The sequence below is a fragment of the Zea mays genome, chromosome 2 (assembly GCF_902167145.1).
Source record: "Zea mays cultivar B73 chromosome 2, Zm-B73-REFERENCE-NAM-5.0, whole genome shotgun sequence".
In the NCBI taxonomy this organism is placed as follows: domain Eukaryota; kingdom Viridiplantae; phylum Streptophyta; class Magnoliopsida; order Poales; family Poaceae; genus Zea; species Zea mays.
This window is the reverse complement of record NC_050097.1, coordinates 117,353,034-117,424,823: the sequence shown is the minus strand read 5'-3', so window position 1 is coordinate 117,424,823 and position 71,790 is coordinate 117,353,034. Positions and strand designations below refer to the sequence as shown.

The 71,790-nt window shown below is 47.8% G+C and overlaps 2 protein-coding genes across 9 annotated transcripts; both read right to left on the bottom strand.

Annotated features, from left to right (window-relative positions):
• Window positions 1-42,940: 42,940 nt before the first annotated feature.
• Window positions 42,941-46,733, bottom strand: LOC103646889 (uncharacterized). 8 transcript variants are annotated; one of them, XR_002267264.3, is made up of 5 exons: window positions 46,440-46,733; window positions 45,988-46,133; window positions 44,078-45,843; window positions 43,885-43,962; window positions 42,941-43,654 (listed from the first exon to the last, which is right to left on the bottom strand). XR_002267264.3 is itself a non-coding variant. In XM_020548393.3 (5 exons), the coding sequence occupies exons 2-4, from the start codon at window positions 46,028-46,030 to the stop codon at window positions 43,957-43,959; spliced, it is 1,815 nt and encodes a 604-aa protein (XP_020403982.1). In that variant the 5' UTR covers window positions 46,031-46,133; window positions 46,440-46,733; the 3' UTR covers window positions 42,941-43,654; window positions 43,922-43,956. The 8 variants fall into 8 exon arrangements, 7 of the variants coding, with proteins under 7 accessions (XP_020403982.1, XP_023157416.1, XP_020403977.1 ...); XM_020548393.3 differs by having other exon boundaries at window positions 43,922-43,962; XM_023301648.2 differs by having other exon boundaries at window positions 42,941-43,962.
• A 12,010-nt stretch (window positions 46,734-58,743) lies between these two features.
• LOC103646888 (UDP-glycosyltransferase 73D1-like) lies at window positions 58,744-60,081 on the bottom strand. The gene is made up of 2 exons (XM_020548387.2): window positions 58,987-60,081; window positions 58,744-58,875 (listed from the first exon to the last, which is right to left on the bottom strand). The coding sequence occupies exons 1-2, from the start codon at window positions 59,860-59,862 to the stop codon at window positions 58,828-58,830; spliced, it is 924 nt and encodes a 307-aa protein (XP_020403976.1). The 5' UTR covers window positions 59,863-60,081; the 3' UTR covers window positions 58,744-58,827.
• Between the last annotated feature and the right edge of the window lie 11,709 nt (window positions 60,082-71,790).

Below are 71,790 nucleotides of genomic sequence, written 5' to 3'. Positions count from 1 at the left end.
CGTTGACAGCGTCAACATACCAGCCCGAGAACTTGGGACTCGACTGTGCGCCCGGGCTACGGCCAGTTCGCATGAGGGAACAACCAGACCGGCCGAAGCATCACGAAACACGCTAAGACCTCGAAGGAGTCAAATCACTCCTCTAAGGCCTCGGGGGCTACACCCGGTGGGTGCGCTCGCGCGCACCCACCGGAACGAAACGCAACCGAGAAAGGCCGGTCCCCTTGCAAAAAAGTGCGACAAAAGCCTCCAAGCGAGTATCAACACTCCCTTCGAGGCTTGGGGGCTACTGTCGGGGACCATAATTAGGGGTACCCCCAAGACTCCTAATCTCAGCTGGTAACCCCCATCAGCACAAAGCTGCAAAGGCCTGATGGGTGCGATTAAGTCAAGGCTCAGTCCCCTCAAGGGACACGATCTCGCCTCGCCCGAGCCCAGCCTCGGGCAAGGGCAGCCGACCCCGGAGGATTCACGTCTCGCCCGAGGGCCTCCTCAAGCAACGGACACACCTTCGGCTCGCCCGAGGCCCAGTCTTCGCCGAGAAGCAACCTTGGCCAGATCGCCACGCCAACCATTCGTATCGTAGGAGCATTTAATGCAAGGATCACCTGACACCTTATCCTGACGAGCGCTCTTCAGTCGACAGAGCCGAAGTGACCGCAGTCACTTCGCCGCTCCACTGACCAACCTGACAAGAAGACAGCGCCGCCTGCGTCGCTCCGACTGCTGTGCCACTCGACAGAGTGTGGCTGACAGCAGCCAAGTCCGGCCTCGGGCGCCATAGGAAGCTCCGCCTCGCCCGACCCCAGGGGCTCGGCCCTCGTCTTGGCCTCGGACGATGGACTCCGCCTCGCCCGACTGTAATACCCAAAATGTATAAAGTAATACTATAATAGATATCCTTATTTTATGTGTCACACTTGCATCATAAAAAGAGCAAACATATAGTTAAGAGGGATTAATTAAGACAAATGACACTAAAATAAAAGAAAGAGCATCTTGTTGGAGTTTTATATGCTTGTGCATTAAATAAAATAATAAGGATAATAATAATAAGATAATAATTACTAGGAGCTTGAACCCTAAATTGAGAATTAGGGTTTGAAATAAGAGAAGGGAAGAAATAAGAAATATACTACATAAAATGACATAAAAATCAGAATAAATATTTTTTTACACTGATATTTTCAAACTGTACCTTTAAGTGGAAACAAGTTCACCACCAACTTTGAATTTTAAATTGAGAATAAAAAAATGAGAAGAAAAGGGAAACAGAAAATAAAAGAAAAAGGAAAATCGCTGTCTTGGGCCGAATCTTCCCGTGCGCTGGCCCATTTCCGCGCCTAACCCTAGCCGATGAGCTCCCTGCGCCGCCAGGCTCCATACGTCTCGTGCGTGGTGACTCCGGCCACATGGGCCCACACCTCAGTCTTACGGAATGACCTGCGCGCGCCCTTGAGCCACTACCTTGTGGGTCCCACTGCGTAGCTTCTTCCTCCCTCGCTTTTCGGATCCACCGCGTCGGGCCAAGTCCAGAAATTGGGACCGCGCCACTGGGGTTCTCGGGCAAGCCGATTCAACCGCCGTTGCCCTGGTATGGCGGCTCGGAATGCGGGAGCTCCGTCAACACAGAAATTGCAGCAAACAATGGCCGCTGCAAACCACTCCCTGGATCTCCGCCGTGAGCTGGGACGATTGGTTCATATGGCTTGACGTCATGAAATTCGGGCGTATGAATAACGATCGACCTTGCTTCTTCTTAACCCCTTCTCCCTCCAACCGACGCCACATCTTTTCTTCATCCACTAAACCGAAGCTCCGGAAGCCACGCCCGCCACCATTGTTTAGCGGGATGCAAACTCTGTGGCCTCAATTTGGGGCTGGGGAACTGTCTGGGCACCACGCCGGGACCCGGGGGTGTGCTCGTGGCCTTCTCGGACGCGGGGAAATCCACCGGAGCCCTGGAGATTCTTCATCGGAATGTGTCCTCCACCGCCATACCGCCCTTCACCATGGCCGTCCCATCCTGACATCCGCTGTCATTGGTATGTGCACTTAACGTGTTCGCCCTTGTTCATACACTGCGTAGCGCTCACTTGATTAGAGATTAGAGCTCGGGGTCGCAATGGAATCGACCTGCGGCGTGGCCGCCGTCGTGTCCGGGGTGCGCGCCGCCGTGGCTCGGCTCTGGGTTGAAGACGCCAAGTTGGCCCTGGATCCTAAGACATACGGCTAGGATTAGTTGACGTGGCTACTCGGCGGGGATTAAATCCTATCCGTCGATCGGGATTCTTAGGCGCGAGATTCAATATCGGGATGGTGGACACGCGGCCATAGATTGATGATCATACGGCTACCAGCACATCTCCGATTCACTTAATTGTTACATCTAATCCTGGCCATGTGCATCTGATCGGACGGCTCTGGATGTCCGATACCCTTTCGTCCATACAATTATACAAAAGAGACCCCGTAGATGTTAGATATCAACCCGCAGTCTAGGGTGACTGTGCTCTGAGTCTGGGGAATCTTGCGCTGAGGCCCCTGCACTTTCCAGATTTCTTGCGCGCAGACCAGAAGTAGTGAAATTCAGTTTAGAATTGATTTTTTAGTGTAAAAATAATTATTAAAACTTGTTTAATCCCTAGAAAATACATATTAAGTCCAAATGAGTCCATTCCAATTTCTATAATTATATAATACTATTGTTTACCATCTAGTACCACTGTTTTGATATGAATATTACAATAAAATTTATACCCTATTTAATCTTGTACAAACACATAAAACCTTTAGAAATTCGTAAATTAAAATCCATTACTCCAAATTGATTCATCCCAGTGGAATTAATTTTGTTTAAGTATTGTTTATCACCTAGTACCTTTATCTAACCATGAAACTTGATTTAAAATTATTCACATGAATTACTCTATTCTAGGTACTTAATAACTACATAAAACCTTAGGAAATTCGTAACTGCTTCGTTTCAACTCCGATTTGATCTGTTCAAAGTTGCGTTAGTCTCGTAGCGACGCATAGATCATTATTATTCAGTTTGTACTTATGTTTGGTGTGATGTTAATTTTATCTATACCATGTTTTCTTGTATTGCTACGACTAGCGCGAGGACACGTGTCAACTGAAAAGCAAGTTGGTACCTAGAATCTCAAGTGCTAGGCAAGTTGTGCCCTTGATCACTTCTTTTACCTATTCATGTTCTTATTATTCATAATGATCTGCATAGGATAATTTTGCTGGGACCCAATAGGATGCCCTAGATTTTGACTATCTTTATACCTTGTTTCACCACTGGTTTTACTACTCAATTTTTGGGTAGTACATGCTATTGCTTTATGTGGCTTTGGGTATAAAGATATTCATCACTCATTGTTATTCTTTTATTATCTGTTTATTATTATTATTCATGATAAGATCATTATGTTAATGGGAACATGGAGAACCACCCGGGAAAACAGTGCTACCACAAGGGTATAATGGGACGCCCTTGGCTGATTAACTAGGAAAGCTAGTGGAGGGCTGCCTTACCCGAAAGGGGCAAGGGCAGTAGGGGAGTGGTCAGTGTAGGGAGGTCCTTGGGTTGATTTTGCTACGATGGCGGTCAGACAAGAACCCTGCACTGGAGCTTCCTATAAACTGTAGCGGGTAGTCTGAAGCTAGTGGAACTTTGTAAAGGCCTCGTAGTGGTACCCTGCCTCGCTTCCTTGGTAGAGGTGTATGGAGTCTGATCAACTCCGTGGCAAATGGGTAACACGACTTGTGGGTAAAGATGCGCAACCTCTGCAGAGTGTAAAACTGGTATACTAGCCGTGCTCACGGTCATGAGCGGCTCGGACACTCACATGATTAAATTATGGAACTTAAACTTAACCTGTCATTTCATTGCATTTGGGATTATTTTATTATTACTTTTATTTATTATTACTATGGTTTGGTATTCACTTACACTTAGTAACTGCTAATAAAAGTTTGACCAACTTATAAAAGCAATGCTCAGCTTCAGCCTCTATTTCATTGATCAGCCTTACACTTCATGAACTCCCACCTTTGGTGAGTTCATGCCACATTATTCCCCACAACTTGTTGAGCGATGAACGTATGTGAGCTCACTCTTGCTGTCTCACACCCCCCACAGGAGAAGAACAGGTGGTTCAGGAGGAGCCACAAGGCGAGGAGTATGATCTGATCTAGGTGGCGTTTCTCAGTTGACATCTGCGCCGACGGTCCTTAGTTCGTTTTATACTCATTATTTTTATTTTGTAATAAGTCTTCCGCTATGTAATAAATACTCTGATTATTGTGACATTTATCTCTATACACTCTGTTATTATATATGTTGTCTTCTTGGCGCATGTATGAGATGCACCCGGCTTTGTTCCTTAAAACCGGGTGTTACAGAAGTGGTATCAGAGGAAATGTTGACTGTAGGACGAAACCTAGATAGAAATGGACAAAACCCTTACCTACTTACCTTACTCTGATTCATTCTATACTTATCTCACTCTGATTCTTTCTATACTTATCTTGATCCTGTCTCACCTTCTAGTGTTCTACTCTGATCATTCTTACCTTTTCTACTCTAAGACAAGATGGATTTCACACCTTGGAATCCTACATCTATGACATTTTTAAGAGATAGGAGGCCTAAGACTAAACTAAAACTATTTTCTCTATTAAAAATGTTGGTTGATTGTTGTGATGATCAATGTCTGATTTGCTTCTTTGATTGATTGAAATAGTATAGTTGGGCATCTTAGCATGTTCCACCATAAGGTAATGTATTAGCTTTAGTGGATAACACACTAATCTACTTAACTAATAAATCCCCCGCAGTAACATTTCTCGTAATTACTCGCCTTGTCTACAATTCTTCCTTTCTTACCTTGTATTTCTAACCCCGATGGGCTACCCCTATAGTGTTAGAAGAGAGAACTATAGACGTGATCCTTGGTATGTCATGGTTAAGAAAGGCAAAGGCAGTATATACACTATGCTAAAGGAACCATAGAACTCACCCGTTCCGAAGGAGAAAGATTTAAAGTTGGAATTGCAGTAACTACCGCTTATAGACTAGTGGCATTCTTAGTAGATGGGAAGTTTGTTGGTGAAAACATCCGTGTGGTTAAGGATTTTTCGGATGTCTTTCTAGAGGAGTTACCAGGGATGCCACCAGATAGGGAAGTTGAGTTTGTCATTGATCTCTTACCTGGGACTACTCTTACTTCCAAACAGCCATACGAGATGTCTGTGGAAGAGTTAAAGGAACTGAAGAAGCAGTTAACGGAATTACAAGAGGCAGGGTACATTCGTCCGAGATCCTCACCCTAGGGAGCGCCGGTTCTGTTTGTACAGAAGAAAGATGGATCACAAAGAATGTGTGTGGATTGTAGATCCCTTAATGATGTTACTATGAAGAACAAATACCCGTTACCCCGCATTGAGGATTTGTTTGATCAGATGAGAGGCGCCGGGGTGTTCTCTAAGATTGAGCTCAGATCGGGATACCATCAAATGAAGATTAGGCCATCGGATATTCCCAAGACGGCTTTCTCGACCCGATATGGATTATGTGAGTTCACCGTTATGTCATTTGGATTAACCAATGCACCAGCTTATTTTATGAATTTGATGAATAAGATGTTTATGGAGTATTTGGACAAATTCGTCGTGGTTTTCATCGACGATATTTTTAATTATTCCAAGAGAGATAGTGATCATGAGGAACATCTAATATTGGTGCCACAGAAGCTATGAGATAATCAACTCTATGCCAAGTACAGTAAATGCGAGTTCTGGATTGACGAGGTGTCATTCCTTGGACATATAATTTCTAATGGAGGGATATCAGTGGATCCTGCTAAAGTCAAGAAAATAGTGGTGTGGAGCATACCCACTACAGTTACGGAGATTCGGAGTTTGTTGGGACTTGCAGGATATTATCGGAGATTTATTGAAGGATTTTCTAAGATTGCCAAGCCCATGGCCTCGCTTCTGGAGAAGGGAAGAGAATTCAAGTGGGATGAGAAATGCCAAGAAAGCTTTGATCAATTGAAGGAGAGACTAATGTCGCCACCAGTATTGGTTATGCCAGATCTACAGAAGGGATTTGACATTTATTGTGATGCATGTGGCCAAGGACTTGGATGTGTGCTCATGCAAGAAGGACATGTGATCGCCTATGCATCTCGTCAGTTGCGAAAACATGAATTGAACTACCCCACTCATGATTTAGAGCTAGCAGTAGTTGTGCATGCTCTTAAGATTTGGAGACATTACATTATGGGAACTAAGTGCCAAGTATACACGGATCATAAGAGTTTGAAGTATATATTCACTCAGAAGGATCTCAACCTTAGGCAACGTCGTTGGTTGGAGCTCATTAAGGATTATGATTTGGAGATTCTCTATCACCTAGGCAAGGCAAATTTGGTTGCAGATGCCTTGAGTCGGAAGGAGCATGTTCACTCCGCTTTTGTTGTCCAGCTACCCGATGAATTAGCAAAAGATTTTGAGAGACTCAACCTGGGGATTGTTACACATACAGAAGGAGTTACCATTGAATTGGAACCTACCTTGGAGCAAGAAATTCGTAAAGGTCAAGTTGGTGATGCTAAAATTCAAGAGATTAAGGATCTGATTACGGAAGGTAGAGGTCCGGAATTCACGGAGGATGAGCAAGGTACTATATGGTTCAAGGATCGGATATGTGTTCCGGAGATTGATAGCCTTCGTGGGACTATATTGAAAGAAGCCCATGATTCTGATTACTCTATCCACCCAGGTAGCACTAAGATGTATTAGGATTTGAAGCAAAAGTATTGGTGGTATGGATTGAAGAGAGATGTGGCTGCTCATGTGGCTAAGTGTGATGTATGTCAAAGAGTCAAGGCCGAACATCAACGACCCGCTGGATTATTGCACCCATTGAAGATACCCGAGTGGAAATGGGAAGAAATTGGTATGGATTTTATTGTTGGACTACCCCGCACTCCAGCAGGATATGACTCTATTTGGGTAATTGTGGACAGATTGACAAAAGTGGCTCATTTCATACCTGTGAGGACTAATTACACGGGAGCCAAGCTAGCAGAATTGTATATGACTCGGATAGTTTGTCTACATGGAGTGCCTAAGAAGATCGTGTCTGATCGAGGATCACAGTTTACTTCTCGATTTTGGAAGAAGTTGCATGAGAGCTTGGATACAAAGTTGAATTTCAGTTCGGCCTACCATCCCCAGACCGATGGGCAGATCGAAAGGACTAACCAAGTACTGGAGGATATGTTAAGAGTTGTGCTCTCAAGCATGGTGGCAGTTGGGAGAAGAGCTTACCCTATGCTGAGTTTTCTTATAATAATAGCTACCAGGCCAGTTTGAAGATGTCACCATTCGAGGCTTTATATGGCAGAAAGTGCAGGACTCCACTGTATTGGGATCAAACTGGAGAAAGACAGTTCTTTGGGCCTGAACTTATACAAGAGGCAGAAGAACAAGTTCGAATGATAAGAGAAAATTTGAGAATCGCACAATCAAGGCAGAAGAGCTATGCTGATAATAGGAGAAGGTTACTGGAGTTTAAGGAGCTGATCATGTGTACCTCAAGGTGTCACCACTTCGTGGAATGAGGAGATTTAATATTAAGGGCAAATTGTCCCCTCACTTTATTGGACCATTCGGAGTTTTTAGGCGAGTTGGAGAGATGGCCTATCAACTCGAGCTACCTGATAATCTATCGGACGTGCATAATGTGTTCCATGTGTCTCGACTAAAGAAGTGCCTCCGTGTCCGTGAGGAGCAACTACCAATGGAGGACCTCAGTGTTCAAGATAATCTGACTTATGCTGAGTACCCAATCAAGATTCTGGACACCCTGACTCGAGTTACAAGAAATAAGGTGATAAAGATGTGTAAGGTACAATGGAGTCATCACGGAGAAGATGAAGCTACGTGGGAAAGAGAAGAAGAGCTTCGTATAGACTTCCCCCATCTCTTCCCTAGCTCTTCCTAAATCTCAGGGACGAGATTATTTTTAAGGGGGGTAGGATTTGTAATACCCAAAATGTATAAAGTAATACTATAATAGATATCCTTATTTTATGTGTCACACTTGCATCATAAAAAGAGCAAACATATAGTTAAGAGGGATTAATTAAGACAAATGACACTAAAATAAAAGAAAGAGCATCTTGTTGGAGTTTTATATGCTTGTGCATTAAATAAAATAATAAGGATAATAATAATAAGATAATAATTACTAGGAGCTTGAACCCTAAATTGAGAATTAGGGTTTGAAATAAGAGAAGGGAAGAAATAAGAAATATACTACATAAAATGACATAAAAATCAGAATAAATATTTTTTTACACTGATATTTTCAAACTGTACCTTTAAGTGGAAACAAGTTCACCACCAACTTTGAATTTTAAATTGAGAATAAAAAAATGAGAAGAAAAGGGAAACAGAAAATAAAAGAAAAAGGAAAATCGCTGTCTTGGGCCGAATCTTCCCGTGCGCTGGCCCATTTCCGCGCCTAACCCTAGCCGATGAGCTCCCTGCGCCGCCAGGCTCCATACGTCTCGTGCGTGGTGACTCCGGCCACATGGGCCCACACCTCAGTCTTACGGAATGACCTGCGCGCGCCCTTGAGCCACTACCTTGTGGGTCCCACTGCGTAGCTTCTTCCTCCCCCGCTTTTCGGATCCACCGCGTCGGGCCAAGTCCAGAAATTGGGACCGCGCCACTGGGGTTCTCGGGCAAGCCGATTCAACCGCCGTTGCCCTGGTATGGCGGCTCGGAATGCGGGAGCTCCGTCAACACAGAAATTGCAGCAAACAATGGCCGCTGCAAACCACTCCCTGGATCTCCGCCGTGAGCTGGGACGATTGGTTCATATGGCTTGACGTCATGAAATTCGGGCGTATGAATAACGATCGACCTTGCTTCTTCTTAACCCCTTCTCCCTCCAACCGACGCCACATCTTTTCTTCATCCACTAAACCGAAGCTCCGGAAGCCACGCCCGCCACCATTGTTTAGCGGGATGCAAACTCTGTGGCCTCAATTTGGGGCTGGGGAACTGTCTGGGCACCACGCCGGGACCCGGGGGTGTGCTCGTGGCCTTCTCGGACGCGGGGAAATCCACCGGAGCCCTGGAGATTCTTCATCGGAATGTGTCCTCCACCGCCATACCGCCCTTCACCATGGCCGTCCCATCCTGACATCCGCTGTCATTGGTATGTGCACTTAACGTGTTCGCCCTTGTTCATACACTGCGTAGCGCTCACTTGATTAGAGATTAGAGCTCGGGGTCGCAATGGAATCGACCTGCGGCGTGGCCGCCGTCGTGTCCGGGGTGCGCGCCGCCGTGGCTCGGCTCTGGGTTGAAGACGCCAAGTTGGCCCTGGATCCTAAGACATACGGCTAGGATTAGTTGACGTGGCTACTCGGCGGGGATTAAATCCTATCCGTCGATCGGGATTCTTAGGCGCGAGATTCAATATCGGGATGGTGGACACGCGGCCGTAGATTGATGATCATACGGCTACCAGCACATCTCCGATTCACTTAATTGTTACATCTAATCCTGGCCATGTGCATCTGATCGGACGGCTCTGGATGTCCGATACCCTTTCGTCCATACAATTATACAAAAGAGACCCCGTAGATGTTAGATATCAACCCGCAGTCTAGGGTGACTGTGCTCTGAGTCTGGGGAATCTTGCGCTGAGGCCCCTGCACTTTCCAGATTTCTTGCGCGCAGACCAGAAGTAGTGAAATTCAGTTTAGAATTGATTTTTTAGTGTAAAAATAATTATTAAAACTTGTTTAATCCCTAGAAAATACATATTAAGTCCAAATGAGTCCATTCCAATTTCTATAATTATATAATACTATTGTTTACCATCTAGTACCACTGTTTTGATATGAATATTACAATAAAATTTATACCCTATTTAATCTTGTACAAACACATAAAACCTTTAGAAATTCGTAAATTAAAATCCATTACTCCAAATTGATTCATCCCAGTGGAATTAATTTTGTTTAAGTATTGTTTATCACCTAGTACCTTTATCTAACCATGAAACTTGATTTAAAATTATTCACATGAATTACTCTATTCTAGGTACTTAATAACTACATAAAACCTTAGGAAATTCGTAACTGCTTCGTTTCAACTCCGATTTGATCTGTTCAAAGTTGCGTTAGTCTCGTAGCGACGCATAGATCATTATTATTCAGTTTGTACTTATGTTTGGTGTGATGTTAATTTTATCTATACCATGTTTTCTTGTATTGCTACGACTAGCGCGAGGACACGTGTCAACTGAAAAGCAAGTTGGTACCTAGAATCTCAAGTGCCAGGCAAGTTGTGCCCTTGATCACTTCTTTTACCTATTCATGTTCTTATTATTCATAATGATCTGCATAGGATAATTTTGCTGGGACCCAATAGGATGCCCTAGATTTTGACTATCTTTATACCTTGTTTCACCACTGGTTTTACTACTCAATTTTTGGGTAGTACATGCTATTGCTTTATGTGGCTTTGGGTATAAAGATATTCATCACTCATTGTTATTCTTTTATTATCTGTTTATTATTATTATTCATGATAAGATCATTATGTTAATGGGAACATGGAGAACCACCCGGGAAAACAGTGCTACCACAAGGGTATAATGGGACGCCCTTGGCTGATTAACTAGGAAAGCTAGTGGAGGGCTGCCTTACCCGAAAGGGGCAAGGGCAGTAGGGGAGTGGTCAGTGTAGGGAGGTCCTTGGGTTGATTTTGCTGCGATGGCGGTCAGACAAGAACCCTGCACTGGAGCTTCCTATAAACTGTAGCGGGTAGTCTGAAGCTAGTGGAACTTTGTAAAGGCCTCGTAGTGGTACCCTGCCTCGCTTCCTTGGTAGAGGTGTATGGAGTCTGATCAACTCCGTGGCAAATGGGTAACACGACTTGTGGGTAAAGATGCGCAACCTCTGCAGAGTGTAAAACTGGTATACTAGCCGTGCTCACGGTCATGAGCGGCTCGGACACTCACATGATTAAATTATGGAACTTAAACTTAACCTGTCATTTCATTGCATTTGGGATTATTTTATTATTACTTTTATTTATTATTACTATGGTTTGGTATTCACTTACACTTAGTAACTGCTAATAAAAGTTTGACCAACTTATAAAAGCAATGCTCAGCTTCAGCCTCTATTTCATTGATCAGCCTTACACTTCATGAACTCCCACCTTTGGTGAGTTCATGCCACATTATTCCCCACAACTTGTTGAGCGATGAACGTATGTGAGCTCACTCTTGCTGTCTCACACCCCCCCACAGGAGAAGAACAGGTGGTTCAGGAGGAGCCACAAGGCGAGGAGTATGATCTGATCTAGGTGGCGTTTCTCAGTTGACATCTGCGCCGACGGTCCTTAGTTCGTTTTATACTCATTATTTTTATTTTGTAATAAGTCTTCCGCTATGTAATAAATACTCTGATTATTGTGACATTTATCTCTATACACTCTGTTATTATATATGTTGTCTTCTTGGCGCATGTATGAGATGCACCCGGCTTTGTTCCTTAAAACCGGGTGTTACAGAAGTGGTATCAGAGGAAATGTTGACTGTAGGACGAAACCTAGATAGAAATGGACAAAACCCTTACCTACTTACCTTACTCTGATTCATTCTATACTTATCTCACTCTGATTCTTTCTATACTTATCTTGATCCTGTCTCACCTTCTAGTGTACCTTTACAGTTTACTGAAGCCTTCGGACAACCCCCTATATGGCTTTGATGGCAAGGGCACCTTTCCTGTGGGCAAGATAGAGCTACCCTTGTCCTTCGGTGTAGCACCCAATGCACGAAGTGAGCAGGTCACCTTCGACATCGTCGACATGGTATACCCGTACAACGCCATAATGGGTCGGGGCTCCATCAACAAGTTTGAAGCGGCCATTCACAGACTTTACCTGTGCATGAAAATCCCGGGTCCGCAAGGCGTGATCACAGTCTATGGCAACCAGCAGACCGCGCGCAACATTGAAAGAGACTTCGTTCCAGGGCAACGGAACGTACACTACCTTATGACGCAGCGCGAAGTCTCCGAGGCTACTCCCCAACCGCCAACGAGCATGAAAAGGCACAGCTGCAGAGCAACAATGGAACGAAGATAGTTCCCCTTGACCAGGCAACGCCCAAGCAAACGGTCATCATAAGCGAAGACCTGACTTTGCAGGACGAGGAGAGACTCATCTCCTGTCTTTCTAGAAATAAGGACGTCTTCGCCTGGTCTGCCCTCGACCTGGTCGGAGTCAGTCGCACTATCATCGAACACAGTCTGGGCATCGACCCTTCGGTGCGGCCGAAGAAGCAGAGGCTGCATAAAATGTCTGATGAAAAAACAGAAGCCGCCAAAGCCGAGGTACACCGCCTACTTGAGGCCAATTTCATCGAACCAGTCGCCTACCCTACGTGGCTCGCTAACGTAGTCATGGTGCAAAAGAAGAGTTTTAAATGGCGGATGTGCATCGATTTCACCAGCCTCAACAAGGCCTGCCCCAAGGATAATTTCCCGCTGCCTCGGATCGACAAGATCGTCGATAGTGTGGCCGGATGCGAAGTCATGTCACTCCTCGACTGCTTCTCTAGCTATCACCAAATATATATGAAGGAGGAAGACAAGGTCAGTACCAGTTTCATCACGTCCTTCGGCACGTATTGCTTCGTCAGAATGCCGGAGGGACTAAAGAACGCTGGGTCCACCTTCTCTCGCCTCACCAAGATAGTGCTCGAGAGCCAAGTCGACCGGAACATTTTCACGTATGTGGACGACATCGTCGTCGCCAGCAAAAACAAAGAGGACCATCTGGCCGACCTCGCAGAAACATTCACGAACATGCGGGAAGCACGACTTCACCTAAACCCCGAAAAGTGCGTCTTCGGAGTTCGCCAGGGGAAGATACTGGGCTACCTGGTGTCGCACCATGAGATCGAGGCCAACCCGACCAAGATCCAGGCCATCATCAACATGATGCCTCCGTACTCAACCAGAGATGTCCAACGCCTGACAGGCAGATTGGCCACCCTCAACAAATTTATTTCCAAGTCCACAGAGCGAAGCCTACCTTTCCTCAAGACGCTACGCGGCGCAAAAGACTTTGCATGGGGACCAGAGCAAGCGGCAGCCTTTGCATCACTCAAACAGCACCTGTCAGAGTTGGCAACCCTTACAAGCCTTGACCCCTCGCTACCTCTGTTGCTCTACGTTGCAGCTTCGCCACACGCAGTCAGCGCAGCGTTGGTCCAAGAGCAGAACAGAGAGGGCACAACTCGGCAGTGTCCAGTTTATTACGTCTCTGAAGTCCTCACGACTTCCAAATGCAACATGACGGAGTTGGAAAAAATTGCCTACGCAGTCGTCATGACATCGCGCAAGTTGCGCCACTACTTCGAAGCGTTCAAGGTGCGGGTCACCATGGACAGGGGACTCGGCGAATTATTCAGAAATCCGGAGGCGTCCGTCCGTATCGCCAAATGGGCAGTCGAACTCTCTGAATACCACATCACCTTCAATCCCAGGACAACAATCAAGTCACAAGTCCTCGCAGATTTCATCGTCGACTGGACAGGGCTGGCACGACAGCAAGAAGAGCCCTCAGAGAAGGTGTGGACCATCCACTATGACGGTGCATGGTGCCATGCGGGGGCAGGCGCGGCTGCAATTATCACATCACCCACCGGCGTCAAGAACAGATACGCAACATGCCTCAGCTTCGCTCTGGAATCCGATAGGTGCACAAATAACATAGCAGAATACGAAGCCGTTATCCTAGGCCTTCGCAAGCTGAAAGCACTCGGCGTGGCCACATGCATAATCAAGACAGACTCCAAAGTCGTTGCTAGCCAGATCGAAAAAGACTATTCAGCAAAAGACCCTGCACTTCTATAGTATCTTACAGCCGTTCACAGTCTTGAGAAACAATTCAAGGGTTTCACCCTGCAACATGTGGACCACGCTAGGAATGAAGAAGCCAACGCGTTAGCCAAAGCAGCAGCCAGAGGCGAAGCCCTACCCTCCGACGTGTTCTACCACGTCATTGGCACACCAGCCGTCCGCAACCCAGAGGGTCTGCAAATAACCACCAACGCCGAGGGCCATCGCATTGTCAACCTCATCATGGCCGAAGACTAGCGGACCCCAATAACCCTGTTCTTGCAAGGATATTACCATCCAGGTGATGTCAACGAGGCCAAACACCTCAAACACCGAAGCCGGGACTTCGCACTTATTGAGGGCCAGCTATACAAGAAAGGGATCAGTCAACCCATGCTCAAATGTGTCACAGAGACCGAAGGCCTCCAGATCGTGCGCGAAGTCCACAGCGGCACTTGTGGCTCTCACTCAGGGCCCAGGGCCCTCGCTGCCAAGGTGATTCATCAAGGTTTCTACTGGCCCGCTATAACCTGCGCCGCAAATCGAGTCACGAGGTCGTGCGAAGACTGCCAGAAGTTCTCTCCCCGTTCAGGCAACCCCTCGCTGTTTACAAAGCTGATCGCCCACACATGGCCACTTCAACGATAGGGGCTAGACATTGTCGGGCCACTACCCACGGCCCAAGGGAACCTCAAGTTCACCTTCGTCGCCGTCGAGTATTTTACCAAGTGGATCGAGGCAAGGGCAGTATCCACAATAACGTCGAAGACTACCCAGAAATTTTTCTGGCAAAACATTATCTGTCGATTCGGAGTCCCGTCTATGCTCACAGTCGACAATGGCAAATAGTTTGACAACCAGGACTTCAGATACTTTTGCTTCTCCATTGGCACCAAGCTTGCCTTCGCCTCAGTATATCACCCACAATCTAACGGTGTCGTGGAGCGCTCCAACGGCAAGATTTTCACTGCCATCAAGAAAATGCTTCTCGACGACAAGAAGGGTAAATGGGCCGACTTGCTACCTGAAGCAGTCTGGGCGCTGAACACGACCGAATGCCGGGCGACTGGATTCACTCCCTTTCGCATGCTATACGGATCGGAGGCCATGACCCCGCTGGAAATCAAACATGGGTCACCACGGACAAGCGCTTCAGCCGTCCCCGATGTAGACGAACCAACCTCCAAAGACCTCATTGACGGAGACCGTGTCTTCGCCCTGCAGGCTCTCAACAAATACCAAGCTCAAACGAAGGCCTGGCGCGACCATGCAGTCATCCCAAGAGAATTCGACAAAGGGGACCTTGTCCTCGTCCGAACAACTCGGACAGAGTCACAGGGCAAGCTGGAGCCAAAGTGAGAGGGTCCTTTCATCGTCAAGACGAAGGCGTCCCCCAGCGCGTACAGGCTAACAACGCCATCCGGCGAGGACCTAGAGCATTCCTGAAATATCGATAATCTCCGCAAATTTTTTGTTTGAATCCTCAGGGCTAACACACCCTTGTAATTCACCAAACAGTATCATTTTGGCCCGCACTCTTTTCCTCCTAGGGGGTGAGGTTTTTAATGAGGCGGAGACATGTAATACACCCACAAAAATCCCCCGCAAAAACTAAGACACAATATGTCGAAAAAGACCGCATCAACGGTCTTCGGCATTCGACCACACCGAAGTCACCGCGAGGGGCAGCGCTAACCACCCTCGCGTGCGACACTCCGCGCAAAAGTCGCCTAAGGGTGCAACCGGAACAGCACAACAAGTGCGATAATCAAAGTCTTCGTCAAAGACACTCCGCGCAAAAGTCGCCTAAGGGTGCAGCCGGACTAGCACAATAAGTGCGCAAAATCGAAGTCTTATCCAAAAGACTCTCCGTGCAAAAGCCGCCTAAGGGTGCAGCCAGACTCTCCGTGCAAAAGTCGCCTAAGGGTGCAGCCGGAATAGCACAACAAGTGCGCAAAATCGAAGTCTTTTCCAAAAGACTCTCCATGCAAAAGTCGCCTAAGGGTGCAGCCGGAATAATAGATGCGCAAAATCGAAGTCTTTTCCAAAAGACTCCGTGCAAAAGTCACTTACGGGCGCAGCCGAAACAACACAACAAGTACGTAAAGATCGAAGTAGTTCCCAAAAGACTCTCCGAGCAGAAGTCGCCTACGGGCGCGGCCGGATCAACGAAGGCGCGCAGCCTTATCATACAAATTATGGTTACATACACACAGCGAGGGCATCATATATTACATTGGCTCAACCTTCAGGATGATACCCATCTCCTTGTAGTTGAACAACATTATCCTCAATTCTTCACCCTCAAAAAGATTTCGCAGCTCCCCCTCACCTACACTCACCCCAATCGGTGAGGACAACAATTCTCGCTTACTAGTCCCATCCACGCGAAGAAACTCTCCATCTCACTACGATGACGCCCACCGCTTCGCGACAATCCACTCACTCTCCGTTTCGCCACCGCCCTTCGCTGCCTATACCTAGTACTCACGCCCGGGAGCTCCTTGGAACCCTCCGCGCGTGGCGAAGGCTCCGCTGCAGCCACATCCAACGCTGCAAAATAATCCAAGTCCTCATCTGAAGACTCCTCCATCCACGCAATCGAACTCCCAGAATCATCAGACTCAAAACACTTAGACACAGAGCCAAACGAATCGTCATCAGCAGCCACGGTCGAAGCTGCCACAAAAATAGCATTGTCAGTAGCGGTTGCGTGCGCACGCCCAAACCCCGGAACCTGCACAGCAACCGAGGTTCAGTATCATACAAACAAAAATTACAAACTCCTCAACACCTATTCAGCCACCTACGAAGGCTCGGTCGTGGCTGTGGGGTCTTTGGCTGCTGGCTCGGCCACCACCTTCAAGATGTCTTCGCCCGTCAGCGCAGGGGCTGATGTGGGGGTCTTCGCCGGCCGCAGTAGGCGCGGGGGTCACCGAGGGGCCTTCACCGGCATCCGAGGGCGGCACCGGATCGACCTCCGTGGCCTCGGGCAGCGCACCGTCCAGACCACCAAGGTCCTCGACGTCTTCGGCATGCGCCATCTGCAGCAACATCACACTCATTCAGCAAAACCACACATACCCACACATATAACCACACAAAAAACAGCTTTTACCTGCTCTATTGCCCGGTCAGACCGCTCCCTGACCGCCTCTCGGTCATGCGGACCCCACATCCTATCGAAGAGTGCCCCCACCGACTGCTTCAACACAGGGTCTTCGACCTTGAAGATTTAACGTTCAAAGTTTTCGTCCGCTTGGTCAAAGACCTCGTAATGCCTGCACCCCTCGCGGGACAAAGCATTCACGGCCCCCTCGCAGGTGACGAGGGAGGCGAAGGACATGAAACCCATCACAATGGTCGGGAGCACCAGCAGCTCCTCCTGCAACCATTCAAGGAAGCGAAGGCCCGCTTCTTGGCCGGGCACTTCGAAGTCAGCAGTCCGCACACCCAACTCGCGGTACGTGTCCACGAACTGCGCGTGCCTCCGCTCGACCTCCGCGCGCGTCGCGGCCTTGGCCTTGTCCACGTGGCTGCGCAGGGCGTTGAACCTCGCCTCCTGCTCCTCGGTGCGTTGGCGGGCGAGACTGCCCTCCGCCCGCGCCACTTTGGCTTCGGCCTGCACAGCCTGCGCATCAGTGATGGCCTTATTCGCCTCCCTCCTCTCCGCCGCCAGCTGGCGGCGGAGATCCGTCTTCTCGGCCTCCATGGCGGCCACCTTCTCCGACAGCCTGCAGTTTTTGCTTTCCGCAGCCGACTTCTCCCGCACAACATCCGCATGTTATGCCTGGAGACGCTTGACTTCGGCAGCAACGTCCGCAGTCAAGGCACCCGACGCGACAAGGTCCGCGAAGTTGGCCGCCTGACACATAAACCCATGAGACCCGAATCCTCATAAAAACAACAAACATTGAAGTCTAACACAACTTACTCGCTTCAGTTGCTGTGACAGCTGCTGTGACGCTTCCCTCAGTCGCAGAGACATGGAGCCCGCCACGTCCTTAGCGGCAGCGGCCGACAGAATCTCACCGCTCGCGCAGAAAGTGGCCCACGGGTCCCGCGCGGCAACCTTCGCCCCCACCACCACCGTTGGCAAAGTGGTTGCCACCGGAGGCGGGACAACATCCAGTTGCTCTCACCCGACCCTGCACCATGATACTGGTTAAAGACCTAGTCGAGCCAAAAAAACTGACGAAGTTGGCAAGAACTTACCAACAAAATAATCATCGACACTGATATCTGTGCCGAAGTTGGCAATACATCGCGCCGGCGAAGGCGGCCTTCGTCCTTTCACGAGCCCGCCCGTGGGTGGCTTGCTCCTGCCAGAGGCGGCAGCCTTCGCACTAGCTGACGCCTTGCTGTGCCCGGGGGCGGCCGGTTTCGCAGCCGGCACCGGTTTGCTACTGCCAGAGGCAGCAACCTTCATGCTCCCCCGCGCCTTCTTCGCCTCACGCATAGGATCCGTGATCCTGACGACCGCCCAACGTTTCTGCGCAGCATCTTGACGGTCCCTCTCCATCACTGATGATACAACAGCAGCAATATTCCGTCCGTAAGGAAAAACCTTCAAGTCACGAGCCATGTGAGACGTAAAGAAGTCTTCAGCCGCGCGGGGGGTCAGAACATTCTTGGGCCATCGACCCCCGGTAACCTCTAGCATTCGCGCTGAAGACTCTCTGAGCTCGGGCGAAGACATCCTTCCCCCGAGGGCTGCGCACGTCCCCATCAAATCCACAGCAAAACTATCAGAGACTCCCACTCCCCCCCACTGCAGTACCTAATTTTCTCTTCTTAGTGGCTGGGGCAGCCCCCTGCGAAGGCCCTTCCTCGGTCACGCCCAACGGTCTCTTCCCGCGGCGGTCGGCAGTGTCATCCCCGGGATAGCCCCCGTATGGCAAGCAGTTTAATTCGAAGACCCGATTCAATCTAACATTGGACCCACGGATATCCTAGCTCCGCAGACCCTCTGTCCTCGGCACATAGCGCCCCAGAATCCTCTCCGCACTGTCCTCCACTTCACGAACAAATGCGGCTGGATCTCGGCCACGCAGATCCAACGCGAAGGCTAGACTTCGCACTCGTTGCCCGCCCAGGGAGGGCATCTCGCGAGGGCATACTTCCCCCAATGCCCAGCCATGTGCCAAGGGCCAAACCCCATACCCGATGAATTCCTCAACTAAATCGCGCCCGCTACTCATGCGGACAGCACACCGAAGGGCTCCTTCATTTTCATCATCCTCCGTCACCTCAAATTGCGGGTACGCCACATAATAATGGGAGCACATCACGGCCACGGGGAGCCCTGGGTAGTCTTCGACTTCGCCCTCGGAAACATAAAACCAGAAATCCCACCAGTTGCCCCACTTATTGCGGGCACAGGGAACTAACTCCACGACTTCCATCAAAGTCTTTCCGGTCCTCGGCGTAAACGTGCACGATCCAAACTGTGCAATCTCGTGTCCAATTTTCCTTTTCTGCCAATGCAGACAGTAATGCTTGGCGAAGACCTCCACAGAAGGCTGACCACCATAAGAAGTCACCGCCCAGGCATACTTCGCCAGGGCCACCACGACATTCAGCGTCAGCTGGTGGACCTGGACCTCAAATCTCTGCAGGACCTCCGCCACAAAGCGATGTGCAAGCAGACGAAGGCCAGCGGTGAAAAACGCCTCAAACACGACCAACTCGCCCTCGGGCTCGGGAATCTCCTCCGCCCCCGGGACACGCCCAACTCCGCTGCCAAAATACCCCAGCTGCTGCATATCCTGAACACGGACCGAGGAAATCCGCGAAACGCCGAACTCCACCGTATCACCCGGATGTAACTCCTCCGCCGCCACGTTGCTCAAGGTATCCTCGGACGATACGTCGGCCGGCGGCGTGTTTGCAGCAGACGAGGAAGAAGACGACATGGCTACGTACCGTCGGCGGCGGCGAGCGGTCTGCTTGACGCGGGCCAGATCTCCGACGAGCAGGAGCAAGGAGGGCAGGCGAGCGGGCTAACAGTTTCAAAAGGAGGCTAGGGTTTTTGCGGCACGCAGAAAGAGTGCCTGACCCACGCCACCCCACCCCATTTTTATACACAGGATGCGACGCTTTGGGAAACCCGCAGTCCAACAGTGCTGCGTCCGTCAACGGTCACATCAGAAACCCCCACGGAACCACTTCGAGCGAGGGCAGCGTCTCCACCATCTAGCGACGTCTTCGACACCAGATGACTTAGTCGAACTGGTCCCTCAGAGGGCAAATGTTGGGGCGAAGGCGAAGACGCTACCCTTCGCTTGAAGCCTTCGCCAATCTCGCTGCACCAACGAAGGCAAAACGACCGGTGGGGCCCACCCTTTGTCCTCTACACTACAAGACAAAGGCCTGCGACGAGGACGCCCCGTACCACGTCCTCACCCAACCCGAAGGCCCACGTGGGATTCAGCCCATTGTAACAAGCCCCGCACGGAGAAGTGTGTTACGGGCCCAACATGCAATGGCTTTTCTGTAATGACAATCTGTAACCCGCCCTTATGGGAATATTCCGGGGATAGTCCAGGTGCCTGAGGGCACATGCGTCCTTACATCAAGACGTTGGACGCTCATGCACCTATAAATACCCCCGTACAATGCCCTTGAGAGGCTAGATTAACAGAGCAATCGTCATCTCGAGCTAAAACCTTGTTTGCATTCCTTTCACTCCCCCGTTGGATCATCTTGCCCACGAGAGCAAGTTCCAACACATTGCTCCCCTGTTGGAAACCAATGCCATCCTTAATGCCAGGGCGTCTCCCATTATAGAGCATGCTTCTAGCAAATTTAAACTTTTCATTTTCAAGTTCATGCTCATTAATTTTAGCAGTTAATTTAGCTATGTGATCATTTCGCTGTTTAATCATGGCAAGGTGATTATTCATAGCTTCTATATTAACATCTCTACATCTAGTACAAATAGAAACATGATCAATGGTAGATGTAGAAGGTTTGCATGCATTTAATTCTTCTATCTTAGCAATTAATTTAACAATCTCATCTCTAAGACAGAAAATAGAATCATTGCAAACACTCAATTCTTTAATCTTAGAAACTAAACTATTATTTTCATTTCTAAGATTAGAAATTGAATCATGACAAATGCTAAGCTCCTTAGTTAAGTTTTCACATTTTTCTACTTCCTGAGCATAAGCATTTTTCAATTTAACATGTTTTTTTATTTTCTTTAATAAGAAAGTCCTATTGGTTATCCAAGAGTTCATCCTTCTCATGAATAGCTTCTATTAATTCATTTAATTTTTTCTTTTGTTCCATGCTAAGGTTGGCAAAAAGAGTAAGTAAATCATCTTCATTTTCACTAGAGCTACCCTCATCACTAGTTGTTGTATATTTGGTGTGGCTCTAGAGTGTACCTTCTTTTTCTTGCCGTCCTTAGCCATGAAACATTTGTGGCTGACGTTGAGGAAGAGGAGGCCCTTGTTGATGGCGATGTTGGCGGCGTCCTCGTCGTCGGAGGAGTCGGTGGAGCTCTCGTCGGAGTCCCATTCCCGACATATGTGGGCATCACCACCCTTCTTGTAGTACCTCTTCTTTTCTTTCTTCTTCCCTTTCTTGTCGTTGTCCCTATCACTTTCACTAGACATTGGACATTTAGCAATGAAATGACCGGGCTTACCACATTTGTAGCACACCCTTTTGGAGCGGGGTTTGTAGTCCTTCCCCCTCCTTTGCTTGAGGATTTAGCGGAAGCTCTTGATGATGAGCGTCATCTCCTCGTTGTCGAGCTTGGAGGCATCGATTGGAAGCCTACTTGGTGCAGACTCCCTCTTTTCTTCTTCCGTCGCTTTAAATGTGACGGGTTGCACCTCGGGTGTGGAGGTGGCGCCTTGCTCCAAGTTGACAATATGTTTAGAGTCTTTGATCATAAGTTCAAAGCTCACAAACTTGCCTATCACTTCCTCGGGAGACATTAATTTGTATCTAGGATCCCCACGAATTAATTGCACTTGAGTAGGATTGCGAAAAACAAGGGATCTTAGAATAACCTTGACCATCTCATGATCATCCCACTTGGTGCTCCTGAGGTTGCGCACTTGGTTCACCATGGTCTTTAGCCGGTTGTACATTGCTTGCGGCTCTTCTCCTTTGTTGAGGACGAATCGACCGAGCTCCCCCTCGATCGTCTCTCGCTTGGTGATTTTGGTCACCTCGTCCCCTTCGTGCGCGGTCTTGAGGACATCCCAAATTTCTTTGGTGCTTTTTAACCCTTGCACCTTGTTATACTCCACTCGACACAAGGAGGCGAGGAGTATAGACGTGGCTTGGGAGTTAAAGTGCCTAATTTGGGCGGCCTTGTCCAAGTCGTAGTCCTTTTCCCCCACTTGTGGTACCTGCGCTCCAAATTCAACTATGTCCCATATGCTCTCGTGGAGTGAGGTTAGGTGATGCCTCATTTTATCACTCCACATACAATAATCTTCACCATCAAAATATGGTGGTTTGCCTAAGGGAACGGAAAGTAATGGAGCACGCTTAGAAATACGGGGATAGCAAAGTGGCATCTTACTATACTTCTTGCGCTCATGGCGCTTAGAAGCGACGGACGACTCGGAGCTTGATGAAGTGGAGGGTGACGAAGAGTCGGTCTCGTAGTAGACCACCTTCTTCATCTTCTTCTTCTTGTCACCCTTCCTATGTGTCTTGTTGGAGGAAGAGGATTCCTCATTATGCTTGTGACCGGACTCCCTTGAAAGGGTTCTTCCCGAGCTTGCGGGCTTGTCGCCAGTCACGATCTCCCTCTTGGCGTGATCTCCTGACATCACTTCGAGTTGTTAGACTCTAATGAAGCATCGGGCTCTGATACCAATTGAAAGTCACCTAGAGGGGAGGTGAATAGGTGTAATCTAAAATTTACAACTTTAAACACACACTACAAGCCGGGGTTAGCGTTAGAACTAAACTCAAGTCCGGGAGAGAGGGGAAAACAAATCAAATGGAAATCAAGCGAATGAACACGGTGATTTTTTTACCGAGGTTCGGTTCCAAAGACCGGGTCTATTTCAACCATTTCCCTCTCTCAAACGGTCACTTAGACCGAGTGAGTCTTTCCCTTAATCAATTGGGTCACTAAGACCCCGCAAGGACCACCACACTCTTAGGTGTCTCTTGCTTTGATTACAAGTCACTTGAGAACAAGAATGAGAAAGAAGAAAGGCAATCCAAGAGGCAAGAGCTCAAAAGAACACGAAATCACACTCTCACAAGTCACTAAGTATTTGAGGTGAATTTGGGACTTGGAGGGGCTTTGATCTTTTGAATTGTATCTAGGAGTGAATGCTAGAGCTCTTGTATTGAATGTGATGTTCAGAAATCTTGGATGCTTGGAGTTGTGGTGGTTGGGGGGTATTTATAGCCCTCAACCACCAAAGTAGTCGTTGGGGAGGCTGCTGGCGATGGGCGCACCGGATAGTCCGGTGCGCCACCAGACAGGCACTGTAAGCTGTCTGATGCGCCGCCATGTCACCCAACCGTTAGGGTTCAGAGCGAAGTCGACCGTTGGCGCGAGCTAGCCGTTACTCCGCTGGCACACCGGACAGTCCGATGAATTATAGCGGAGCGCGCCTGTATTTTCCCGAGAGTGGCTGGTTTGACCCTGTACGGTCCTGGTGCACCGGACACTGTCCGATGGCACACCGGACAGTCCGGTGCTGAGAGCACCTAGAGGGGGGAGGGTGAATAGGTGATCCTGTGAAACTTAAATTATAGCCACAAGAACTTGTTAAGTGTTAGCACAATAATCGCCAAGTGGCTAGAGAGGAGTCTCAACAAAACACAATACCACAAGAGATCAAACACAGAGATGACACAGTGGTTTATCCCGTGGTTCGGCCAAGACCAACGCTTGCCTACTCCACGTTGTGGCGTCCCAACGGACGAGGGTTGCAATCAACCCCTCTCAAGCGGTCCAAAGACCCACTTGAATACCACGGTGTTTTGCTTGCTTTTTCTCAATCCCGTTTGCGAGGAATCTCCACAACTTGGAGCCTCTCGCCCTTACAATTGAAGTTCACAAAGAAACACAGAGCAAGGGGGGAATGAGCAACGCACACAAGACTTCAAAAGATCAGAGCAACAACGCGCACACAAGCAGCAACAAGAGCTCGCAACACAACTCAAAGAGTTCACAACTCCACAAGAGCTCTATATGCTATCACAATGAAATGAATGCGCGAGATCGATGTCTTGGTGCTTAGGAATGTTGTAGGAATGCTTGGTTTCATCCTCCATGCGCCTAGGGGTCCCTTTTATAGCCCCAAGGCAGCTAGGAGCCGTTGAGAACAAATCTGGAAGGCCATCCTTGCCTTCTGTCGTCGGGCGCACCGAACAGTCCGGTGCACACCGGACACTGTCCGGTGCCTGATTTATTTCCTTAAACGGCGCAGCCGACCGTTGCCGACCGTTGCAGATCTGGCGCACCGGACATGTCCGGTGCACACCGGACAGTCCGGTGCCTCCTTCCGACCGTTGGCCAGACCACGTGTCACGCGCAGATTCCGCGGCCGACCGTTGGCTCGGCCGACCGTTGGCTCACCGGACAGTCCGGTGCACACCGGACAGTCCGGTGAATTTTAGCCGTACGTCGTCAGCAGATTCCCGAGAGCGGCCTCTTCGCCCGAGGCAGCCTGGCGCACCGGACACTGTCCGGTGCACCACCGGACAGTCCGGTGCCCCAGACCGAAACAGCCTTTTGGCTGTACACAGCCAACTCTTCTCTGACTCGTTCTCTCCTGTTTCTAACACTTTAGACAAGTATATTAGTACACAAAACCAATGTACTAAGGCTTAGAAACGTACCTTTACTTGTGATTTGCACTTTGTTCATCCATGGGCATAGATTCACATTTAAGCACTTGTGTTTGCACTTAATCACCAAAATACTTAGAAATGGCCCAAGGGCACATTTCCCTTTCAATCTCCCCCTTTTTGGTGATTTATGCCAACACAACATAAAGCAACTAGAACAAGTGCAATATCACTTCAAATAAAAATAAATTTGAGTTTTATTCGATTTTGGCATATATGGATCATCCTTTGCCACCACTTGGTTTGTTTTTGCAAATCAAACTCAAATCTCTATCTCTAAGTCAAACACACATGTTGAAGCATAAAGAGAGTCATTCCAAAAGAGATTGAGATCAAAGATTTCAAAAACTCCCCCTTTTTCCCATAATCACTACTTCTCCCCACAAGAAACCAACTTTTGACAAAAGAGACAATGCAAGAGTTTTGACAAACCAAAAGGTCTATTCTACTATTTTCAAAGTTTCTCAAGTGGTAGCTGATCCATCTATTGCTTTGGCCTTTATTTTCTCCCCCTTTGGCATCAAGCACCAAAATGGGATCAATCTTGGCCCTTTAACCCCATTGCCTCACCAAAATCTACAATTAAGAGCAAATGGCAATAAGAGTTCATGATATGAACTTGGAATAAGTTACCCTCTCATCGGAGTGCAGTGGAAGTCTTTCATGGTCCAAGTCCACCTTTTCCCTTTCAAATCTCCTTCGAGACTAAATCAAGCAAACTCAAGCATATGGTTAGTCTCAAAGGGTCAAGTTGTAACACATCTCCCCCTTAATATGTGCATCACTTTGCAACGGACTTGTGAGGTCCAGGGAGTGTTTGTACAACTTGAGCACCACAATAAGCAACAAAATGCAGAATGAACATGATCAAAGGCATAAACACATGTATGCTACAATTCAGTCCAAGTTCCGCGAATCTAAGACATTTAGCTCACTACGCAACCTGCAAAAGGTCTTCTCATCTAGAGGCTTGGTAAAGATATCGGCTAGCTGGTTCTCGGTGCTAACATGAAACACTTCGATATCCCCCTTTTGCTAGTGGTCTCTCAAAAAGTGATGCCGGATGTCTATGTGCTTTGTGTGGCTGTGTTCAACAGGATTTTCCGCCATGCGGATAGCACTCTCATTATCACATAGGAGTGGGACTTTGCTCAGATTGTAGCCAAAGTCCCTGAGGGTTTGCCTCATCCAAAGTAGTTGCGCGCAACACTGTCCTGCGGCAACATACTCGGCCTCAGCGGTGGATAGGGCAACGAAAGTTTGTTTCTTAGAGTTCCATGACACCAGGGACCTTCCTAAGAATTGGCACGTCCCCGATGTACTCTTCCTATCGACCTTACATCCAGCATAATCGGAGTCTGAGTATCAAACCAAGTCAAAAGTAGACCCCTTTGGATACCAGAGCCCGAAGCAAGGCGTAGCAACTAAATATCTAAGGATTCGCTTCACCGCCACTAAGTGACACTCCTTAGGATCGGATTGAAATCTAGCACACATGCATACGCTAAGCATAATATCCGGTCTACTAGCACAAAGATAAAGCAAAGAACCTATCATGGACCGGTATGCTTTTTGATCAACGGACTTACCTCCTTTGTTGAGGTCAGTGTGTCCGTCGGTTCCCATCGGAGTCTTTGCGGGCTTGGCGTCCTTCATCCCAAACCGCTTCAGCAGATCTTGCGTGTACTTCGTTTGAGAGATGAAGGTGCCGTCCTTGAGTTGCTTCACTTGGAACCCAAGGAAGTAGTTCAACTCGCCCATCATCGACATTTCGAATTTCTGCGTCATCACCCTGCTAAACTCTTCACAAGACTTTTGGTTAGTAGAACCAAATATTATGTCATCGACATAAATTTGGCACACAAACAAATCACCATCACATGTCTTTGTAAAAAGAGTTGGATCGGCTTTCCCAACCTTGAAAGCATTAACAATTAGAAAGTCTCTAAGGCATTCATACCATGCTCTTGGGGCTTGCTTAAGTCCATAGAGCGCCTTAGAGAGCTTACACACATGGTCGGGGTACCGTTCATCCTCGAAGCCAGGGGGTTGCTCCACGTACACCTCCTCCTTTATTGGCCCGTTGAGGAAAGCGCTCTTCACATCCATTTGGAACAACCTGAAAGAATGGTGAGCGGCATATGCTAGCAAGATACGAATGGACTCTAGCCTAGCCACAGGAGCAAAAGTCTCCTCAAAGTCCAAACCTGCGACTTGGGCATAACCTTTTGCCACAAGTCGAGCCTTGTTCCTTGTCACCACTCCGTGCTCGTCTTGTTTGTTGCGGAACACCCACTTGGTTCCCACAACATTTTGCTTAGGACGAGGCACCAACGTCCAAACTTCATTCCTCTTGAAGTTGTTGAGCTCCTCCTGCATGGCCAACACCCAGTCCGGATCTAGCAAGGCCTCCTCTACCCTGAAAGGCTCAATAGAAGAGACAAAGGAGTAATGTTCACAAAAATTAACTAATCTAGACCGAGTAGTTACTCCCTTGCTAATATCACCCAGAATTTGATCGACGGGATGATCCCTTTGAATCATCGCTCGAACTTGGGTTGGAGGTGCCGGTTCCGCTTCTTCCTCCATCACATGATCATCTTGTGCTCCCCCTTGATCACACGTCTCCTATTGATGAACCTGTTCATCGTCTTGAGTTGGGGGATGCACCATAGTTGAGGAAGAAGGGTGATCTCGTTCATCTTGTTCCTGTGGCCGTACTTCTCCAATCGCCATGGTTCGTATAGCGGTCGTCGGAACATCTTCTTCATCTACATCATCACAATCAAAAACTTGCTCTCTTGGAGAGCCATTAGTCTCATCAAATACAACGTCGCTAGAGACTTCAACCAAACCCGATGATTTGTTGAAGACTCTATACGCCTTTGTATTTGAGTCATAACCTAACAAAAACCCTTCTACTGCTTTGGGAGCAAACTTAGAATTTCTACCCTTCTTCACTAGAATGTAGCACTTGCTCCCAAATACACAAAAGTAAGATACATTGGGTTTGTTACCGGTTAGTAGCTCATACGACGTCTTCTTGAGGAGTCAATGAAGGTAGACCCTGTTGATGGCGTGGCAAGCCGTGTTCACGGCTTCTGTCCAAAAACGCTCGGGGGTCTTGAATTCTCCAAGCATCGTCCTTGCCATATCGATTAGCGTCCTGTTCTTCCTCTCTACCACACCATTTTGCTGTGGTGTGTAGGGAGCGGAGAACTCGTGCTTGATCCCTTCCTCCTCAAGGAACTCCTCCACTTGAAGGTTCTTGAACTCGGACCCGTTGTCGCTCCTTATCTTCTTCACCTTGAGCTCAAACTCATTTTGAGCTCTCCTGAGGAAGCGCTTGAGGGTCCCTTGGGTTTCAGACTTATCCTGCAAAAAGAATACCCAAGTGAAGCGGGAAAAGTCATCAACAATAACTAGACCATACTTACTCCCTCCTATGCTTAGATAGGCGACGGGTCCGAAGAGGTCCATATGCAGCAGCTCCAGGGGTCTTGAAGTTGTCATCACATTCTTGCTGTGATGCGCTCCTCCCACTTGTTTACCTGCTTGACAAGCTGCACAAGGTCTATCTTTTTCGAATTGAACGTTAGTCAAACCTATCACGTGTTCTCCCTTTAGAAGCTTGTGAAGGTTCTTCATCCCCACATGTGCTAAGCGGCGATGCCACAGCCAGCCCATGCTAGTCTTAGCTATTAAGCATGCATCTAGACCGGCCTCTTCTTTTGCAAAGTCAACTAAATAAAGTTTGTCGTCTAATACACCCTTAAAAGCTAGTGAACCATCACTTCTTCTAAAGACAGACACATCTACATTTGTAAATAGACAGTTATATCCCATATTGCATAATTGACTAACCGATAGCAAATTATATCCAAGTGACTCTACTAAAAACACATTAGAGATAGAGTGCTCATTAGAAATTGCAATTTTACCTAACCCTTTTACCTTGCCTTGATTCCCATCGCCGAATATGATTGAATCTTGGGAATCCTTATTCTTGACGTAGGAGGTGAACATCTTCTTCTCCCCCGTCATATGGTTTGTGCATCCGCTGTCAATAATCCAGCTTGAACCCCCGGATGCATAAACCTGCAAGGCAAATTTAGGCTTGGGTTTTAGGTACCCAACTCATGTTGGGTCCTACAAGGTTAGCACAAATATTCTTAGGGACCCAAATGCAAGTTTTGTCTCCCTTGCATCTTGCCCCTAACTTCCTAGCAATTACCTTTCTATCCTTTCTACAAATTGCAAAGGAAACATTCAAAGCATGATATATTGTAGAAGGCTCATTAACTTTCCTAGGAATATTAACAACATTTCTCCTAGGCATATTATAAACAACATCCCTTCTACCAACATTTCTATCATGCACATATGAAGAACTAGAAGCAAACATAGCATGAGAAAAATCATCGTATGCATTATAACTCCTATAAGCATTTCTAGTTCGTCTCCTATCATGATACAAAAAGGCATGGTTCTTTTTAGTATTAGTAGCCATAGGGGCCTTCCCTTTCTCCTTGGCGGGAATGGGAGCCTTATGGCTTGTTAAGTTCTTGGCTTCCCTCTTGAAGCCAAGTCCATCCTTAATTGAGGGGTGTCTACCGATCGTGTAGGCATCCCTTGCAAATTTTAGTTTATCAAATTCATTCTTGCTAGTCTTAAGTTGGGCATTAAGACTAGCCAATTCCTCAGTTAATTTGGAAATTGAAACTAAATGATCACTACAAGCATCAACATCGAAATCTTTACATCTAGTGCAAATCTCAACATGTTCCACACAAGAATTAGATTTACTAGCTACTTCTAGTTTAGCATTTAAGTCATCGTTAACATTCTTTAAAGTAGCAATGATTTCGTGACAAGAAGATAGTTCACTAGAAAGCACTTCATTTCTTTTGACTTCTAAGGCATAAGATTTTTGTGCCTCTACGAATTTGTCATGCTCTTCATACAAAATGTCCTCTTGTTTTTCTAAGAGTCTATCTTTTTCATTCAAGGCATCAATCAATTCATTGATTTTATCAATCTTATTTCTATCCAATCCCTTGAACAAGCTAGAGTAATCTATTTCCTCATCGCTAGACTCATCATCACTAGAAGAAGCATAAGTGGTGTCTCGAGTACTTACCTTCTTCTCCCTTGCCATAAGGCATGTGTGACGCTCGTTGGGGAAGAGGGATGACTTGTTGAAGGCGGTGGCGGCAAGTCCTTCATTGTCGGAGTCGGAGGAGGAGCAATCCGAATCCCACTCCTTTCCGATATGCGCTTCGCCCTTGGCCTTCTTGTAATGCTTCTTCTTCTCCCTTTTGTCCTCTTTTTCCTGGTCACTTTCATTATCGGGACAGTTAGCAATGAAATGACCAATCTTACCACATTTGAAGCACGAGCGCTTCTCCTTTGTTTTGGTCTTGCTTGGCTGTCCCTTGCGACCTTTAAGTGCCGTCTTGAAGCGCTTAATGATGAGGGCCATCTCCTCATTATTTAGCCCGGCCGCCTCAACTTGCGCCACCTTGCTTGGTAGTGCCTCCTTGCTCCTCGTTGCCTTGAGAGCAATGGGTTGAGGCTCATGAGTAGGACCGTTCAACGCGTCGTCCACGTATCTTGCCTCCTTGATCATCATTCGCCCGCTTACGAACTTCCCAAGAACTTCTTCAGGCGACATTTTGGTGTACCTGGGATTCTCACGAATATTATTCACCAAATGAGGATCAAGAATGGTAAAGGACCTTAGTAATAGTCGGACGACGTCATGGTCCGTCCATCGTGTGCTTCCATAGCTCCTTATTTTGTTGATAAGGGTCTTGAGCCGGTTGTATGTTTGGGTTGGCTCCTCGCCCCTTATCATTGCAAATCTTCCAAGCTCGCCCTCCACCAACTCCATTTTAGTGAGCATGGTGATGTCGTTCCCCTCGTGAGAAATCTTGAGGGTGTCCCATATCTGCTTGGCATTGTCCAAGCCGCTCACCTTATTGTACTCGTCCCTGCACAAAGAGGCTAGCAACACAGTAGTAGCTTGTGCATTTTTATGAATCTGTTCATTAATAAACATAGGGCTATCCGAGCTATCAAATTTCATTCCATTCTCTACAATCTCCCATATGCTTGGGTGGAGAGAGAATAAATGACTACGCATTTTGTGACTCCAAAATCCGTAGTCCTCCCCATCAAAGTGTGGAGGTTTGCCAAGAGGAATGGAAAGCAAATGCGAATTCGAATTATGTGGAATACGAGAATAATCAAATGAAAAGTTCGAATTGACCGTCTTCCTGTAGTCGTTGTCGTCGTCCTTTTGGGAAGAGGAAGATTCGTCGCTGTCGTAGTAGACAATCTCCTTGATGCGCCTTGTCTTCTTCTTCTTCCCATCTTTTCGTCTATGACCCGAGCCCGAGTCGTTGGACTTGTCATCCTTTGGCTCGTTGACGAAGGACTCCTTCTCCTTATCGTTGATCACGATTCCCTTCCCCTTAGGATCCATCTCTTCGGGCGGTTAGTCCCTTTCTTGAAGAGAACGGCTCTGATACCAATTGAGAGCACCTAGAGGGGGGGTGAATAGGTGATCCTGTGAAACTTAAATTATAGCCACAAGAACTTGTTAAGTGTTAGCACAATAATCGCCAAGTGGCTAGAGAGGAGTCTCAACAAAACACAATACCACAAGAGATCAAACACAGAGATGACACAGTGGTTTATCCCGTGGTTCGGCCAAGACCAACGCTTGCCTACTCCACGTTGTGGCGTCCCAACGGACGAGGGTTGCAATCAACCCCTCTCAAGCGGTCCAAAGACCCACTTGAATACCACGGTGTTTTGCTTGCTTTTTCTCAATCCCGTTTGCGAGGAATCTCCACAACTTGGAGCCTCTCGCCCTTACAATTGAAGTTCACAAAGAAACACAGAGCAAGGGGGGAATGAGCAACGCACACAAGACTTCAAAAGATCAGAGCAACAACGCGCACACAAGCAGCAACAAGAGCTCGCAACACAACTCAAAGAGTTCACAACTCCACAAGAGCTCTATATGCTATCACAATGAAATGAATGCGCGAGATCGATGTCTTGGTGCTTAGGAATGTTGTAGGAATGCTTGGTTTCATCCTCCATGCGCCTAGGGGTCCCTTTTATAGCCCCAAGGCAGCTAGGAGCCGTTGAGAACAAATCTGGAAGGCCATCCTTGCCTTCTGTCGTCGGGCGCACCGGACAGTCCGGTGCCTGATTTATTTCCTTAAACGGCGCAGCCGACCGTTGCCGACTGTTGCAGATCTGGCGCACCGGACATGTCCGGTGCACACCGGACAGTCCGGTGCCTCCTTCCGACCGTTGGCCAGACCACGTGTCGCGCGCAGATTCCGCGGCCGACCGTTGGCTCGGCCGACCGTTGGCTCACTGGACAGTCCGGTGCACACCGGACAGTCCGGTGAATTTTAGCCGTACGTCGTCAGCAGATTCCCGAGAGCGGCCTCTTCGCCCGAGGCAGCCTGGCGCACCGGACACTGTCCGGTGCACCACCGGACAGTCCGGTGCCCCAGACCGAAACAGCCTTTTGGCTGTACACAGCCAACTCTTCTCTGACTCGTTCTCTCCTGTTTCTAACACTTTAGACAAGTATATTAGTACACAAAACCAATGTACTAAGGCTTAGAAACATACCTTTACTTGTGATTTGCACTTTGTTCATCCATGGGCATAGATTCACATTTAAGCACTTGTGTTTGCACTTAATCACCAAAATACTTAGAAATGGCCCAAGGGCACATTTCCCTTTCAGGTGCGCTAGACCACAGCACACTCAAGTCCTTTTTGCTCTTTTTGAATTGGGTCCCTAACTTGAATATTTATTGGTTTGTGTTGAACCTTATGCACCTGTAGAACATGTATTCTAGAGCAAACCAGTTAGTCCATATATTTGTGTTGGGCATTCAACCACCAAAATTAACTGTAGGAAAAGGTTAACCCTATTTCCCTTTCACTACCTCCATTCACAAATATACGACGACGTTGACTTTTTGAAAACTTTTACCACTAGTATTATTCAAAATATTTATTCAAAAATATAAAATTTTAAGTTAAGCACAAACTACCTTAATTGATAAAACAAATCACAAAACAATAAATGATAATTCATTATTTTTTGAATAAGACGAGTGGACATTTTTTTAAAAAAAAACTCAACGGTGTCATATATTTATGAACAGAGGGAGTATATTGTAAGTAATTTCAGTCAACAATAATTATAAAGTCATAGTAAGTGCAGTAGCCACGTAAATCCTTCTACGACTCTACATGGCACATGATTTTGCTTTCCTTTGAGCAATGTTCAAAAAAGCGTGCTTAAGCGTCCGCTTAGTCACGATTAGATGCTAAGCGGTGCTTAGGTCAAAGGCGTTGCTTTCAGCGTCGGGCGCGCTTAGGCGGCGCCTAATTTGGGCTATGCGCGCTAAAGCGGTCTTGGGCGTAGGGAAAAGTGCTTGCAGAAAGCGCATGCAGTTTTTGCGCAGGGAAAAGAAGAGTGGCGGGAAAAAGAAGGGTGGAAAAGAAAGGCGGGAAATAAAGTGGCGTGGTTTCCACTTTATCTGTTGCGGGAGCTGCTGCTGCATTTGAGAGTAGGGAAAAGTGGTGGGAGCTGCTGTGTGGGAGAGGACAGAGGAGCGAAACAGCGGGAGAGGAGGGAAAAAAGTGGAAGCTGCTGGTGGCGCCGTCGGTCAGGCCCTGTTCCCCAGCCTCCAGGTCTGTTGTTGTCGCCTGCCAGTTTGTCCTCTTTGGCTCTTCCCCAATCGTCCAGGTCAGCATAACCCTTCTCTTCCCCCAATCATCCAGTATTCCAGGTGTTCTTTCCCTCTCCCTCCTTTGCTATTCTTCTGCTGCTCCTCCACCTCTTCTGTTATGTTCTATGCAATGTTTAACATGGACACTTTGGCTTGGATGTTTAATTAGTACGTGCACATGCTTTGTGTAGGATGTCTTCATTTGAGCCTCAAGTTGATGCAACCACTGAGCCTGAGAGTCAATTAAAGAGGAAATCAAGTGACATAGGATGGGAATGGGGGTGGTTAGTTGATCCAAATGACAAGAACCAAGTGAAGTGTCTGTTTTGTGGCCATGAGAGCACAGGAGGAATGCACAGGTTCAAACAACATCTTGGTCATGTTGGTAGTGTTGTTACAAAGTGCAAGAAAGTGAGTGATGATGTTAAGGCCAGGTGCAAGAAAGATTTGGAACCAGCAATTCAAAAAAAGAGAGAAGTTGCAACATGATAGAGATGTTAGAGACAATGTACAATTGATTGATGATGAACCCACATATGTGCAGTCTCTTGTTGGGAGCTCAGACTCAGTAAGCAAACTTGGCCCCATGGACACTTTTGCTCGCCGCATTGATCCTAAAGCAAATCAGGCTAAAGCCAGAAGGCAACAAAACATTAATGAGGCTCTTTGGAAAGAGAGAACACACCAGGTGCAGCAATATGTTGCTAGATGGGTGTACACACATGGTATTCCATTCCATGCTTGTGACAGTGATGAGTTCAAGGAAATGGTTGAGGCTATTAGTCGATTTGGCCCTGGTTTTCAGCCACCATCTCAACATCATTATAGAGAGACGCTACTAGAAGAGGAGCATGCTAGAACTAAAAGCTTGCTGCAAGACCATGAAGACGAGAAGAACAAGTATGGTTGCTCTGTTATGACTGATGCTTGGACATATATGAAGATGAGAAGCATCATGAACATTTGTGCACATACCACTGCAGGGACAAGTTTTATCAAGTCAAAGGAGATGTCAAATGTGTCACACACAAGTGAGGTCATATTTGAGTTGGTGGATAAAGCAATTTAGGATTTAGGACCGGACTCGGTAGTGCAAGTTGTCACAGACAATGCTTCTAACAATATGGGAGCTAAGGCATTGTTGCATGACAAGAGGCCTAACATTTTTGGAGTTCTTGTGCAACTCACACAATAAATTTGATGTTGCAAGGCATTGGCAACCTTCCAAGATTCAAGAAGAGAATTGACCAAGCTAAATCATTTACCATCTTTGTCTATGGTCACCACCGCAGCTTGACATGTATGAGATCATTCACATTAAAGATAGATATTATAAGACCTGGGGTAACAAGATTTGCTACAGCCTACCTTACTTTGCAAAGCATGATGGAGAAGAAGGATGCCCTTAGAAAGATGGTTGTTAATTCAAAGTGGTATGACTTACCCGATGTGAAGTCTAAGAAGGGAAAGGAGGCAACAACAATGGTGTTAAGCATACCATTTTGCAAAGGTGTGTCACTTTGCTTGAAGGTATTTGAGCCTCTTGTCAAACTTCTTCGTTTGGTAGATGGGGATGTGAAGCCATCTATGGGTTTCCTCTATGGAGAACTAATCAATGCAAAGAAGGCCATTAAGGAAGCATTTGGGAATGTTGAGATAAAATACAAAGAAGTTATGTCCATTATTGAGAAAAAAAATGAAAGATAGGCTTGATTCCCCACTGCATGTGGCTGCATATATGCTGAATCCATACTATAGTTACACCAACATTAGCATCTTCTGTGATTCAACCATTATGGAAAAATTCATGCTATGTGTTGAGACATTTTATCATGGTGAGGACGAGAAAGCATATAGAGCTGTCAATGATGACTTGGATAGGTTTCAAACAAAACAAGGATCTTTCTCAAAAAATATGGCAAGGAGCTGCTAATGCTTTGATTTCAATCCAGGTAATATAGTGATGTGAATAAATCCATAAATCATATTTGAACTGCAGCTGCTCCATGTTTCATGGTTTGAGGCATGACATTTCTTCGTTGCAGCATCTTGGTGGAGGCTCTATGGGGGTGGAGCACCTGATTTGCAAGCAATTGCCATTAGGATCCTTTCATTAACCACTAGCTCATCCAGTTGTGAAAGAACTTGGAGCGTTTTTTAATAGGCCAGATTTCTCCTTAACTCTTAAAATGACTTTCTAGTACCAATTGTTTACACTTATGACAAGGATTGTGACTTGTGAGCATATTTATTTTGCAGACTCATACTAAGAGAAGGAACAGATTAACAACAGAATGCCTCAACAATCTTGTCTTCATCCAATTCAACAATAGAATGTTGTCCAAGAAAGAGAGAATTTCTCGAAACAAGAACTATGAGGTGCTCTTGAGTTCTGATTGTTGAGAAGCTCAAGGATTTTTCTTTGAGGGAGGGGATGAACAAGCATTAGTTCAAATCAGGGATGAGGATGAGGGAGAAATGCAAGAGACAGGTATACCATGGTCTGTCCTAGGAGATGCAATGGGAGTAGAGGATGAGCTTCAACCTCCCAGGAGCTCAAGAGTGGCTAGAGAGGTGGACGAAGAAGATTGGGAATCTAAAAAAGAAGATGAAGACACAACTGTGAGATTTCAAACACCAGTGACTATGTCCATGTGGAGTGATGGTGAATTGCAGGACCGCAGTTGACCTGCTGTTACGTTTATCAGTTTATTTGAAGTTTGAACTAATCTAAGTTTGTAATATTTATATTGGTTATGGAGTATGGATGCTCCACTGCGCTACTAGTGTGTTGTGTGTCATGAACTAGTCTATTATCTATTTGAACTAGTTTAAGTCTGCTATGAGTTGTTAATGTTTATTTGTGAATTGCGATTATGAGATTTTTCTTATATTTGTGCTCCTGATGTTGTTTGGTGAAAGGCTGAAGTAAAGAAGATAAGTTTCTTTTCTTTTAATCTTCTTGTTGATTTGTTCATCTCTTTTATAGTTTAATCTATTGTTTGTTGATTTGTGATAGTTTAATCTATTGTTTGTTGATTTGTGATGTTGCTGCTGTTTGGTGAAGGGCTGAAGGCAACAAGCTGGGAACGTGGAGCAAGGTTACAAAAACATGTCCATTAATCCAGGTAAGTACCCCTAATTTCTAGGTAAAACTGTTTTTCTGTGCAAATATATATATATATATATATATATATATATATATATATATATATATATATATATATATATATATATATATATATATATATATATATATATATATTATTCCTACAAACGCTTAAGCACGATTAATCTATGCTTAAGTTTTATAGGCGCTAAGTAGTGGCCTAACTCCTAGCGCTTAATATAACCTTGCTTTTGAGCAAGAAAACTAAAATAGGTAGGTTATCAACTTCCAAGAGGACAATGTCCTGCTAAAAGTGAAACTCCATGCACTGGTAAAGGAACACCATGAACTGGTAAAAGTGAAACCTCAATCTCTGTTGAATATCACATGTATTTCTCATGGTTACTCAAACAACTATTGAGTTGTGTATACAAAAATAATAATTGCATATTGTACACTGGCGGTTGAGCAACACATTCAACGCCGATCATGACCTTGATCATGAAAGATATATGAGCATGTCTGTTAGAATAGGAACCCATGCCCTAAACAGGGGTTGGGAGTGATATTAATAGAGTGAGTAACTGGGCCAGGCCCATTACACAGGGGGTATAACGGTCATTACAAGGGAATAACACAAACCCTAGACGGGTAGTCTAACACCCCCCCCCCGCAGTCACAACTCTATCCTGTACAGATGTTGAGACTGGATCGAAAGTCTAAAAAGACACTCGACGGTAACCCCTTGGTGAAGATGTCGGCGAACTGAAGCGTGGTGGGGACGCTGAGAACGCGGACGTCACCGGCAGCGACACGCTCGCGGACGAAGTGCAGGTCGATCTCCACATGCTTCGTGCGCTGATGCTGCACGGGGTTGGTGGAGAGGTAGACCGCGCTGACGTTGTCGCAGTAGACGAGGGTGGCGCGCTGGAGGGGACTGTGGAGCTCGTGGAGGAGCTGGCGCAGCCAGGAGGCCTCGGCCACGCCGTTGGCCACGGCACGGTACTCGGCCTCAGCGCTGGAGCGAGAGACGACGGGCTGTCTCTTGGCGGCCCAAGAGACGAGGTTGGCGCCCAGGAAGACGGCGTAGCCGGAGGTGGACCGGCGCGTGTCGGGACAGCCAGCCCAGTCAGCGTCGGTGTAGACCACGAGCTCCGACGTCGGGGATGGGCGGAGTAGGAGGCCGTAGTCGAGGGAGCCGCGGAGGTAGCGTAGAATCCGCTTGAGCGCAATGAGATGGGGCTCCCGTGGAGTGTGCATATGCAGGCACACCTGCTGGACGGCGTAGGCAATGTCGGGCCTGGAGAACGTGAGGTACTGGAGCGCGCCGGTGAGGCTCCGGTATGACGTCGCGTCGGCGACCGGAGGCCCGTCGTCCTCAGATAGCTTCGCCTGAGTGTCGACAGGCGTGGAGCAGGGCTTGCAGTCAGACATGCCAGCCCACTCCAGGATGTCGATGGCGTACTGGCGCTGGTGGAGGAAGAGACCCTGGGGCCGACGTTCGGCGGTGATGCCGAGGAAGTGGTGGAGGGGCCCCAGGTCCTTCATCGCGAACTCCCGCTGAAGGGCGATGATCGTGCGGTGAAGGAGGTCGGCGGTGGATGCCGTGAGCACAATGTCGTCGACGTAGAGCAGGAGGTAGACGGTGTCGTCGCCGTGCCGGTAGATGAACAGGGACGTGTCCGACTTGGCCTCGACGAAGCCGACGGAGGCCAGGTAGGAGGCGAAGCGACTGTACCAAGCCCGTGGCGCCTGCTTGAGGCCGTACAGGGACCGATTCAGCCGGCAGACCAGGTCCGGACGGTAAGCGTCGACGAAGCCGGTGGGCTGGCTGCAGTAGACAGTCTCCGTCAGAGTGCCATGGAGGAAGGCATTCTTGACATCGAGCTGATGGATTGCCCAGTCGCGGGAGAAGGCGAGGGAGAGGACGGCGCGAACAGTGGCGAACTTGACGACAGGGCTGAAGGTCTCGTCGTAGTCCACTCCGGGGCGCTGGGTGAAGCCCCGAAGGACCCAACGGGCCTTGTAGCGGTCGAGGGAGCCGTCCGAGGTCAGCTTGTGGCGAAATAGCCACTTGCCGGTGACCACGTTGGTGCCTGGTGGACGCGGCACCAGGTCCCAGGTGTGGTTGGCCAAGAGGGCCGCGTACTCCTCCTCCATAGCGCGACGCCAATGTGGGTCGGCGAGGGCAGTGCGAACGGAGGAGGGTACCGGGGAAGCGTCGGGTGGAGTGTTGGTCGTAGCGGCTGCCAGGATGAGCCGGTCGACGGGGCGGAGAACGCCAGCAGCGCGCCGAGTCACCATCGGGTGGACGTGCCCGGGGTCGCGGTGGATGGCGACCGGGTGGTATACAGACGACTCGGAGTGAGCCGCCGGAACGTCGGGAGCGGCTGGTGGGGCCGGCTCACGGCGGTGATAGACGACGGCGGGGTCGGCGAATCGGGCCGCGCTCGTCGACGGGCCCGAGTCGGGGGGCGCCGAGGTAGTGGCGTGGCCGCGGTGATGGTAGACGAGGGCGGGGTTGGCGAATCGAGCCGGAGTCGACGGGGCCGCGCGTGGCGCAGGTGGGGTCGACGGGGCCGCGCGTGGCGCAGGCAGGATCGATGGGGCCGCGCGTGGCGCAGGCGGGGTCGACGGGGCCGCGCGTGGCGCAGGTAGGATCGACGCGGCCGCGCGTGGCGCAGGCGGGGTCGACGGGGCCGCGCGTGGCGCAGGCGGGGTCGACGGGGCCGCGCGTGTCGCGGAAGAGGTCGTGGGGGCCGCACGAGGAGCAGGTAACGGCGCAAGACAGGGAGCCGAAGGTGGGGGAGGAATCGGATCGGACTCGAGGAGGGAGTCAAGATCGGTGGGTGGGGTGGAGCCAGCAAGGGGAAACACATCTTCGTCAAAGATGACATGACGAGAGATGATGATGCGGTGGGAGGTGAGGTCCAGACACCGGTATCCCTTGTGGTCAGGGGAGTAGCCAAGGAATAGACAGCGGGTGGAGCGAGGAGAAAGCTTATGTGGAGCGGTAGCGGAAGTGTTAGGGTAGCAGGCACAGCCGAACACGCGAAGGTGGTCATAGGAAGGGGTTGTGCCGTATAGGGCGAAGTGGGGGGTAGGGTGGCGAACCGCCTTCGAGGGAAGACGGTTGAGGAGGTGGGTGGCAGTGTGCAGGGCCTCTGCCCAGTAGCTGGCAGGGAGAGACGCCTGGAAGAGGAGGCAGCGGAGCATATTAGTGGTGGTGCGGATCATGCGTTCGGCTCGGCCGTTCTGTGCAGAAGTGTAGGGGCACGAGAGACGCAACTAGACGCCATGAGTGAGGAAGAAGGAGCGAGAGGCGTGGTTATCAAACTCGCGGCCATTGTCACACTGCAGAGCACGGACCGGGCGACGAAACTGAGTGGATACCCAGGTGAAGAAGTGTGTGAGGGTGGTGAATGTGTCCGACTTCAACCGAAGCGGGAAGGTCCAGAGAAAATGGGAAAAATCATCCAAAATCACCAAATAATATTTATAGCCAGAAAGACTGAGTACAGGGGAGGTCCAAAGATCACAATGAACTAGGTCAAAAGCCTGCTCAGCCCGAGAAGGAGAAGTAGTAAATGGGAGACGAGTATGTCGGCCTAACTGACAAGCATGACAGAGACCCTCAAAATGTCCCCTACTACATGAAAGATCTAGACTACTGGTAATCTTGGTCATGACGTCGGGTCCAGGATGGCCGAGACGTCGATGCCATGTGGTGGAGGAGGTGGTGGAGACCAGGGCAGGAGGTGGAGACACGCCAGCGGTGGAGGGCTGGAGCGTGTAGAGTGGCCCCGAGCTGTCACAACGGGCGAGAAGGGTCCTGGTGGCCAGATCCTTCACAGAAAAACCAGAGGGGTCAAACTCAATGGAACAGGAGTTGTCAGTGGTGAATCGACGAACAGAAAGAAGGTTGTGAGTGATGTGGGGAGCTACGAGAACATCGTTGAGGTAAAACGGCCCAGGGAGAACCGAGGCACCTACTGAGGTGACTGGCAGAGTGGAACCGTTTCCAACGACGATCGAGGATGGGTGAGAGGGGAGGGGGGGATGAGAGCGAGAGAGCGTGCCTGCCGTGGGAGTGGTGTGGTACGATGCACCGGAGTCGATCACCCAGTCGGAGGAGGGCAGGGTCATCGCCATGGTGTTGAATGCAGCAGCGAGGGAGGCGCTGTCCCAACCACCGGTCGGCGGGGACCAAGGCGTCGAGGTGTGGGTCCCCGGAGGCAGGAGCGCGGGCGGAGCCTGGGGCACGACGGGAACACCATAAGGAGGTGCGCCGTAGTGAGGTGTAGTCAGGAGGGCTGGCGCCGGAGGACGGGGGGTACTCGGTGCCTGGCCCGGCCACATGGCGATGGTCCCGGTCCAGGGGTTGTAGAATGACGGCCACGCGTGGCCACCACCCCGGCCGGAGGGACCGCCACGAGAGGAGCCGCCGCTCCCACGACCGCCCTTGCGGGAGCGACGACCCCCGTCGGTCGTGGAGGTCGGACGAGGGGCCGCCGGGACGGCAGGAGGGGGGCGGGTGGGAGCCCCGGTCGACGGAGGACGGGTGGCCTGGCCCCCTGAAGGCGGCTGACCACTGGTAGGAGCGTTGTAGAGGGCCGAGGCAGGAGTGGGTGCCTCATTCGCCATGGTGAGCTCCTCGAGGAGAAGCTCGTTCCGCACGGCGTGGAAGGTGGGGAAGAGCACGCTCCTCTTGATGAGAGCCTTCAGGTGGCCGTAGCGGGGGCTGAGGCCACGCAGGAGGTTCAGCACCAGGGTACGATCGGCAACTGGCTCGCCGAGATCGCGGAGAGAGTCAGCCAGGCCCTTCATTTGGCGGCAGTATTCTCCCATGGAGAGGTCCCCTTGAGAGAATAGGTGGAACTGGGCGTCGAGGTGGAGCGCCCGAGCATCCCGATTCCCGAGGAACTGGTCCTCGAGAGCGAGCCACGCCTGGCGCGCAGTGTCCGCCTGGTCGCGGATGATGTCCTGGAGCTCAACGGTGATGGTGCCGTGGAGCCATGAGAGGACAACGCTGTCCATGAGGCACCAGGAGCGAGGTGGCGGAGCGTCGTGGTCGACGAGGACGTGATCGTCGAGGACGAAACGCCGCAGAGTGAGAAGGACCTGTCCTCGCCAACGGGGGTAGTGGGAAGACGCCGGATCCAACACCACGGACACGAGGGCCCGGATGTTGTGCAGTCCAGCGGCTTGGGCGTGGAGAGCAGCGATGAGGTCGGCGTCGAGGTCGGAGGCGAGGGGGTCCTCCGGGGGTTCCACAGGGGCGGCTTGCGGGCGACCGAGGAGGCGCTGCGTGGTAGCCATCTGGGTGGTCAGGGCGGCACCCAGGGCACGCTCGCGCTCCAGGGCGAGGGAGGCGGCGCGCTCGCGCTCCCGCGAGGCCGTCACTGCGGCCTGGATCGTAGCGAGGGTGCCGACGAGCGGGGAGTCGGTGGCGAGGAGTGCGGAGGGCGCGACGGTGTGGCTCCAGGTTGGGGAGGCGAAGGCGGGAAACCCCGGTGGGGAACCGCGGCACAGAGGCAGCGTGGAAGCGACGTGGAGAGGCCCGAGGCCGGCGATGTAGGGTGCCCCTCCATGGGTGAGCGTGCTGCTGATTTCAGCAGGGGCAACGGGGGGTTGCGTCGCGGGGCTGGTGGTGCCCAAGGCGGCCAGCATGGCCGCAGTGGTGGTGACGTTGTCCGCGTCCATCGGGGCGATGGCGCAGCAGGGACGGTCACGGTCGGCTTGGCGGCGGCGTCCGGGCGGGGATGCGACTGGGCGGTGCAGCACTGCAGCGACGAGGGGCCGCACGGACGTCGGGCCAGAGACGTGATCCTGGCGGCGGGAACGAGCAGTCGGTGTCGGGACGGCGCAGGAGAACGTCGGGGCAGAGGGCGGGCGTCGGGACGACGCAGGAGAACGGCGCGGCGGTGTCCTGGCGGCTTGGTCGCGACGCACGGGCACTTGCAGGCGCGGCAGGCACGAGCGCACGGGCGCACAGGCGAGCGCACAGGCGTACGGGCGCTCGGCAGCGGCGGCCTGAGGGAGGGAGGCGCGCACGGCTGGGAGGCTGGGTCGGCGGCTGTGCAGGGGAGAAGAGCGTGGGCGCGGACGCTGGCTGGGTGCCGGCGGCCGACGCAGGGGAGAGGAGGGGGAGGCACCGGCGGCAGGGGCTGCAGGGGAGAGGAGCCCCTGGCGGCTGCGCAGGGGAGAGAAAAACAGAGACCTAAACCTAGACTGAAGATACCATGTTAGAATAGGAACCCATGCCCTAAACAGGGGTTGGGAGTGATATTAATAGAGTGAGTAACTGGGCCAGGCCCATTACACAGGGGGTATAACGGTCATTACAAGGGAATAACACAAACCCTAGACGGGTAGTCTAACAATGTCACACCCACACACAGCCAGCCAGACTCACCTTACAAACTGTTGAATGGAGAGTCCAAAGCTAACCTTGATGAATCCTAGCACTTTAATTACTATGTTCATCTACAGATAAATATATTTACTCTTGTTTGGAGTCATGAATCCTCAGGTTTTTCCCCTGAACTGACAGAGAGGTCATTTCAAATGAAAATTGTGCGAACTCATCTAAACCAAGTTTGCACAATTTTCACTCATGGGATTATTTACAGTAACGGGGTTATTTTCACTTGCGGGTTTATCTTCACCTAGGTTGCGGCGTCCCTGAAGGCCCCAGAGTAGTACTTGAAGTGGTGTGCCAGCAACGACACGATGGTGATGAATTCGCAGCCATTACTGAGCTGCCTGGCATGGGACTCTTGGCTGCAATGGTCAGCAGCATACAACAACATCTCCACCCACACCCCCAGGATCAGTTCCAAAGTGTCACGCTGATCTTGCCACCGCAACTCTATGCTCATAAGCTCGTTGGCGAGCAAGATTGCATACATATTAGCACTGTCACGGATGGAGTTCCCGTGTGGATTTGGTGCCTTTACTGATCCCTGAGACAAATAAGGACAATTACATAAAACTACTGCACCCTGAACTTTAGTATGCACTTTGTTAGACCAAGGTCTATCTAAAAAATAAAAAAACAAAGTCAAGAAATAAAATTCAGATGGTCCACTATGAATGAAATTCCACTCGAAGAAAATCAGTTTGGAACTGCCTTTTTGGTGCAGCTCTGAATATATGCATGTGCTGGTTCTGTTAGTAAAATTAGAACAAAAACCTGTTTAAGATGTTCTATATCTTCAAACATAAATTACCAACGAAATGTTTTTCAGTTGAATGGTCAGGGAAGCTATACCTGCAAATTGAGAGATGCAAACAGTTAAACGAGGGACAATTTGGGCCATTGCTCCAAGAAAAATAAACAGAATTTTCAAACAAATGAATGTACTTGAGGCCCACGCAGCCCATACCAGTGCAAATTGGGAGAAACTCCACGCCACCTCTGCAAGCTTCTCCCTCCGTGGGATCCTGGAGCAACTGGGGCCATCATGGTGGAACAATTCCTTAATAATATAGCACAGGTTCCAGCTTACAGGGGATGGCGCCAATGGACTGTCCTTATCACCAAATCGTGTTCGGCAGTGTCCTTCTAGTTGTTCGCAGGAGGTGAGATGTATGTTATGCCGTGCAGCGCCTGGTAGCATGTTAGGTTTTACCACCAGCAAGAACATCAAGTAATTGGATAGTACCTCAGTAGCCTCAAGGAGTTCTTTTGCATGTTTGGCCTTGGATTTCCTGATGAACACCTCGGTTGCAATGTGCCAAACAAGGATGCTCTCGTCGAAGTCAATGTTGACGCTCCAGCGAGCAAAGTCCTTGTAGGCCTCCATACGTTTCAGTATAAAGCTGCCTCTTGAGTTCAAATCAGTATCCTGGTGTTGCAGTGCTTGCTCTTTGCTTCGCAGTGCTTGCAGAACCAATTTCTTGATATCTTGTATTGACAAAGACGAGTTAGTGTGTGGGAAAGTGCCTGAGAAGTGCATCATGTTCCACCAGTCCTCGAGCCCCAATTTCATTGCTAGTCTGCTCCCTATCTCGTTGGTGTTGCGGGTGCACAAGTGGAACAAGTTGTACTGCCCAAGGGAGCCCGACCAGAGTCTCCTGCTTGCTGGATGGACACGCTGACCAAGGGAAGTGATAATGTGGAGACACCACTCCCATCCCCTGCCCCTGCGGTGCAACAAAGAACATGTCCAGGTGGATAGTACAGCTCTGCACACTGATATGATTTCCAGGACCAAAGCCCCTACCAGTAAAACATAACTGATAGCCACATCCACTCTGCTGTACCGATTTCCACTGCTGCTGATACTGAGCTGAAACAAAAGGAATGTGGTGGCTGTGCCAAACAGCGAGATGAAATGGATGCAGAAGCCATACGATGTGTGGATCACTGCTGCCTTGGTGTACAGGAAGTCATACATCAGAGACAGCTCCATCTCGACCAACTTGTATAGATCCTCTCCCAGATAAGATATCACGGAACGTGGTTTAGGTTGTGAACGAACTAAGGGATTCGGTAGCATTATGATATCGGCGAAGACACCTTTGCAGATATCGAACTGGGAGTGGGCTCCAAGCAGCAAATCCTCTTCGCTAGTACCCAAAGTCAATAACTGATAAGGGTCAGTCTTGACCTTCCGGATGCTGATGCTGCTGCGGATGCTGCTGATGTTGCCACACTTGAGAGCCCATATCCTCTCGCCATACTTGAGAATACCGACAAAGAACATGGACAAGGAGGCCAGCAAAAGCAATTTCCCGCTGCTGGAGATGTACTTGTATATCACATAAGCAGCTCCTAGGACCTGCACGGCGAGAATTTGCAGATGGCGTAGCCAGAGCGCGTTGTCCTCGAGTGCATACGCTGTGATGTTGTCTGGGCCACCGAGGTGCAGCAGTGGGAACGGCGCCCAGAACACCACCAGCTGGTGCTCGTTTGACCTACTGTCAACAGATAGGTGGCCCAGGGTGTATGTCGCTGTGGAATCGGCCAGTACGTATGCCGACCAGAGGGAGAACGCAAGGGCAGTGGAGTTGCTATGACGGCGGACTCCTCCGAAAACGAGGAGGAATACTTGTAACCCGAAGCTTACAAGGACCAGGATCTGTAACCCCCATTCATTCCACAGGTTCAGTAGCTTTGCAGCTTCAGTTACTTCGCTCCTCATCATGTCTACATACAGTAACATGGCAAGAAAACAACAATATTAGCAACTAGATATGTGTGTCTGTGTTGTGTGCATGGAACGTATGCAAAGGACCGAATGGGCAACAGGATGAACCATGGCTTCAACCTCCTTTGGTTCGACTTCGATACCTGAAGGCGAGCTTGTCTTGGAAGCAGTTGATCCATATCTCATCAGCCAGCTCTGTACAGTTGATATGGCGTCATTATTATACTTGCGCCCATGGACACAGATGCGAAGCAGAGCGCATTCCTCTTTAAACAGTTAACTACCATTCCTAAGAAAACAGTTAATTATTCCAGAGAAATAAAGCACGATCTGCGATGCTTTCCTATGGATTAGCACATGACGATGAAGGGAAAATAAATCACAGCACCAAATCCACTTTGATGCACACCAATTGTACACTGAGTAATTGAGTAAAGTGAGGAAGTTTGTGGCGTGACGGCATCTCAGGTAATGTATACTCATCAATCAGTAATGTACACCCCCACACAACGGCATTAATTAGCAATCCATTTGAGCATGCGTCCCGTAACTAGAGGAATCGAATCTGCCAATGTAAGTCGGAGTGGATGCTCACTCGTTGTTGCTGGGACGTTGGCCAGAGGAGGAGGGGTGTCGCTTCGGAAGGCGTCCCGTGTGGGTGATTGCCCTCGCGTCGGACGAGGACGGGAGGGCTCGGTCCGTGAACGGCCTGGGCACCACCTGACCTGATCAGCGGCGCCGCCGCTGACCTAACTGATGCAGCACCGGCAGCGGAGTAGCGGACTGAGGGACGGGAGAGGGAGCACTTGGGATGGTGGAAGTGGAGGCGGCGACAGGAGGAGATAACCGCACGCGGCACGCGCACAACGGAAACGTCCTTCTTTTTTTTCCATCAGTTGTTGTTGTTATATTCCTTCCATTTTCAATGGTTTGCAAAAACATACAAGTCTTCTCCTGTACTTTATTGGCCACGTGTTTCTCCTCTGCCTACCATTTTATCACTAAGCTCTAGAACCTCCTTCCTAGGCAAGCATGTCATCTTAGCTCTTCAATTCTTCATCCTCTTTTCAACTTCGGATAAATGCAGTTCTCGATGCTTCAAAGTTAATTAACGATCTCTTTATTATCTACAGAAATTATTTTGTTTATATTCTGGGAAAAAATAGTGAAGATAGGAGCATCACTTCGTGTCTTCGTTAGATGTTCAAAGAGCGAAGCCTACGTAATCACTTCCGATGGAGAAAATTAGTTTCATAATAACATGCAATTTTTCTCTTATGCTCCGTGTTGACGCTTTTTTGGAGCGCCAAACACTCAACAAGAACCGTGGCGGTGCCCTCTGCACAGGGGCGGACGGTCCGCGCGCGGGGCCGGACGGTCCGCGGCCGGGTGCGAGGCGCGGTGGTATTCTCTGCGCAGGGGCGGACTGTCCGCGGCCAGGAGCCGGACGGTCCGCGGCCTGGTGCGCAGCTGAGGCTTCTCTGCCTGACGGCCGGACGGTCCGCACCCTGGGGGCCGGACGGTCCGCGCGTACGCAGAGGCGGCGGAAGTCGCCGGCGGCGCCTGGATCTCGCTCCCGGGAGGGACCCCGTCGGGGAGAAGAGATCCTAGGTGGTGTCTAGGCTCGGGCCGGCCGACCTAGACTCCTCTAATCGACGTAGAGCCGAAGAGAGACGAAGAATTTGGGGATTGAGAGGCTAAACCTAAACTAGACTAGAACTACTCCTAGGATAAAATGTGAATAAAAGTTGTATTGATTCGATTGTTGATGATTACAAATCGGCCGTAGACCTCTCTTTATATAGAGGAGGGGGGCTGGACCCTTTACACGACTGGATTCCGTGTTAATTCCGCAAATCTAGCCAACAAACATAGCACAAAACTCGGAACCCTAAACTGCTCTGCGCATGCGCGGACCGTCCGGCCCACAGGCGCGGACTGTCCGGACCGCGGACCGTCCGGCCTCAGGGCCGGACCGTCCGGCCGCTCAATACGGCGCTCAACATATGCCCCCTGCCTTTTGGTGGAGCTGAGCAAACCAAAAGCAACTAACTCGATGTGATTACATCGGTTTTCTTAGGCATCCTGCCACATACTAGGATGATACTGTTTGAGGAAACGCCCATTCAAAGCCTTAGGCAAGTCCTTGCCTTGTAATGTTTGCAGCAAATAGGCGTTGCCAGACATCACCTGTTTTACTTTATAAGGGCCTTCCCAGCTTGGTGACCATTTCCCGAACTTCCGGTCTTTACTCCTTAGAGGCAGAATGGTCTTCCACACCAGGTCCCCTACTTGAAATGATTTTGCTTTGACCTTCTTGTTGTAGGCCCTGGCTACCATGATCTTGTCTTTCTCTATTGCTCCCAAAGCTATCATCCTCTTGTCGGTCACCTCATCAATATTATCCATCATTGAATTATAATAATCAGTAGCATTTAAATCATTTTGTCTGGCGAACCTGACAGCATTCAAACTTATCTCCACAGGTAACACTGCTTCCTGCCCATAGACAAGCTCAAAAGGAGACACTTGAGTAGCCCTATGTTTAGATATCCTATGAGCCCATAAAGCTTCAGATAAAATCTTATGCCAATGTTTAGGATTATCAGATATCTTCTTTTTTATCAAATTAATCAATGTCCTATTACTAGACTCGGCCTGTCCATTGGCCTGAGCATAATATGGAGATGAATTAAGCAGCTTAATTCTGTATAATTCAGCAAATTCACGTACCTCCTTTGACATAAAAGAAGTACCTTGATCTGTAGTTAAGGTTTGGGGAATGTCGAATCTATGAATAATATGCTCAGTTATAAACTCAATTACCTCCTTGTGTGTCATGTTCTTTAGAGCAACGGCTTCAGTCCATTTGGTGAAGTAGTCAGTGGCAACTAACACAAACTGATGCCCCTTTGATGATGAAGGATGAATTTCTCCAATAAAGTCTAATCCCCATCCTCTGAACGGCCAAGGCTTGATGATAGGATGTAATTCGGCTGCAGGGACTAACTGTAGGTCTCCGAATTTTTGACACACTTGGCAACCCTTGTAGTACTTGAAACAATCAGCTATCATACTAGGCCAATAAAAACCAGACCTTCGCAACAACCACTTCATCTTTGGAGCTGATTGATGAGTACCACAAATTCCTTCATGTACTTCGGCCATGGCTAATATAGCATCATCTGGGCCCAAGCACTTAAGCAGGATATCATTGACTGTTCGACGGTAAAGTTCATCACTCATCAAAACATACTTGAAAGCTGTTCGCCGAATGTTCTTATCTGTCCTTATATTGGGATTTCGTAGATAATTAAGTATAGGTGTCCTCCAATCACTTGCATCGGCCTCATTGTCGGCCGAATTGATCAAAAGAACATTTCTGGTAACCCCGGACGGTCCGGCGTCATCACGCGGACGGTCCGCGACCTGGGAATTTGGCCTTACACCGGTTATCAGATTTTCAGTTTTGTGAAACTTTCCTCTCTTTATCCGATAACCTGATGCATCTTGTGCCAAATCGTTAGCTCTATGATTCTCAACTCTAGAGATATGTCGAATACTGAATTCGTCAAAAGAATGAATTATGCTCCAACATTTCTCAAGGTAACTATTTAGAGTACCATCAAAACATTGATATTCTTCTAACACTTGTTGGACAATCAGTTGAGAATCACCAAATACCTTCACATGTTTTACTCCCATACCATTTAAAAGTTCTAAACCGAATAGGAGGGCCTCATATTCAGCTTGATTATTAGTGCAATAAGTTTTCAATCGGCTAGAGAAGTCAAAGGAGACATTACTTGGTGAAACAAGCACAATGCCAATTCCTTGCCCTTCATTGCAAACCGATCCATCAAAATATAAAGTCCAAGGAGTAATAGTGAGGTATGACATGTCTAGTTCATGAATATCATTAACCCGATGTTCTACAATGAAATCCGCTATGACTTGGCCTTTCATAGATTTCAATGGTTCATAGGCCAAGTCATATTCTACGATTGCATAAGCCCACTTACCAATTCTACCACTCATAATTGGGTTATGCAACATGTATTTGATCACATCGGCTTGACCAGAAACAGTACAATGACTAGACAGTAAATAACATCTACATTTGGTGCATGCAAAAAACAAGCATAAGCATAACTTTTCAATAAAAGTGTACCTTGTTTCAGCATCCACCAACCTTCGGCTTAGATATGTCACCACATGCTCCTTCCCCTCGGTTTCTTGTGTCAGAACAGCCCCAATGACCTTGTCCTCAGCTGCAATGTATAATCGGAATGGTACTCCTGCTCGTGGTGCTTTTAATACGGGAGCCAAAGATAAGTATTTTTTGATGAGATCAAATGCTTCTTGCTGTTCTGCCCCCCAAGCGAATTCGGCATCATTCTTAAGCCGAAGAATAGGGGTGAACGCATCAATCTTCCCGGCTAGGTTAGAAATAAACCTTCGTAAATAATTCACCTTGCCGAGAAACCTCTGTACCTCGACCTTACAGGTCGGAGGTCCCACATTCCGAATAGACTTGATTCGGTCAGGGTCTATTTCTATATCATGTTCATGTATGACAAATCCTAAAAACTTACCAGCCGACACTCCAAAAGCACATTTACGTGGGTTCATTTTCAAACCATACTGACGCATTTTATCAAAGGCTTTACGCAAATCAGCTATATGAGAACTAAACTCAGCCGATTTGACTACAATATCATCAATGTAAACTTCCACAGTGTTTCCTAACAATTCATGGAAGATCAAATTCATAGCCCTCTGATAAGTAGCACCAGCATTTTTCAGACCAAATGTCATGACAACCCACTCAAATAAACCAATGAAGCCTGGACATATAAAGGCCGTTTTAGACGTATCTTCTTCGGCCATGAAAATCTGATTATATCCGGCATTACCATCAAGGAAGCTAATAATTCTATTTCCTGATGCATTATTGATTAATGTGTCGGCTATGGGCATAGGATATTCGTCTTTAGGAGTTGCTCTATTTAAATTGCGAAAATCAATGCATACTCTAAGTTTACCTGTCTCCTTCTTCTCCACCGGCACAATATTGGAGACCCACTCTGCGTATCTGCAAGGTCTGATGAAATCAGCTTCTAGCAGCCGGTGGATTTCGTCCTTGATGCGTGGGAGAAGATCTGGACGAAATGTTCTAGCTCTTTGCTTGAAAGGTCTGAAACCAGATTTAATAGGCAACCGATGCTCTACGATCTCTCGACTTAATCCAGGCATCTCAGTATAATTCCAAGCAAAGCAATCTGAATATTCTTTCAATAGACCGATCATCTCATTTCTAGAATCGGTCTCCAGGGTCTTGTTTACAAAAGTCGGCCTTGGAATTCTACCATCTCCTATGTCAATCTCCTCCAAAGGATCGGCCGATGTAAACCCCTGTCCTAGTTTATCAAGATCTCTGAATTCCTCTATCATGTCCCCCACAGAGGAATCAGATGATCTTTGTGTGATGGCGGAATTTCCGGTCTCGGGGACCGGATCATCCGTAATACTGTCTTTTCGCTGTGGTAGATGCTCGGTCTTAAAGTTCGAACTCTTTTGTGAAAGACCAGACCATCCGGCCTTGGCGGCCGAACTGTCTGTGACCAAAGACTCATGAACTTTGTGTGTATTCATCATTTTAACTTTATTTAGGATTTAGCCGATTCTCCATCGGCTCTAGCATTACAGGAATGAAACCTTTCTTATCTATACTTATGAATTGATAATCAGAAAAGTCTACTCCTGTGAGACATGTAGCAGTCTCATAAGTCCAGAGTACAGGGGCATCGGCCACAGCGATGCAGGCCGATACATCAGCATGTACTTGTTCTATGTCATCGCCTACCCATTGTATCAGCATTTGATGTAATGTAGAAGGTATACATTGATTGGCGTGAATCCAATCTCTGCCTAGGATTAAACTGTAATTTCCTTCTACATCAGCGACGAAGAATGCAGCAGCAAGGGTCTTAGTCCCGATGGTTAATTCAACGGACGTGACTCCCCTGGTTTTGATCGAACTATCAGTTCCAACACCGCTGAGGGTCATGTTGGTCTTGACAAGTTCGTCATCTTGTTTACCTAATTTTCTGTATAATGAATAAGGCATCAGATTTACAGCCGCCCCTCCATCTACCAACATCTTAGCAATCGGTATCCCATCAATGTGGCCGCGCACGAAGAGCGGCTTTAAATGATTTACCGATTCTTTTGGTTTAGTAAAGGCGGCTTCTTTAGGACCAAAATCAAACTGGGCAACAACAGGTTCATCGTCGCCGATAATAGTACAATCGGCAGAAAATGTAATAATATTTACATCCATACCTGGGCGTTCTGGAGAAGCCTCGTAGTCGACCAGGTCTTCTCCCAGCAGATCGTCCTCTTCCATTGATGTTGTCGTGTCGTTGGAGGCTTCCTGGTGAACGGCGGACGGTCCGCGTGCGGGGGCCGGACGGTCCGCGCCTGGTGCAGGTCGTCCAGAGACTTCCTGGTGAACGGCAGACGGTCCGTGCACAGGGGCCGGACGGTCCGCGCCTGGTGCAGATTGACTTTCTATTTCTGTGGTCGTTTGTTTTTTCTCAACGGCCTTCGGTCTCCATTTCTTTTGCGGTGGCGGGTATAGTGGATGTGTGTCATTAAATGTCTTTTCCGCCTCCTTCTCCTGGCTCTCCTTTGCTCTTAGGCGCTGTAATTTTCTCTTTTGGGATCGTGTCAATCCCGCTGGGCACCATCGAGGCATGGAGTATTTTGGATCGACTGTTTTGATGGTAGCCGTATCCTTTTCGGTTGTGTTGGCCGATTCGCCGAAAATCATCGGCCCTTTATTATCTTCTTGTATGACAACATCTGCAGTGCCTATTTTGATGATGTCCTTTTTTGTTGCAGGCATATGCCCCCCTGCCGGATTGGTCGGCCTAGGAGGCCGAGTAGTCCGGCAATCTTGTTGGGCCTGTGCCTGGTGACCAGATTCAGCAGCGCTCAATCGGTCTTGCACTGGCGGCGCCAACCTATCAAAAACGGATGTTTGGGGTGCCCCCCAGGCGGGGTACTGTGGCATCCCAAATGGATATGGTGGCATGCCCCACATTTGATTTGGGACATATGGTGGAGGTAAGTATGTGTATGGATATGGCATAGATGGATAAGGGGGTGGAGGGGTCCATGTCGGCATGTTAGGTCTCAATTGTACAATAGGACCTTTCATTTCTTCCGATTGGTGAAGTGGTCCAATCGGCCTGACCTGACGTTGCTCATGAATGGGTGAGCGGGGTCGCTTCGGTGGCCGGTCACTGGGGCCGGCCTTCTTTTTCACATATTTAGACAACAATTGATCGAAAGTCGGGCCAGGCTTGATCAGCCGACCAGCTGCTTTAAATGTATTTGTTTTCCACGTACCTATCTCTGGTCGTCGTGGTTTGAAGGTACGTGGTCGCTGCGAGTCCTGAGCATGGCCGGACCGTCCGCTAGAGTCGTCCGGACCGTCCGAGGAAGCGTCGGACCGTCCGCGTCGGGACGGCGGACTGTCCGTGATGCGCAGCACGGGTTCCCGCAACTGTCTCCCTGTCTGCGCTTGCCCCCCAGTGTTAGAGGCTGTGATGGTCACCTTCAGTGTCTCCCCTCCATCGGGAGTCTTCTCGGCCACCACCTTCCTGCAAGCAACTTTACAATCTCCATCGGCCCTTTTAGCATTGTCGATGATTGTTTCCTTGCCTTTGCCTTTATCAGCTGTATTTGGCCGAACCAAGACTTTCTTGCCCTCGAAGTCAATCATGTTCATCGGAAAGGGCTCTGTATCCACCTGCATTTCCTGAAATTTCAATCGTCCTTCGTTAATGGCCGATTGAATCTGTCGCCGAAATACATTGCAATCATTAGTGGCATGAGAAAATGAGTTATGCCACTTGCAGTACGCACGACGTTTTAGCTCGTCGGCGGATGGAACAGTGTGATTTATTTTAATATTGCCATTTTTAAGTAACTCATCAAATATTTTATCACATTTACCAACATTAAATGTAAACTTTACCTCCTCTTGACGTTTCTTTTGAACCGGCTGTAAGGAAGCACAAGCCGAAGATTTGGCCTGCTTTGGCCAAACCATTTCAGCAGCGTACACTTCTGCTGATTCGTCATCTGAGCTACTTTGGTCGCATTCTACTATGTGTACGTTGTGACGCATTGTTTTAGCAGTTTCTTTGCTCCGGCTTTCGCAAGCCAAAGCTCTCTGGTGTAACTGTGCTAGTGTAAAAAATTGGATGCCTTCTAATCTTTCTTTTAAATAATATCGCAGACCATTAAAGGCTAATCCTACTAGCTGTTTCTCTGCTAAATGAATTTGAAAGCATCGGTTTCTTGTATCTCGGAATCTCCGGATGTAATCATTAACCGATTCATCTTTTGTCTGTCGCAACGACGCTAAATCTACCAAATCCAACTCATAGTCACCGGAGAAAAAATGATCATGAAATTTTTGTTCTAAATCCCCCCATGATGAAATGGAATTAGGAGGTAAAGTGGCGTACCATGCAAACGCAGTTCCTGTTAAAGATAATGAAAATAAACGTACGCGAAATGCCTCTGTGTCGGCCAACTCTCCTAATTGTGCTAAAAATTGGCCTATGTGTTCACGTGTGTTCTTTCCTTGATCACCCGAAAATTTTGTGAATTCGGGTATCCTGGTTCCCTGTGGGTATGGGTGGTGATCAAATCGGCTGTCATAAGGTTTCCGATATGATTGCCCCCCAGGGACCATGCTTACTCCGAGCTTATCTCGGAACGCCCCGGCTATTTCTTCCCTCACTATATCAATGGCAGCCGGTGCAAGACCACCGGCTCTCTGGTCAAACATAGGTGGAGTTGGTTGTATATTAGTATGTTGTCGTTCCCCCCATTGGTATGAGCTACGTGGTGCATTGCCACTTGCCCTATATGGTTCGTATGTTTGATCGTTCCTTTCCGGCCTTCTAGGTGGGACCGGAAAGTTTTCCTGGGTTCTAGATCTCGAATTAATAGGTTGATGCATTGTATAGTGCGATGGGAAGTGTTGATGGGACGGGTGAGGATTCAGGTAGCAATCCTCCTCAAAAAGGTCGTGTGCGGACTGTCCGGTCATTGGCCCGGACCGTCCGTGATTATGTGCGGACCGTCCGTCGTTGTACGCGGATGGTCCGACTGGGTAGTTTGGGTTCTGTGCCGTGTGTGGTGGCTCGGGCGCATATCTAGGTAACTCATTAAAAATAGGCCCGACTGTTGCTGGCCCGGACGGTCCGCGCTCACGTGCGGACGGTCCGGGCATGTGCAGATCAGCTGATTTGCTGCCGATTTGCGGTTGCTTAGGGTATGTGTCCATCGGCATCCCATAAAGGGGTTGTGACTGGTCGTGACAACCTGTAGCCGATGTGTTACACGCGTTATCTCCTAACTCAACCTCGTGCGAAGGAAAATTTGCGGTACTAGATTTATCAAATGCACGTACTAGTCTCTTAAGATCGCTTTGCATACCCCCTATGATGTTCTGCATTTGTTCACGCTGATCTTCTACATAATTTCTAAGAGATTGCAGATCGTTGGTATTACTTACATTGGGGATATCTGGCGTGGGTTGGAGCGAAGCCGGATCCGTCGCCCGATGTCGGACGACCTTGTTGTTCCTGTCCACTTTGAAGTTGGCCAAGAACTTCGCTTTCGCCTCCTGGATCATCCGCTCCTTGTGCTCTTCGAACTGGAGCTGCTCGTCAGCCGGCAAGGTTTCCCAAGTCGGCTCTATGATGTTGCTTGGAGAAATATCAGAGCTTTCCCTTGAACCGGCCATTGAGGGCCGATTTGATGGGCTTAGATGTTTTGTCCCCAGCGGAGTCGCCAAAAAGTATGTTGATGCTTTTTTGGAGCGCCAAACACTCAACAAGAACCGTGGCGGTGCCCTCTGCACAGGGGCGGACGGTCCGCGGCCGGGTGCGAGGCGCGGTGGTATTCTCTGCGCAGGGGCGGACTGTCCGCGGCCAGGAGCCGGACGGTCCGCGGCCTGGTGCGCAGCTGAGGCTTCTCTGCCTGACGGCCGGACGGTCCGCACCCTGGGGGCCGGACGGTCCGCGCGTACGCAGAGGCGGCGGAAGTCGCCGGCGGCGCCTGGATCTCGCTCCCGGGAGGGACCCCGTCGGGGAGAAGAGATCCTAGGTGGTGTCTAGGCTCGGGCCGGCCGACCTAGACTCCTCTAATCGACGTAGAGCCGAAGAGAGACGAAGAATTTGGGGATTGAGAGGCTAAACCTAAACTAGACTAGAACTACTCCTAGGATAAAATGCGAATAAAAGTTGTATTGATTCGATTGTTGATGATTACAAATCGGCCGTAGACCTCTCTTTATATAGAGGAGGGGGGCTGGACCCTTTACACGACTGGATTCCGTGTTAATTCCGCAAATCTAGCCAACAAACATAGCACAAAACTCGGAACCCTAAACTGCTCTGCGCATGCGCGGACCGTCCGGCCCACAGGCGCGGACTGTCCGGACCGCGGACCGTCCGGCCTCAGGGCCGGACCGTCCGGCCGCTCAATACGGCGCTCAACACTCCGTTTGTTTCGTTGAGATTAAATTATATTCTAATAATTATAATTTAAATAAAACTAATTAATTTAATATATTTATTTATATAAAATATTTGTATGTTATCTTAAATTATATCAGATAGATAGTTATATACTACATTTATATTACAGAGAAGCAAGTACAAGAGTGTGTTATAAATTATAATTAGAAAATTAATATATAAATCTATAGAATTAATTTTATCTCTCACTCCATAAATTTGAGATAAACTTATATATACACTTTAGAAAATTCTGAATGTCATGTTCTAAAAAAATAGTCTACTGCATTAGTTTAATTATAATTCTTTAAAATAAAGTGATCCAAACGTATCGTTAACGAAATACACGCTAGGTCAATCTCGCAAAGTAAAGGAATGATATATACTTGGAACTATTTCTCACGCACATGTTCTAATTATTATTATTCCCGGAGTTCTACAAGCACAAAGACACTCACGAGTAAAAGCTTCAGCAAAAGCATGCATGCTTGTTCCCTTGACATCCATGCTTAAATTTAATTTTTTTTTTCTTCCTTTTCATAACCAATACACTGTGATACTAAATACTTTTCTGCCTTGTAGATCAACTCTTTCATGTTTTATCATGTACGTGCCCAAAATATCTTATAATTAATTTGGAATATAGAGGGAGTATTAAGCGGCAGCAACCAAAATCTAAACTTAGTGGACATGATTATATGACCAGACTCTCTGCTGCAACCACAACTACCGAAAGCAAATATGATTCGCATGTACAGTCACAGTACAGTACCTCCACTGCATAAGCTTGCCTCGCCCCATCGACGAGGACGACCTATCAGTTGCAAACCTATAGGGAGGGGAGCCCCTGCTTGTCATGACCAACATGACCATGTCACCAAAGTATAGCTTTTCTGGCTCTCATCTGTATTAATCCACGATGATACCACTTACAGGCACACTTATCGCTGGGAGACCAAGAAGGTTCCCTGCTATGACGAATCGCATCAAGTAAGCTGCAATGAAGGGCAATGTTAGAATGCGCGTGTGCGATCTCTGTAGAACAAACAACCATACTGACACTGAGCATCCTGCTCCCAGTTTACCCGACACAAACATAATCTGACTCTCCTGACCTTAGAGCACTTGGAGGTATTTTTGGAGCAGTAATGCTGGAAAAAACAGCACACTTGCTTAGTTATTACACCAATACAAGGCTTCTTGATGTAGAATAACTACATATGTCACTTATTCCGGTCTATTTTAAAGGCGTATTGACAAAGATCAATTCAGGGATATTGTCTACAATTATGTGCTCCACTTAGGCTACAACTATATATATATATCTAACTATTTCTATACCACACAGACAGCATGTTAGCGATCCTAATAGATCACTAATAGAATAGTGGGAGTGGAGAGATACAGACAGACAACACAGAGAAAAGAGAAATAGAGGAATAGTAGAACAACAGGAGTGGAGAGATACAGACAGACAACACAGAGAAGAGGAATAGAGGCGAAGAATAGGGAGATGATAGTAGATAGTAGTATTCGAGTCTTGTTCATTCATACCGCTTCTCTACGTCATGTTTGGCTTATATATTATTCTCACGGCACGCAGGCCGGCCTAGCAACTATTTAGCCCATTCTGGCCCATAAACCCTGGTGCTTGGCCTGCGAGTCTTGTAGCTTCATTGTCTGCTGCATCTCCTTGAACGTGCCCTACCTGACCTCCAGTGAATGACTGATGAAGGGATACTGACATTCCCCCCTCCATGAGAACCAGCTTGCCCCCAAGCTGGGGCCTAAGGAAAGGTGTGCTTGAGTGATTACAAGTCTTCCCATGTCGCCAACGAGCAAGGTTGGGACGACCATGTGATCAACTCCTGTTGGACAGCACGTGTGCCATGGAATACCAGACGCCGCTCCAATATCTGTTCAGGAATGTGCCAAGCAGAGTCAGTGGCAGGCAGCAACAGAGATACCTGGACGTTAGCACCCACAACCTTCAGATCTCCAACAGCAAATTGACACTCAGTGTGGTGCTTATCAGCCATAGACTTCATCCATTGCTTGGCGCGCAAAAGATGTTGCTGTAACAGTTTGGTCATAACCAGTTTGTCTTGCAAGAATGCATTTAGGTCAGCAGAGGGACCATCACATGAAGTAATACCGAAATGGCGAGGTGCATAACCATATAAGGCATCAAAAGGAGATCGACTGATAGCAGAATGGAACGAGCTATTATACCAAAACTCGGCCGACGGGAGCCAGTCAGACCACCTGCTTGGACAAGCATGTACATAGCATAGAAGCCACACTGAATGCACTTGGGTTTGTAAAGACCCCGAAGGTTTGGCTTGTCCCATTGGAGTAGCAGCAAGGAAAGGATAATCACCAGCCATCTTGTCTTGAGACAAAAGATAGACTAGCTTGTTTCATCTGCAAGTCCCCCAAGCCATGAATAAACAGATTCAGTAAGAAACACTGATCACCACCAGGATCCCACAAGAACCGTTGCTGGACAACTATAATGCTATTTAGTTGAATTACCAGAAATGGCCAACATATAACCCCAACTATCAGACCATAGATTCCAAGTGTGAAGCTTGTCAGGCAGGACCAAAAAGCAGGAGCATATATCATCACAACAACAACACCCGTGTTACTGGCAGTCAAAACATTTTCAGTTGGCTTCATCACACCGACGGATAATCCAATACCAAGCACGTCCACGATGAGCTGCTCGTCGATAAATTGCTCAATGAAAAAGGGCCAGGTAGCCATGGGCAGACCGGCTGCAACAACCTCCAGAGTGGAGCCCCATCCATAGAGCGCCATGAAGCTGCCACTGACTGGATGGGCCAGGATGGCCACCTCTAGCGCCCAACCGCGCACCACCAGACACTTGCTTCCTGCGATGTCGTGTGCATCGGTGTTCTCGCGTAGCCAATCCTTGACGTTGTCGGGCAGGGAGTCAGCGTCCTTGATGAGCCAGAGCACAAGCGCGGGGCATGAGGCAAACGCCATGCCGAGCTGAATGGGTGGCATGCGCCTAGCACTGCCGAAGCTCACGTACACCACAGACTTAGGAGCCTTGGCGTCCATCCATGCCATGCATTGCCTCGCGTCACACGACATGGACTGAGGGTCGAGACTTGGTGAGCGGCAGAGCGAGATGGACCTGACGGCGATCACCTTTTTGTCTGTCGCCTCCGCGAGAAGCGTCGTCGAGTCGCTTTCCATCTCCTCGAACGTGTTCACCACCAGACCGTTGGCTCTCGTGCTCTCGGCCATTTGATCGAGCACCTTGAACACGCTCGAGCCCAAGGACATCACCCCCACAGCGTCGTCGTGGATGGGAGGCGGAGGACTTGCCTCGTTGCGGTACAACTCGTCGACTTCGGGAAGAGGAGGCGGTGGACCCATCGCGGCGCGGTACTGCTTGTCCACCACCACAGCTTGTAGCTGCAGCACCGCGAGGGAGGGCGACAGCAAGTTCCCCACGACAAGTAGGGAAGGGGACGACGAGGGTGGTCGAGCCTTGCGGGATCCCCTGCGTCCGTGGCTGCTTCCATCGTGGCCATGGCCTCCTCGGCAGAGGAATCTTGGGCGGCTACAGGGTTAAGGAGGAAGAGATGGTCGTGGCTGTGACGCGTGGATGAGTTGATGAGGTCCGGGTGGATATTGTTGGGCAGCACGTTCAGCGCCACGTAGTACTGCTCGCCATCGTCGAAGCACCCGCCCCAGTTGTCGGTGAAAGTCGCCTAGAGGGGGGGTGAATAGGCAAATCTGAAATTTACAAACTTAAAGCACAACTACAAGCTAGGGTTAGCGTTAGAATTAAAGTCGAGTCCGAAAGAGAGGGCGAAAACAAATCACAAGCAAATAAAGCGGATGACACAGTGATTTGTTTTACCGAGGTTCGGTTCTTGCAAACCTACTCTCCGTTGAGGTGGTCACAAAGACCGGGTCTCTTTCAACCCTTTCCCTCTCTCAAACGGTCACTTAGACCGAGTGAGCCTTTCTCTTCAATCAAATGGGACACTAAGTCCACTACAAGGACCACCACAACTTGGTGTCTCTTGTTTTGATTACAAGTGAGTTGAACACAAGAATAGAGGAAGAAGAAAAGCAATTCAAGCGCAAGAGCTCAAATGAACACAAGAATCTCTCTCTCACTAGTCACTATTTGATTGGAATGATCTTTAGACTTGGGAGAGGATTTGATCTCTTTGTATGTGTCTTGTATTGAATGCTATAGCTCTTGTATGAGGTTTGAAGGCTGAAAACTTGGATGCAATGAATGGTGGGTGGTTGGGGGTATTTATAGTCCCAACCACCAAAGGAGCCGTTGGTGGAGGCTGTTGTCGCATGGCGCACCGGACAGTCCGGTGCGCCAGCCACGTCACCCGACCGTTGGGTTCTGACCGTTGGAGCTTTTGATAGCTGGGCCACCAGACAGTCCGGTGGTGCACCGGACAGTCACTGTTCATTGTCCAGTGCGCCTTCTGGCTCTGCTCTGACTTCTGCGCGCACTATAGCGCATTAACTGCTTGTTGCAGACGACCGTTGGCGTTGTGTAGCCGTTACCCCACTGGCACACCGGATAGTCCGATGCTGCACCGGACAGTCCGGTGAATTATAGCGGAGCGGCTCCCAGAATCCCCGAAGGTGGCAAGTTCGGAGTTCAGTTCCCTGGTGCACCGGACACTGTCCGGTGGTGCACCGGACAGTCTGGTGCGCCAGACCAGGGCACACTTTGGTAGTCTTTTGCTCTATTTGTTTGAACCCTTTCTTGGTCTTTTTATTGGTTTGTTGTGAACCTTTGGCACCTGTAAAACTTATAATCTAGAGCAAACTAGTTAGTTCAATTATTTGTGTTGGGCAATTCAACCACCAAAATCAATTAGGAAAAGGTGTAAGCCTATTTCCCTTTCAATCTCCCCCTTTTTGGTGATTGATGCCAACACAAACCAAAGCAAATGTATAAGTGCAGAATTGAACTAGTTTGCATAATGTAAGTGCAAAGGTTGCTTGGTATGAAACCAATAATTATTTCTACTAGATATGCATGGATGGCTTTCTTCTTATTAAACATTTTGGACCACGCTTGCACCACTTGTTTTGTTTTGCAAATGTTTTGGAAATTCTTTTCAAAGTCTTTTGCAAATAGTCAAAGGTATATGAATAAGATTGTGAGAAGCATTTTCAAGATTTGAAATTTTCTCCCCTGTTTCTAATGATTTTCCTTTGACTAAACAAAACTCCCTCTTAATGAAATCCTCCTCTTAGTGTTCAAGAGGGTTTTAGATATTAATTTTGAAGAGGGTATACCAATTTGAAATTATATCAAAATAAGATACCAATAGAAAAATCTTTTCTTAACACAAATTTGAAAGACTACATTTTTGAAATTGGTGGTGGTGCGGTCCTTTTGCTTTGGGCTAATACTTTCTCCCCCTTTGGCATGAATCGCCAAAAACGGATACTTGTGAGTGAAATATAAGCCCTTTTTCATTCTCTCCCCCTTTGGCAAATAATATATGAGTGAAGATTATACCAAATTGGAGAGCGTTGTGGAGCGACGGCGAATGATTTGAATAATTCGATGGAGTGGAGTGGAAGCCTTGTCTTCGCCGAAGACTCCATTTCCCTTTCGATCTATGACTTAGCATGAAATATACTTGAAAACCACATTAGTCATAGCATATGAAAGAGATATGATCAAAGGTATATAAATGAGCTATGTGTGCAAAATATCAATCAAAATTCGTAGAATCAAGAATATTTAGCTCATGCCTAAGTTTGGTAAATGATTTCTCATCTAGTGGCTTGGTAAAGATATCGGCTAATTGTTCTTTGGTGTTAATATAAGCAATCTCGATATCCTCCCATTGTTGGTGATCCCTTAAAAAGTGATACCGAATGACTATGTGTTTAGTGCGGCTATGCTCAACAGGATTATCCGCTATGCGGATTGCACTCTCATTATCACATAGGAGAGGAACTTTGGTTAATTTGTAACCATAGTCCCTAAGGGTTTGCCTCATCCAAAGCAATTGCGCGCAACAATGGCCTGCGGCAATATACTCGGCTTCGGCAGTAGAAAGAGCTACAGAATTTTGTTTCTTGGAAGCCCAAGACACCAGAGATCTTCCCAAGAACTAGCAAGTCCCTGATGTGCTCTTTCTATCAATCTTACACCCTGCCCAATCAGCATCGGAATAACCAATTAAATCAAAAGTGGATCCCCTGGGGTACCAAAGGCCAAACTTAGGAGTATAAACTAAATATCTCAAGATTCGTTTTACGGCCCTAAGGTGAACTTCCTTAGGATCGGCTTGGAATCTTGCACACATGCATACGGAAAGCATAATATCCGGTCGAGATGCATATAAATAGAGTAGAGATCCTATCATCGACCGGTATACCTTTTGATCTACGGATTTACCTCCCGTGTCGAGGTTGAGATGCCCATTAGTTCCCATGGGTGTCTAGATGGGCTTGGCATCCTTCATCCCAAACTTGGTGAGTATATCTTGAATGTACTTTGTTTGGCTAATGAAGGTGCCCTCTTGGAGTTGCTTGACTTGAAATCCTAGAAAATACTTCAACTCCCCCATCATAGACATCTCGAATTTTTGAATCATGATCCTACTAAATTCTTCACAAGTAGATTTGTTAGTAGACCCAAATATGATATCATCAACATAAATTTGGCATACAAACAAATCATTTGCAATAGTTTTAGTGAATAGAGTAGGATCAGCTTTGCCGACTTTGAAGCCATTAGCGATAAGAAAATCTCTTAGGCATTCATACCATGCTCTTGGGGATTGCTTGAGCCCATAAAGCACCTTAGAGAGTTTATATACATGGTTAGGGTACTCACTATCTTCAAAGCCGGGAGGTTGCTCAACATAGACCTCCTTGATTGGTCCATTGAGGAAGGCACTCTTCACGTCCATTTGATAAAGCTTGAAGCCATGGTAATTAGCATAGTGTTGGGGGCCTTCGTCTTCCGAAGGTCCTCAAAAACATGATTTAACAATGTTTCTGGAGTATAATATATGAACATGTATCTTCGGACTTGGATCAGAACTACAATATGAAGAGGCACAAAGAACACAAGGTTGGCGCAGAGCCGAAGCTATGTGCAGGAGAGCTTTGGCATGATAGCAGAAAAGGGAACCGACTTAAAAAGGAAAAGACTATTCAGACCTCGATGGATTACTATAGGGTCATTAGCAAATGTAAAGGGCATGGGTGTAATTTTACATGGGCTGCGTCCCGTGCCTATAAATAGGTGAACAGTATCTTCGTACTGTTCACGCTGACTAGGCATTTGCTTTCGCGTCACGCTTGTACCCTTGCTTTCCTTCGAGCCGAAGGTACATTTGTAATTTGTTACTGTTAATACAGTAACACAAATAAGAATAAATTGATAATAATGTTTAAAGCGTTTATGTTATTTTTTTATATCTTACATATGAATTCTTCTTCATCATTTATTGTGCTTATGAAGGTTTGTCCTTCATAACCTTCGTCCAAAAATCATTATATCCGAAGGGAGATAATGCTTCAAAGGACGAAGAACTTTAACATTTAACACTTTTTATGTTGCCTTGTTCTTAACTCGAAGCATTTGAGAACAAGTCTCCAACATTGGCGCCCACCTCCGGTGAACTCACTTCCACTTTTGAGTTTCGAACACTTTCGGCAAGCATAGACCTTCGTCATGCCGCCAAAGAAAGCTTCAGCAACAGGGGTTGCCGCTCTGCAGCCGCTGGACCCCAACCAGGAGACTCTCTCTCTTCGGGAGGCCCGAAGCCAGAAGAGGAAGGCCACCAGTCCAACGCCTCAGGAGGATGACTTGGATCAAGAGATTAGAAATATGGAGATGCTCCATCAGCAGGTCCAAAGGAAGAAGGAAAAGATGGCTAGGCTAGCCGACTTGCAGAGGCAGATAGACGAAGCCTCCGAAGAAGTTCGCCATCTTACTCAAGATGAGCAGAACCGAAGGCCTCAGCACAGAGAACTTCATCAGGAGGGCTTCTTCAACGAGGATGATTGGTATGAGAATTTCCATCATGGAAATTTTGCTTTTGATGATGCTTCTCCTCTGTCAGCAGAACTGCAGGCTACACCTTGGCCTCCGTCTTACAAGCCACCTCAACTCCCCATGTACGATGGACATTCAGATCTGAAGCAGTTTCTGATGAGCTACGAAGCAACAATATCTTCCTATGGTGGCAATACTGCAGTCATGGCGAAGTCTTTCGTTATGGCTGTCAAGAACGTTGCACAAACCTGGTACTCCTCCCTTCGGCCAGGAACAATCACATCATGGCAGAAGCTGAAGGATATGCTGATCACCAGTTTTCAAGGGTTTCAAATGAAGCCAGTCACCGCTCAAGCCTTATTCCAGTGCACCCAAGATCACGAAGAATATCTTCAGGCGTATGCCCGAAGGTTCTTACGCCTGAGGGCACAAGCACCAACAGTGTCAATTGAAATTGTCATTGAGGCCATGATTAAGGGGCTTCGGCCGGGACCTTCAGCCCAATACTTTGCCAGGAAGCCTCCTCAGACTCTGAAGAAACTGCTTAAGAAGATGGATGAATATATCCGCGCTGACAATGACTTTCGACAGAGAAGGGAGGAAGCTTACAGGTTCTCCGAAATAGCCAGGGGCTTCGGAGGGAGAATTCATCCTAGACATGTCAGATCGATTCATTCCACTCAGAATGATGACAGGGGAAGCCAGCAGCAGAGGCCGCAATATTCCTCCCAGGCTTCGGGACAGCAGCAGAGTTATCCTCGGCCTCCAGCTCCAAGGGGAAGAGGTGCCAGGGGCTTCGGAGGAAGATTTGGGGATTAGCCAAGGAAAATTTATTGCCTATTCTGTGGTGAGGACAAGGGCCACACCACCAGGATGTGCCATGTCACCATCCAGAAACAAAAGGAAATAGCAGAAGCTGCAGCCCAACAGACCCAGCCGAAGCAAGTCATGCATACTGCTTCGTACCACTCGCCTTATATCCCAGAGTATGTGGGTAACCACCCTACAGCTTCTGTTGCTTCGGCAAGTCAATCTCACGCATCTTGGCAACAGCCCCCACCTCCACCACCAATGCAACGAGGCCAGCAGCCAGAAGGGAGTCAACATACTCAACACCAACGGGACTTCAGAGAAGAGTCCGAAGCTCATACAGTCAATAGTACTGTGCCAGAATCGAAGCACATTTACTAAACAAATATCCTACCTTGGCAGCAGTTTTTGCATTCAGTATTATTTTCTTTTTAATAAGGAACAATTATTGAAAGCTTAAGTGTTTTTTGTCGTTTTCAATTTCTTGTAATAGCTTCGCCTTTGCCATAATACAAATATACTTTCTCCATAGAATAACGGAGTCCAAAAAGTTACCGAAGCATAAGAACTTATGGTTACAGGGAGAACCTCCGAAATAACAAAAAGTCGTTCCTAAGGGGGCGCAGCGTAAGTTTTCTGCTCAAAAGTCGTTCCGAAGGGAATGCAGAGCTTACAGCGAAAAATAAACGCTGATTCCGCTGAAAGTAAAAGGCGAAGAAGCTCCTAAGGGAGGCTTACAGCGAAAAATAAACGCTGATTCCGCTGAAGTAAAAGGCGAAGAAGCTCCTAAGGGAGGCTTGTAGTGAAAAACAAACGTCGATCTTCGACAAATATCATTTTGCATAACATCACATCATCACATCATTTGCATAGCATAACATCATACATCATATTGCATCAATGACGCAAGAAGGGGATTTCAATGTTGATATTCGAAGATTGTTTCGAAGAAATAGTGCCAGGGCACAAAAATAGTTATTGAAGAAGTATACCTTCGTCAAACTCTGAAATGAAAAGATTTATTGATTACTGATTTTACGAAGATTGGATGTTTTTATGAAATACGGATATTATTTATGAAGCATGAAAAGAAGGGAAGGTGTTTTTTCGCCGAAGGCTCAAAAACGGTATGTATGTAAAGTTTCATGCATCGTAAAGAATGGAACCATAAATAGCTTATATATCACATTCAAAGTTACAAAATATTACACACATTGTTCAACAAATATTACATTCCAAATGTTTTTACAATAACATCTAATCTTCCCTTAGAACTACTTCTGCAGCTTCGTTGAGTAGTTGATCAACAACTTTGTCCATGATAGCTTCAGCCATTTTTCTAATTTCGTCATCCCCCTTTACATTGAGGTCCGCTAATGGCTCCGCGGGCTCTGAGGGAGGAGAAGGTGCGGCTGTGTTACAAAGTGTAAACAAGTTCGAAATCAAAAAGTTACAACAACAAGCCAAAAACTAGTAATCAATACCTATTCGCCCTTCGAGATTCGCGCTTTTTTCAACGGCCTCTGCTACTTTTCTAGCGTCATGAATACCTTTTTTGCTTTTTTGTATAATTTCTTGAGCCATCTCCCGACCACCATTGTCCCAGATGTCGGTGAAAAATTTTCCACCAACCAAACTTGCCTCGGCCGAAGGGTCTTTTATGTCTTCAGAGGACAAGTCGGCTTCGGTTTGTGCCAAGGATTTCACGTGATCGCAGCCTTTTTTCTCCAAAACAGTGGCAATCCCCTTAGCACCTGAGAAGGCACATATGTCTCCGCGGCTATTCAAAAGCTTCAGCTTCGTGGCTGATCCATCCAATTGGGCCCTCGGGGTTGCCCCTTATGAAATTTTCTTCACTTGAGAATGCGCCAACGCTGGCGAAGCTGGTTCTTATTTTCTTAACACATTCTATAGATTTTTCATAACACCTTTTCTTGGATGCATGAAGCTCTTCAACGTTTTTCTCTAGATGATTTGCCCATTGTTCACTAATTTCTCGTTTGGCTTCTTCAACTGTGCATTCTTCTTTAGCTCTGGTTAGCTGTTTCCGAATATCCTCAATTTCGCGCTTCTGAGCCTCAGCTTGAGCTTTGAAAGTAGCTTTGTCTTCTTTTATTCTATTCACCAGCGAATGTAATATTTTATCTTTTTTGAGACCTTCGTTCCTTAGTTCAATTACTTCGGAACGAAGGTTGCTCAAGGCTATGGTACACCCTTCGTCTTCGACATCTTTTTGTGCCCTGGGGGCATTGCTAAGTATAAGGCCCTGTAAAAAATGCGTTAATAAGTTCAGGCAAATGAAAAATTTTGGTTTCAAGGAATAATACAAAGATCTCATTTTTTCACCTTTAAGCTATTGTACGCCAAGCTGTCGGCCAGCTCGTTTTTTTACAACACCGAGAGCCCGTCTTCTAATGTTGGGAATCCGAAGCTCTTGCTCATCTCCCAACAGACAGAAATCTCCTTGCTGTCAGGGAGACAATACAAGAAGTCTTCTTCTCCGCTGCCGTTGAATATCAACGCCCCCTTTGGATATTTCAATTTTTGGGCATAGAACTGAGCCTCTTGCTTTTCTTTTTCAGTCAACTTTTTTCCCGAAGCATGTCGTAAAATATAATTGAAAGCTTCGGAAAATGCTTCGGGGGCGGCAGTGCCAGTTTCTTCAGCCAAAATTTGTTCTGCTGCTTCTGTTTCTTTGGTTTCCAAGGATTTCACATTGGTGGGCTCTGAAGGCCTAGCTTCAGTCTCAGCTTGGTGCTTTGTAGCTTCGGCACCAAAGGCTTCAATTTGCACTTCGGGAGTTTCAGCAATTTTCTTTGGAGTAGTGCTTGAAGACTTTATTGTCTCCAATACATCCAGTACATTAACCATCCTTTTTCTTTTGGGGGTCATTGCTGGACCTTTTTGGCTTTTTGGTACTTCAATTTTTGCTGAAGGACTTAAAATTTCAGATGTCCTTGTTTCTTTAGCCTTCGGTTCTTCTATTTTCTCCATCTCCGGCATTATGACTGACTCTTCAATATTCGGCAGGGGAGTCGGCTCCTTGGCTTCGGTGGCTGAAGAGGTTTCACCGACAAACTCGGGCACTGTGGCCGGTTCAATATAGCGTGGCCGGTGCGTAAGAACCTTCATCTTTTTCCTCTTGGGCGATGGCTCATTAAGAGCGGCTGAAGCAGCTTCCTTCACAGAAGCCGTATCTTTCCTTTTTTGACCCCGTGTTGGGTAACGGTAGTCAGGATAGACGAACCCAATGGCATCAAATACTCGATTGAGTCTTTTCTTCTTCCGGCCTCCGAAGGCTGCAGACAGTGCAGTATCTTCTGCCTTCGAGTATGGTCCAAGCAGTTCATCGCTTGTGGCCTCAATACATTTCAGCCAGTCATCATCTGGCTCGACAAACTGATCTCCATATCTGAAGGTATATTTTAGCCTAACTAGTCCACCTTTGTCAGGTTTGCTGATGATTTCCTTTGGTATTTCCCACTTTTCCACAAATGGCCATACTCTGAAGGCAATATGCTCCTGGATCAAATCCCTCGTCCCGATGAAAGAACAAACTACACCGAAGGCTCTCCGGCATTCTTCGGCTGCTTCGTCAATGTCCACCTTCGGTTTCCGAAGGCCAAAACGCTGCCAGATGGGGTGCATGATGATATCTTTAATATCTTCTCGTGTCTTCAAGTCGTTTTTCACATAGAACCATTCCTTCATCCAGTCCCCAGGCCATCTCTTCCGAAAAGTTGGCACGGGACAGCTTGACCCAGAGCGGGCACCGAAGCTGTAACAGCCAAAATTGTTATGGTATTGCTCTTTACCCCAGGGTTTTGTCTCATATAATAACTCATGCATGCTACAGAAACTTTTTGCATTTGGCTCCAAACCTTGGCTCTTCACGGCCCATACGAAGATTCCCATCCTTATGATTGCTTCGGGAGTAATTTGATGAAGGCAGATTTCAAATATCTTCAAAACTTCTACCACGAAACTGCTCAAAGGAAACCGAAGCCCGGCCTTAAAGAAACTTCAGAATATCACGACTTCATTCTCCTCGTGAGTCGGACAAGTTTTCTCTCCTTCGTCAGCCCTCACAATAGATAAATCCCGAAAATATCTACCCCTCATATTGACAAGATGGCTTTGTTTAATGCTTGATTTTCCAAAAACTGCATGGCTTGGTCGCCAGGGTCGATCTTCGGAATCTTCACCGCCAATTTCCACATCATAACTGTCACTATCACCAGTGTCTTCAGATAAGCCCTCTAAAATCTCCTTAGTAATCTTCTCTGTGTTTGTCTTTGCTATTGATTCAAGGAAGCCGAGATTCATCTCTTCGAAAAGGCTTAGCTTCGACTCAGCAACAACTTTCTTATCTTCAGACATCTTCGAAAATGCTAAGAAAGCGCCCTCAAAGACGAAGCTCAAAAATTTAAAAAGCCAGACAAGCGTTGGTGTGCAAAGAACTAAAAATTAGGAAGGCAAGAGCAGACGGCAAGAAAGCGTGCTAAATGTGCTCGCGGTGCGTTCTTATTTATACGCCCAATACGTTGCAAGTGGCAGGGTCCCACTTGTCATTGACTATTTCTATTCTAGCAAAGGGAAGGTGTTTTTTCGGACCTTCGGCTTAAGGCCTTCGTCCATATCGCAATCTGAATTTATCATTCTAACAAATTAATATTGCGAGGGGCTACTGTTGGGGGCCTTCGGCTTCCGAAGGTCCTCAAAAACATGATTTAACAATGTTTCTGGAGTATAATACATGAACAGGTATCTTTGGACTTGGATCAGAACTACAATATGAAGAGGCACAAAGAACACGAAGGTTGGCGCAGAGCCGAAGCTATGTGCAGGAGAGCTTCGGCATGATAGCAGAAAAGGGAACCGACTTAAAAAGGAAAAGGCTATTCAGACCTCGATGGATTACTATAGGGTCATTAGCAAATGTAAAGGGCATGGGTGCAATTTTACATGGGCTGTGTCCCGTGCCTATAAATAGGTGAACAGTATCCCCGTACTGTTCACGCTGACTTGGCATTTGCTTTCGCGTCACGCTTGTACCCTTGCTTTCCTTCGAGCCGAAGGTACATTTGTAATTTGTTATTGTTAATACAGTAACGCAAATAAGAATAAATTGATAATAATGTTTAAAGCGTTTATGTTATTTTTTATATCTTACATATGAATTCTTCTTCATCATTTATTGTGCTTATGAAGGTTTGTCCTTCATAACCTTCGTCCGAAAATCATTATATCCGAAGGGAGATAATGCTTCAAAGGACGAAGAACTTTAACATTTAACACTTTTTATGTTGCCTTGTTCTTAACTCGAAGCATTTGAGAACAAGTCTCCAACACATAGCAAGTAATATACGAATTGACTCAAGCCTAGCTACGGGTGCATAGGTTTCACCGAAATCCAAACCTTCGACTTGGGAGTATCCCTTGGCCACAAGTTGAGCTTTGTTCCTTGTCACCACACCATGCTCATCTTGCTTGTTGCGGAAGACCCATTTGGTTCCTACAATGTTTTGATTAGGATGTGGAACAAGATGCCATACCTCATTCCTTGTGAAGTTGTTGAGCTCCTCTTGCATCGCCAACACCCAATCCGAATCCCTTAATGCATCTTCCACCCTGTATGGCTCAATAGAAGACACAAAGGAGTAATGTTCACAAAAATGAGCAACACGAGATTGAGTGGTTACCCCCTTATGAATATCACCGAGGATGGTGTTCACGGGGTGATCTCGTTGTATTGCTTGGTGGACTCTTGGGTGTGGCGGTCTTGGACCCTCATCATCTTCCTTGTCTTGATCATTAGCATCTCCCCCTTGATCATTGTCCTCCTCTTGAGGTGGCTCATCTTCTTGATCTTCATTTTCATCTTCTTGAGCTTGATCCTCATCTTGGGTTGGTGGAGATGCTTGCATTGAGGAAGATGGTTGATCTTGTGCTTGTGGAGGCTCTTCGGATTCCATAGGACACACATCCTGTTGGGGGTATGCTTTGTAGCCGAAGATCCTGAAGAAAGAAACACCTTCGGCAGATCCTCTCAAAAGCAGCGCCGAAGCTATCACTCATAAAGCTTCGGCATAGTGACATGACTCAAGACGAAGGAGTGAATCGACTTAAAGATGAAATGACCAATAGACCCATGATAGTTTGTGCCATGATTGTAATCGATTGTAAAGGTCATAAATGTAATTTCACACAGGCTGTGCCCTGTGCCTATAAATAGATGAACAGTACCCCGTACTGTTCACGCAATCTTGTAATCGCTGGTACATTACGCTGGAATTATTGCTTTCTGCCAAGGCGAAGGTATAAATGTACCTAAATATTATGTTTTAATATTTAGGTTTGTATAATATAATATGTGAATGATCTTATGTGTTTTTTATATATCATTCCCTTATGTTTCATATCTTTTATATTTCATACTACATTGTTTTATAACTCTAATTACGAAGGTACGACCTTCGTAA

What these genes read in the sequence shown, in the direction of transcription:
- LOC103646889 (XM_020548388.3), bottom strand. Translation starts at nt 46,030, where the DNA reads ATGAGATATGGATCAACTGCTTCCAAGACAAGCTCGCCTTCAG. An exon ending in CAAGACAAGCTCGCCTTCAG is followed by an intron (nt 45,844 to 45,987) that starts GTATCGAAGTCG and finishes TACTGTATGTAG; the next exon opens with ACATGATGAGGAGCGAAGTA. An exon ending in GTTTCTCCCAATTTGCACTG is followed by an intron (nt 43,655 to 44,077) that starts GTATGGGCTGCG and finishes TATTTGTCTCAG; the next exon opens with GGATCAGTAAAGGCACCAAA.
- LOC103646888 (XM_020548387.2), bottom strand. Translation starts at nt 59,862, where the DNA reads ATGGGTCCACCGCCTCCTCTTCCCGAAGTCGACGAGTTGTACCGCAAC. An exon ending in TTATATGTTGGCCATTTCTG is followed by an intron (nt 58,876 to 58,986) that starts GTAATTCAACTA and finishes GGGGACTTGCAG; the next exon opens with ATGAAACAAGCTAGTCTATC.